At 33.4% G+C, this 72,089-nt stretch overlaps 2 protein-coding genes across 2 annotated transcripts; both read right to left on the bottom strand.

The window, feature by feature from the left end:
- Window positions 1-247: 247 nt before the first annotated feature.
- LOC125063416 lies at window positions 248-4,972 on the bottom strand. The gene is made up of 5 exons (XM_047669845.1): window positions 4,439-4,972; window positions 4,288-4,363; window positions 1,125-1,500; window positions 668-1,044; window positions 248-446 (listed from the first exon to the last, which is right to left on the bottom strand). Exons 2-5 carry the CDS (start codon window positions 4,359-4,361, stop codon window positions 248-250), a joined length of 1,026 nt encoding a protein of 341 aa, XP_047525801.1. The 5' UTR covers window positions 4,362-4,363; window positions 4,439-4,972.
- Window positions 4,973-12,344: 7,372 nt separating this feature from the next.
- On the bottom strand, window positions 12,345-43,116 carry LOC125063636 (protein timeless homolog). The gene is made up of 22 exons (XM_047670174.1): window positions 42,735-43,116; window positions 42,303-42,486; window positions 41,906-42,040; window positions 41,101-41,357; window positions 39,882-40,079; window positions 38,982-39,164; window positions 37,599-37,886; window positions 36,099-36,217; window positions 33,806-33,956; window positions 33,239-33,319; window positions 31,534-31,643; window positions 30,600-30,647; window positions 30,411-30,477; window positions 29,507-29,705; window positions 28,203-28,351; window positions 24,429-24,523; window positions 20,504-20,710; window positions 17,002-17,139; window positions 16,159-16,320; window positions 14,062-14,255; window positions 13,389-13,833; window positions 12,345-12,444 (listed from the first exon to the last, which is right to left on the bottom strand). The coding sequence occupies exons 1-22, from the start codon at window positions 42,986-42,988 to the stop codon at window positions 12,362-12,364; spliced, it is 3,747 nt and encodes a 1,248-aa protein (XP_047526130.1). The 5' UTR covers window positions 42,989-43,116; the 3' UTR covers window positions 12,345-12,361.
- Between the last annotated feature and the right edge of the window lie 28,973 nt (window positions 43,117-72,089).

The raw sequence follows: 72,089 nt of genomic DNA, 5'->3' as shown, positions 1-72,089 counted from the left end.
ATTCCACGCTATTAAGAGCGCTTATCCCAATTCAGCCAAGTCAAAATCGACGCGAGACGAGCTACACAACAACAAAATGCGTCTGTGTGCGTAAGCGCTATCTCGAACGTGGAATAGTAGGATAAAATAATATTAATACTTTGATATACACGGTCACGTGTGTGTGCCCCCATGAAACTTTTTAATTTTTATCAAACTAGTATTGGGTAAATGATACATCATAAATTACATTTTTAGATTTTATTATTTACAAACAAGTGCTCCTGATTGGCATCGACCGGCTTTTCCTGGGGTCGATATATTCAGGTAAGAGGCACTTTTCGTAGAAATTGATTAATTTCGGTTTCATTTTTTGGCACCAAAAACCCTCGTCCCTTGATATTACTTCCACTTTAAGTGGAAATTGTTGACCAGTCCACACAGCAAAAAGACACAATTTCTTTTCGCTGAAACATAAAAAAAAATGTGAGAATGATTATCGTTACATTCACGTTAGACCCACCAGGCACGCCGTTTGATTTTTACCCACCAGACTTCCCGAGGGTTAAAAGCTGTACACCTTTTTAGGGGCGTTTAGTTCAATTTACGATTGGTATAGCTCGTGCAACGAAACGCGCCTAAACGGTATATCGATAATATGAAAAAATATTAACAATGCTGCAGTTACCTAATGTGAAGCTGCCCCTGAATTTGGTAATACCAATCGTGGTTGGTATTAACGGTGCCGTCCAATTTCCAAAATTTAATTTTGCGCTGCCTTATCGCTTCCTCAGCATCCATGTTGCGTGCAGAATATGGACATTTTATTTCAATAATTCCCTGGTTGTAGAGACCATCGGGAGATGCACCCAAGAAATAATGCTCTTTGTCGATGAAAAGTCCACACTTTTCCACAACGATGTTTTCTTGTTGCTGTAGTTGGTCTATAGCAGATTTTTCATTACTTTTACCATATTCTATGGCTGGCACTTTGTCCAACGAATACGAGTATACGATGGACTTCACAAGAGGTGCTGAGCTTATGTTGGGTCGTCTCTTGCAAATCTAAAAAAAAAATAGCTTAGTACGGATAGCTGAGTTACATTCCAGGAAGAAACCTGCGCTTATATTAATATTTAAATTACCTTGCTGAATGATGAGGCTGTCAACAGGCATCTACGGAGCTCTAGCCACAACGCACTTTCAGCTTGTAATACCGTGTCACGTTCAACGGCATGACGATTTTCCACAAGTTCTTTCAAATTAGACAAAAACAAACTTTTGGCTATGTCGTACTGCTCTGGACTCAAATCTGGTTTTTGGCATTTCTCTCCGTAGTCTCGGTTCTCATTACTAAATATTATTTTCCTTTTAGGACCTTGACGGCGGCGATGAATATTGCGCCTACGCCGGCGCAACTCCAGAATTTTTACAGCTTTCCTCGGACTTTGTTTGAAGTTAGTTTGGTATAAATTGTACTGTGGTTTACCGGTATTAAATGCAACAACCGCAGCATGGCACCTATAATAATAATAAAATATCCATTATCCACAAACAATATGCTACAAATTCTATTCTATTCTACTCGTAATATAAAGGAAAGAGCAATTAGACATTTCATAATACCTGGCAGTATAAGAGTTTTTTAAAGAAAAATTTATTCTTTTTCCCCCTATATGCTTAGCCACAATGCTATTAAACTGTTCGGCTCTGTTGTTGTTGACATTCCAGAGTAAACTTTTAGAATGCAAGGCTATTTGGGACACGTGAGCTATAAGTTTACCAAACAAGTTTTTTACAACAGGAACTAGGTTCTGCTCTTTTTTTTTATCCTCTGGACAATAATAATTTTCACATGCACTGTGGTCGCCAAAAACATGCTTCGGACTGTTGATGATGTCGTCTCTTAGTTTTAAAATTTTTTCAGAGTTGCTTGTAGTTTGAGCATTGCGAAAGCGAGCTGCTGCTCTTACCGCTGTTCGGAGACGAGTGACGCGTTCGGAAGTTAATAATTTGCGCTCAGTAAGAGGAATCGAAGTATCTTTTTGCAGTTGCATTAGTTTGCTACAGTAGTTTCTTAATAAGTGATTGGAGCATTCAATTTTCTGGACTTGAACATTGGCATAGGGCCGGCTTTCCAAAATTTTTTTGTATGTGCTCGCATCTCCATCGGCGATAAGCGTCGAGTATATTAAATTGCGCTTTTCAACTGAGTTTTTGAAGCCTTCGACAATACTAGCTTGTTCCATGCTACTCGAGGAACCTGTGTGATTACGAGCACATTTATGATTTGGAGGCGAATTATTGTTCTTCAACGATCGGGCACAAATTATGCAGTATTTATTTTTTACTTCCATATGTAACACCTTCCCTGTTTTAATTCCAATAATTGCGCCTGCTCCAGAAGGTGCAGAAAAGTTACTTTTGTAGGACCGTTTCGACCAACAAGCATCGGCTACTACTGTGATTGAAGGAATTCCTGTTATAACTTCACCACCTTCGATGGCTAGCTTTGCTTCCTCCTCAGCAGCCTCTTTCATTGATGCCTCTGCAGCAACTGCCCACCACTTGGATACGTCATTATGGCAAGTTGCATAAGATTTTTGACCTAAATTTGGAAGATCTATAGCACTCAAAAACTCATTCAGGTTGCTCCAACCACAACCAATTAACATGGCACCAGTCACTGCAGCATGGTTTGTGGTCATCTCTTTTGGAAAATTATTATTGCATAGTGTGACATTAAATTTCTTGTTACACATTGTACATTTGAAGTGGATTGTCGATTCTAAGCCATTAAGTATTTCTTTGACAATTTCAACATTACTTATTGAACAACCGAGTCCAGGATTATGGTTAGCTACGATTTTGATTTGATCAAAGAAATACATGAAATCAACAATCCTTCTTCCTATAATTTGATATGGAGGAATGATATGTTTTTGTGGCTCCACTTCCTGAAATCAGTAATCAAGATTAATAATTGAATTACGCATGGCAGATAGCGTGACTACGTGATATAGTGACCAACGTTTATACCAATTCAAACTCTTCAATATCTGCCGTTTCTTCTAAATGTATATTTTGTTTTTTCTCATCTATTTTTTCCAGATCCGATATGAGTGCATCAAATAATTCCTATTAAAAAAAATAAAGAACTGGATTAACATTTTATTTTAAATAATAATAAAATAGTAGGAAAACTTGGAGATACCTCCAAGTTACATTGCGTACAACTTACTTGGTCACCTTACCCAAACATCACAAATCCATAAATAGGTATCTGATTTAATATAAATGACTACACGACATTCAGCCATCTGGTTTAATATTGCGCTCAATTACTTGGCTGGTTATTAGACAATGATTTAATTGGAAACCGGGGTTTAGTAAAAGCCTCTAATTTACTGATTAATTTACCCAGATGACTGCTAAATATATACTGATTTAAATTTAAGTATGAATAGCTAATTATACTAGCTGATAATAAATACTTACATTGTCACGATTATTATTTTTTGAATCAACACAGGAGTCGTTATTGTCAGGAGATTCATGAGTACGTTGGTTTTTTTCCTCGTTAATCTTTCTCCTGGAAAACGTTTTATTATTATAACATTATTAAAATAAGTATTTAAACAAACATTTGTTTGTTTAAATACTTATTTTTTGACGTTACTTTTATAAATATTGGAAATTAATTGACATATTTTTATTTTATTTTTAAATGTAATACTATTGTATATGTAATGAATATTTACATCACAGATATAGATTTACATAGAAAACGCAAATGCATGTACTTCGCGTGTCCGAACCCCGACCAAGCGTCAAGGTCGATCGCCGCTAACTTCAGTCCACGCGCGTCATAAGAAAAGACTAACGGTATAATGTAAGCTGGTAGCAAAGCTAGTAACTAGTGGCATCGGCGGCATCGGTGTCTTTGAATCGGTTTGGATTTCCCGTCACTAAAATTCGGCTGTGACGTCACAATAGGTATTAAAAAGTCGGCACGCTTGGTTTCAATACAAATCGTGATACTTGCGTTATCTATGTACATCTATATCTGTGATTTACATGCTATTATTTTAGCTAAACATGCGAACTCTGTTGATATTGTAACACCAATTTTATACTATGTTTAAAACTAATAAATTATTCTTATTCATCAACCAAGATATTAATATATTATATTGTCTTTGGTTGTCAGTACGCCGTAATTGTTTACTAAACAGTAACGATGAACAGATTTTACTTACATACCAAATTACCTGTAAATGACAGAAAAATATCGCGAAATTAATTTACCTTTTTGATTGCCTGGCGTTCGCTGCAGACTTCGCATTTCTACTGCAACTATATTTTTTGCGTTTGTTACCCATGCCTGTAATAATATTATTTTTTAGCAAAATTGCGATATGACAACTCGAAAGAAACATTAACTAGAAATTTTACTTACTAAAGTATCAAATCCAATGACGCACTATACTCCTTTTGAACCTCGGTCGTACGTAAGGTCAATCAACTTTTAGACGCGCGGGAAATGAGCGATACGTCCACCCTCTGGGATGACCCGGCGCGTACTAAATCACATTCGCCCGTGCGCGTAATTATATAGGCCATTTTCAATAATAGTTTGTAATAACTATCGTCGTATAATAATTATGTAAATTTACTTTTATTATTTATTCATCCTCAGTTAATCGATACAAAATAGTTTTAACGAATAAAATCGGGCTTTTCTCATAAAAAGCTGTTTCCAAAATCGTATAATAAGTCATTTATAAAAATGGGTGCGTAATTATTAAAATATATAATTTTTAATATTTTCCGCTGTGGTTCACCAATAGACTATATATTCTGTCCTACGAAAATATTTAAAAAAATGTATTTACATAGCTTAATGGTAATTTCATATCTCAAAGTGAGCTCTGACGAGCGCTTTTGAAATTTTGCTTTTAAGAAATGACAAATTAAACAAAGATGTACTATTAAATACTATATATTTTCCTTTGCAGTACACTTCTATAAGACTTTATGTTTACATAATTGTACATTTCTTTATTTAATAAGCTTCGATTATGTGAAAAGTAGCATGTCAAAAGTCACTAAAATATCGAAATCTCGCCTTCTCACGGCTGCACCCTCTTAACACTAATGGAGTGCTTCGTGGTCGGCTTAGCATTCAGGGATGTTTTGCAATAGAGTTTGCGTTTATATTTTAGTCATAGAATTGGTTATGAGCTGTTGCTAGGCGTAGCTAAGAGCTTTCAAAATGAATTGAGGCCCTTACCTTGTATGGGCTTCAAAATCCTTATACTTTTAATATTGCTTTTAAATATTAATCTTCTTTTTGATCATTTTCTTCTGCCTCGTAATTAGCTACTACTTACTTATATAATTATTGTGTGATCATAGATCAGACAATCATAAGTACATTCATTCATGTATCGAGTGTTTCATATTTTAATAGTGCCTTCCAAGATTTCTTAATAATTTAATTGCTTGTCCTGTAAAGTAATTAAATTGCATTTATCATATTCTGATCTATGGCCACAGATTTATTAATTGTTACTCAATTAACCATTGAATTAGCTTTTACATTTTTGATTACACATATTATTATTTTTATTTTTTCTTTAGATTAATTTTAGTTATTTTGAGTTTTTTTTGTTAATTAATTATGCTCTTCTTGTACTTTACCCTTTGTAGGTGTTTCTTTTTTTATTGTTCCATATTAGGGTTGCCTGGAAGAAAACGCTTGTTAGCGATAAGGCCGCCCGTTGCCTAAAAACTTATGTAACCTGTTTTTTTTATATGTATGATTTTGTATATTGTGTAAATAAATAAATAAATATTATTCCTTAATAATAAGCCACTGGCCATTAAAGCTCTACGGAACTGTTCATATTAGTAATTCCTAACTCGTAAGCGCTGGCCTCTACGGCGTAGAGCTTATACAGAAGTTTACATTACGCAACTTCCGTAGACGGCTCACTGGCGTAGCGAATGGACTTTTTTAATGTAAGCTCTAGGCAAATATTCGTATATTTTCGAATATACGAATTAAGGTACCATTTTACCACAGAGTGTATTACTTAATTACTCTAGTAGTTGTGCATTTAGCATATTTCCAAGCTCTATCTAAATACTTTTATTCTGTAGGTAGTTAAACAAATTAACTGTATTATAACATATTAAGTACTATATTAAGGACATTTTTTATTTAATATATTTGTTTAGTTCACGAAATATCACTGTGTATACTTTTGAAATAATAAGTTTATAAGAACTCAGAGATACGTAAGTGTAAAATATACTAAATAAAGATTTGAGTGACTCTTCTATTTAAACGAATTTTGCCTCCAATGCCCACTATTTATACACACAACTTAGCGAAGGAAAAGCCGAACTCGATATAAAACAAACATCTTAAAAATCGAACATAAAGTTACTACCTGCCACCCCAAGTAAAAATCGAATTGAATCTATCCCCAAATACAGCGGTATCGCTTAGATAAATCTCAAACGAGAAACAAAGTTTAATAGAAAAGTAAATAGAATCGAAAAAATACTCAAAGAAAGTTTAACGCAGAGCTTGATTCGCGGAGATTTGAATTTCAAATATTGTCGACTTTTAAATATGAGTTGTAAAAATGTTTAGGGGATATTGCCAACAATTTCAAAGGATATTAATTGATGTATATTGAAAAATAAAAAACTGATTAACTTGATGAATATTGTTAAAAGGTTTGACTGAAATGTTTCTCGATTTTTCCACAAGTTAGCGACGTTTTCAGCAAATTTAAATGTAATTTAAGGTCGCTTTAGAAAAGGCTCTATCACATATTAGAAAATTGTAATTTGCATAAAGCAACTGTCGTTTTTAGGAGGCTTAAATTCATTTCTTCATGCTTTTTCAGAGTAAGTGTAGTCATCAAGTGTTACAATTTTCAGGCATTTTCAGGACTGGTTATTTTATGATTCCTTTCATTTTGTTTTCGAGCGAATGTTGAATGCGCACATATAAAGAAAGTCCATTGGTGCACAGCCGACGATCGGACCTACGACCTCAGGTATGAGAGTTGCGTGCTGAAGCCACTGAGCCAACAAAGCTTATTAAATTGATCTAAATTACAAGTGACGATTATCTAATATTTCATTTTCTATTTAAAATTATCGCCGGATATTAAGTACAGTTACGAAGTAATTACCAGCTAAGTATACGTTTAATTTATCCCTCAAATCAAAGTCATGCGTTCAAGTACATAATAATAACCCCATTAGTATGAGCGGTGACTCGTTAAACCTTTAAGGCTATAATGGAAGCGTCGTATGAATATGTCTGCACTTAATAGATATAAATGGTCTTTACAATAAGAAACTACCTATCACTTTCAAAGTTCGTTAACAGATCCGGATTTAGCAGCTAATGGAGGCCCAAGAATTAGGTTTAAAGACTTTATTTTCTCAAAAAGACAAAAAATGTCACTTACATGAGAATAATACTCTAGATTAACATAACATTGTAGTCGTTTTTAAAATAATCACAATAAAAGATAGCCGTACATGCAATAAACTTTAAAATTAAAGTAACCAAAGAAATATGAATCAAAAGTAATTATAAGAAATGAATTTAAAAGTAATTTTGTTTAACATATTCACTTAGCCTCGATTTGAATGAATTGATAGAAGTAATATTTTTTATATCTGTGGGTAGTTTATTTTAATAACATTAATGTTCTAAATGGTGATTTTTAATAACTTAATCAAATATAAAAAAAATAACGCGACGTCCTTTGTTTAATATTTTTTGGTTAATATTCAAATTATATGTATCACATGCCCTGTTGAAGAATCGGGACTGTTCAAATATGGGTTTACCACTGACGGATTCAATATCGTTTAAAATTCTCTTTAAATACAAACGAATGAGAGCAATTGCACTAAATAGCCAATTTTACAGGAAGTCCGCTGCATCGTAATTTAATCTATGCTATAAAACCTACGTAGGTACTAGGTGTACTCCAGTAGCTTTATCCCGATCCGAATTTGCATAAACAAATTGGTTTCCGTGTTTTTCCACAGGTTACATTTAAAATTAACTTACGTAAACAATGCCTATTTATTTAGGTCTTATTATTATTAGTATACTTTTCATACTCCGTGGGTAATTACTTTATAAAGAAATTTTGATATATTGTTGTTTTCAGATTACAGCTACTAAAATGAAGTAAGAACAATTTTAGTACATAAAAATATCCATAATCTGCAATAGGATTTTGGGTACACATCGTGTATGTCTCCAACATTCTGACACTCTTCAATATTGGGCCTACATAACGCTCTGAAGAAAATGCAAGTGCTCTGCTGGTGCTCGAAGGCGAATAGTTGAAGAAGTGTCATCGGTGGTCTCATCTACGTCATAATCTTTGTTCTATGATGGGTACCTTGCTCTGCCTTGTGTTGTCCAAAAAATGGTCGCCAGACCAGATATGGAATGCAGTGGTATCCTTCTGTGAGCAAGTAATGCTACAGAGGTGGAGGGCTTTATGATGAATCCTAGGGTTAGAAGACGCCGAGTAAATAGGACAAGATATGCCCATCTCCTATGTAGTGTGTATGGCGCTGGAGCCTTTTAAATGTAACATATCATTGAGGTCCCGGTAGAATGCGAGTGCGACCCCGGAACCTCGCAGGCTTTGTAGGAACTACTTGGTGGTTTTAGTGGGTAATGCTCACCCTGTCTCTGAATAGCAGAGATGCTGGTGTGGGTCACATTCCTGCAACTTTCAGGGGCGGGGGATAGGCGAATGAATTTCTACCTCGGATATCAGATATAAAAAAAATAGTGACTCGAAGGCGCGGCTTTAGGTTCGAGTGACTTAACACACAAGATTTTAGTTTTAGTAGGTTAAGTTATATATAAAAAAAAAAAAACTAAGATATGCTACTTTGTATAATAGCATGATCATCACGCGTATACAATATATATAGCAAAAGCAAAGTAATATTTAGACATTTTTACTTAATTGAAATGCAATTTTATCTCAATATTGCTGATGCTTTCCCCCATTCTTTAAAAAATTAAATTTAAAAGCAATTTCGGCACCAATATAAGGGCCCCATAACTTAGGCCCCACTTACGGACTGTGAACTTTTCCCAGAGATATCGTTAATTTAACACTTAAACGTTTTTATTTGGGTAGATAGCAAGAGGGTCTTTAATCTCACGTTCAGACTGAGCCAAGATTGATGAATCGTTAAAATAATTTAACATTTGAATAAGGATCACGAGAGAGAATGATTAAGTTGTTTAGGATGAAAGGAAATGTGTTAAATCAGTGAATTAAGGTTTTATTGCTTGCTACTATTACTTTAAAAGTTTACTGTATTTAATAAACTAAAAAAAAGCAGTCCTTGCAGCCCACGGGCACCCATTTTAGGGGTGCAGGGAGGCGTATGCTTTTTAAACAGTTGGAGCTCGCATCTCCCAGGGAAAACAACCACCAGGAGTCGATGCTACAGTTAATTAGCTCGCAAACGAAAATTTCTTGTGAAGCCGACCGTGGAAGACTTCCACGCCATCATCTTGATGGCTGGAAACCAACGTTTAACTAAGTTACGTTTTAGTTATGTAGTATGTACATAAACCTAATGACCTTGTACCACAAAAAACGGTTCGGTGGCCGTCGATACACAATTCATACTAAAATAATAAATCCTGAGTATATACCTCGTTATAATGTCTCCTTACCAGGAAGAAAGGCACACAATATTGTCAGCCGTAAGGATTTGGATAAATTATATACTATTAGTTTGGGAACAAAGAGTGGTTAGACTGATGCTGATTGATACCTTGTCTCACATAAGTTCTTAAACACGCACTAAACATTCACTATACAATTCTAAATAGTGGTCGTAACTATTATCAACTTTAATCAACAAAAAGTATATACAAAAATGCATCTAACGAAACCCGAGTAAAACTCAACAAAGACCAATAAAAAAATGTGGGGATCGGCCGAGTAAAAATATTATAAAATTAAAATTATGTATTTCGAAAAGCCCTCTTATGTTTTTATGCGCACCCGGGATTTAAATACGTGAGTTGGAGTCGGAATTTCTATCCATCAAACCTGTTTAAATAAATACTATTTCAATAAACCATGAACACAATGAACACAGTCGATATAAATCTTGAGGTTATATAGCCTTCAATAATCAATAGAACCGCCCGTCAGGTTCGACAATGGAATGACCTTGATTATAGGAGATTACGAATGAATGATCAAGATTATTAATATTTTTAGTTAAAAGTAAGGTGTAAATAATAATTATTTTCTTTAAATAGAAGTCTAAGGAATATTATATAATAATTTGCGGTCCTTATTAAGTTTTTGTACAGATGTAGAGTGGCACACTATTTATTAAGTTTTTGTACAGGCATTCTCTTTTTCAAGAAACCTTAAATTAATATATTTAAAATATGTCATTTCGCTATTATAATAGTAACACGATAAAACCACGGACATAAATAACATTTCACATTTTTACTACCTTCCTTCCGACATACTGTGTTTCATGTTCACCAGGATCGAACCTAGGACCTTCAGCCATCTGCGTTACCAGCTAATCTAGATATGGTTTTTTATTACCCTTATTTTATTGAATCCATTGAATAAGTGTTAATAGAAAATCGCTTAAGGGCTTATAATATAAATCTGGATTATATTACTATTAATTTATTTATTACACGTCTAAACTTTGTTTTCATTGTTAATTTATAAGGGCTTACACAAAAGTATGTAAATTGGGTGTTATTTAAGTGGAGCATGTTTACATTTTAGATAATGTTATAAAAACATAACTTACATTGCGATTCGGAGGGGCGATTTACACGAGATAGGCTTACTATGTAATCAAGTTTAGGGGATCTTATACATGGTTTTTCTATAGAGGGGAAATACGAGCACAAAAGCAATCAATTAAATTGTAGTCGGAACTTCGTAAATGTTTATAACTGGTAAGTAATAAAAAAATTAAATCGATTTGTAATCACTGAAAAGCAAGTAATTAACAATACAATAGTTCTGTTCTCTGCAGAAATGCGTGAATATATTGCAAACAATTGAAGTGATTTTGATGCTGAACTATTTCCTACGGTATAATATACCTTAGATCATTCTGATATGTTAGTTTGCAAGATATTTGTGGTCAAGCGAAACATAATACTAAATAACATTCAATTGTAATGTCATTGAGGTAACTTCTAGCCTTTGAAGGCAGTTAAAATTACAAAATGCGTGAACAAGTGCAGGTACATACTAACTAACCAAATAAAATGAACTCATCTCAAACGAACATACTTGAATAGTTTTTTTAGTGAGCAATATAAAATAGTATTTCCACTTACCTTTGTTGAAAAACTATTGATATTCGATCTAGCAAAGTATGCGTTTTAACTTTTCTCAACCTATGACAGCGTAATTTAGAGAGCGCCATATTAAAGCGGAGAATTCCAATATTCCGAGCTATTTTCTTTTCATCTATGTATTGGTGCTACGAATCATTCGGTTTTATGAAAGTTCTATAGAGAAAATATAAAGCGAGCTTTTCATAAAATTGTCCACACAATTGTCTATGACAATACTTTACGGAACGGTTTTTGATCAATTTTCAGTGTTTGATAACCTATAAGTCTATTTTTGCGTATCTGGTTTCCTCGCGATCATTTCCTTCATAATACAACTTGTAAATGACGAGAATAAAATTATTTATTACATATTATAATAAATATTAATGATTTAAATTATAAAAATAGGTTGTGACATATTATTATTAATATTAAATGCAAACTAGGTTGTGACATATATTATTATTAATATTAGATACACAATTGCACAGCCATTATATATATGTCAGGTAATGCTCGCAATATTAGGATTTTTAGTTGCTTTGAGTCATCATTGAGATTCCTTCTAATACTTTTATGAAACAATTTATTTTGAGTTTGGAATTATTACTTAATGAGTAATAGTATGCATATTGTTAGGTTACGTTTGCCACGGGGTCGAGGGCCATCTTGACTTTGGACATTGCGCTCAGCGAACACAAAAGATTGTACTGATTGAGTATTCAGTGGAGCATTGTGGTGATGAGACGTTGGACCGGTAGATAGGGATTAAAACTGAGATTGTTGATTTGTAGCCGCTTTTCGTTATAAGTATAAGTTAGAAGGAATCAATCTAAAGTAAATATTGTACGATGTTTATTTGTCGTTTGACTATGTCAATATCGATGGAGTGACGATATTTCTCTGACATATAATTAATGCACAAATTACAGGTAAATAAAAGATTGTATAATTAATAATTTTTATTTAATCTGATTCGTCATCACTAATAATTTTCCTAGTTTTCTTTTTCCTCGACACGTTAAGCATATCTTCATCATCACTGCTATCTGAAAAGGTGTTATTTAACAATTTTATTTCGGAAAACAATATACGGATGCGTCATTCTTGTCATCATATTAACCTACTGCGTATTTAAAAACAGCTAGCGTACCTTCGGACCTCGAAACAAAAATTAGTAAACATTCGATTTGGAAAATCAAAATACCGTCTCGGAAAATAAGTCAAATACCCCATTCCCCTGAATATATATGACTAAAATGATTGATTTTTCCTAATAGACGGTAAGTAGTGTTAGTAATATAAAAAATATATATAAGTAAAGGCTAAATTACTTAAGTTTTAAATTAGGTTGGATTGTAAGGTGTAAGATTGTTTTTGTCAAAAGTCAATTAATAAAAAAACTCGTATACCTAAACCCGCCAACCATTTTTTAAGGATTCATTTAGCTTTAGTATTCCGTATATTCAGAGTTGGATGTGAAACAAAGCGAAAGCCAAAATAAGTTCGTTCCAGCGAATTTAAAAGATAAAAAAAATATTCATGGAATTAAATTAAGTGACAAACAGAGAAGTGAAAGTTTTCGCGAAATAATTGCCGTTGAGCAACATGCCTTAAACTCAATGTGCAGGACAGGAAGGAAGATGGTCAAGAACAGTAACGCAATGGATTTGCCCAAAAGAACAGAGAAACAACGGCGGACCAAAAGAGATGTCTCAACGCGATAGAAATTGTAGCGGGCAAGAATTAAATGCTGACGCCAAACAATTAAATAGAGTGGAAAAAGTTTTAAGAGGCCTGCCCGGACGGGGGCCGTATCTTAGAATAATAAAATTCTTTTTGTATATTGTATGTAAACTAGATGAGGATAAAGGTCTATTATTATTTCGAATATAAGCAATTTGAACACTGAAAACAACAATCACCAAACAATACAAAGATCTAAATTTCAATATATTTGAAAAACATAGAAAATCTGTTAAAATAGACATACCACTTGCACGTGACGGTAATGCGCTTAAAATATCCTCTGTGTCCGGTAGATTTTCATGATTCAATGTTTTCTTTGCAAACGATAAAATATCATCGTCATCTTCGTCGATTTTTTGCAATTTCCTTGAATTTCCCTCTGATTCCACACTTCGAGTTCTTTTGCGACTCTTACTACTTTTAGATGGACCGATATCACTACTATCACTATCATTATCTTCATTAATGTTAGCATCATTATTTTCATTAATGATAGTATTATTAATATGTTCTTTAACGGGTTGTTCATTGTTAGTAATTTTCCGTAAATTATTAAATAGATCGTCATCATCGCTCGAGTCGTTGGGCTTCTCAACAATTAATTCTTTGTTTACGGCTTTGAGAATTGTGTCACGCCTCTTTCTTATCGTCTCGTAATGGAGACTGCTTGGAATTCGCCAATACGACTCCTGTATGGAGAACAATAAATATATTTCAGTATCAGATATTTTAAAGTTAAACCTAGTTATTACAATACAAGTATGTGTTATTTTTTATTCCGAAATAGTTTATGGTATCGGAGTATTTAAAAAAAGTTCACCTAGAGCGGGTGGTGATAGGTCTCTGTAATATGTATATAAAGAATATATTGTTCTTGATATACTATCTTTTAAAAAAGAACCACACATAAACCTTACCTGATCATTTGGTGGAACAACACCAATGGCTTTGAGAACAGTTTGGAAAAGGTTTTCTTCCATCGCCTCAGCTGAACCAGTGAAAATTGGTACTAGGGGAGTACCCTCATCACCTGGATTGAATCCTTCCGCTTCCTGATCTAACGCTACCTCTTCCAAATTTTCCGCTAACCAGTTTAGTGATTCGGTATGCCCTAAATATTAAATATATTCAAATATTTGTTATGTAAAGAAAATCGAGAGCTTGATCTCGTGACTTGAGCCTTATAACCCTGACAAACTTTTTTTAAGAGCACAATTAACAATTATACGGTAAAGAAAAACATGGTGAGGAAACCGGCATGCTGGATACAGAAGAAGGCCAGAAGTGAGGCAACTGGATATTTTTTATTACAGAAAATATAAATCAAATATAACACAGGGTTTATTTAACACGGTTTATTCAAAATTTATGACTTGATTGTTGCATCCCTTATAATTTATGTTATTTGTAATGTAACACGATTGCGCGAAACGTCAGGACATTTATTTCAATGAAAAAACTATAAAATTGCACTAAATCGAACTTTATGTATTTTTAAATTCGATTTTTACGTTAAAATATAACTGAAAAGGATATTTATGAATAATGGGTTAACAAATTATTGAATACATTTATTCAAAATATACAAGAAGCTTTAATTGAGAATATACGATCATAGACTTGATAAGCATGAGTGGGTGTAGTTTTGTAAAGATTAAAATGGAAATTTAAAGCAATGACAAATTTCAAGGCGCTTTAAGCTTTATACCAAAATGAATTTACAGAAAATTATTACGAAAGCCTTTTAAGAAGATTTAAATCATAATAAATCTAGATTTCAACATCAAAAGACATAACATAAAATATAGGCACCGGGTATCCGAATGTTGAAAACTTCGTTAATATTTAATGATAAATAATTACTAATTGATAATATTAAGTAGTCGTCAAATTAATGTGGCAGTCTCTAGGTGAAATTGCTTAAAAGCACTTGGAACTTTGAGTTATGTAAATCAAATGTAAGCTATACATTTATTTCAAGGGTAATTCAATTATTTTCTTAATTCGAGAGTATATTAGTAGATACAAATAATAGAGTAGATACAAAAAGCTCAAAAAATTCAATTCGAGAACGAGTAAGCAGTCAAAATGTGAAATGTCTGGACATCTATCAAGACTGGAACACGACAGTTTAAGCAGCGAGATAGCATGTGAAGAATTCACAAGAGTTCTTTCATTTTGAAAAATATTATTTGAGAAACCAGAATAGTTATGTTTTTATTATTACTTGTGTAGAGCGAGGCGTACCATTTTCGTCCATTTTATTTGAGAACTGGCAGTAAATATAAAGCGGCATTTTTGTACAATAATACATGAATAAATATATTTTGACTGGACTTAAATAGGATAGATAGACCACTGCGCTCGTGTATATGATATTTTTTTAAATGCGTAGTAGCCTTCTATGTCTACCATCAGGAAACATTTGTCGGATAAGTTCGGTATCCAGTACTAAGTTCCTTTAATGGGGCTATAAGACAATATACAAATAATCGTCGAAAAAAAAAAGTGTTCAAGTTTCCCTTTTTGGTGTCTTGTAGGAAATTTAATTTTCTCTACAAAAAAGTTCCCTTTCATTTTTTCGCTAAAATGCATAGGAAGAAAGTTACAGGGCTTTAAAAAACTAAAATTATAAAAAGTGGGTTTCAATTTTTCTATTAAATAAAACAACATTCTTTTTATATTACCTGCTTAGTAAAATTATTTTATAATTTTCGTTTTTCCTTTTTGTAGAGAATTTAATTTCCTACAAGATATCAAAAAGATAAATTTGAAAAAAAAAATTTTTTCGACGATTTACAATGAAAATAAAGAAAAAAGTTTTTTTTCAATGCATTTTAAATGGGAAAGGGGACCCTCCCATGCGCCAGCTCAATTTTCAAGATATCGAGCTCATTTTTAGGAAGTTTTTTTTTGTCTAACAAAGAAGCTTTTTAGATATATTTACTCAAAAAAAAATTTTTTATTTTATTTTGAATCAGTCTAATATATATATATATATATATATATCTTACCCGCTTCCACTGCAGATACCAATAATCTCGCTATCTCATTCGCACTGATTTCCACATGTTTGCCTTTATTTTGGTTTCTCTTTCTTGGCTCGTGAGTTTTCTTTTTTGCTTGAATTCGAACGGGAGACGAACTTCTAGATTCATCTGAATCCGATGAACTATCTAGATAATAATAATAAAATATTAAAAAATAATATAATACTGTATAATGCAAAACTCTTATTTTAAATTATTTCACCTATTATTCGCAAAGTAAATAAAAGTAGTCATTTTTTAACACATATTTTCGTGACACATGAGGTTTTTATAAAGTCTATATTTGTAGTTTAGTCTATACTTGTTGCAAACTTATGATTTTGGAAGAGATCCCTTGTAAGCGATAAGGCCGCTTATACACTAATAAGTCTTTTTGTACTTTTGTATGCAACGAAGAAAAATAAATACTTTATAAAGTTTTGCACCACATACTAAAACCTGCAAATTTCTATTGTAAGTTTTTCCTATACATAAAAAGGGTGTACTTATGTACGCGCGTAAGAAGTTATACTTCTTTGGCATTATTAAAAATAGGTTTAATTGAATCAAAGACTGGAAAAGGAGTCATTATAGTCAATAAAGATCAGTTTACATTTGAAAAATTAAATAAATAAATATTTATTATTATTCTCTTACATTAAGTGTAACATAAATTCTATTGTTATTCAAATGTTGTTTTTAAATTATGTCCAATGCCCAACTTCATTCTGTCAATTTTGTGTCACGGTGCGCGCACATCGTAAAATTTCACTCTCATCGATTTTTCATAAAACGCCTAAAGAAGTATAACTTCAATAAATCTCTTACCACTAGAATCCCCTTTCTTCTGTCTCTTCTTGCGGCACTCCTTCTTGTCTTGTATGATGCCTAACTCCAGTAACCGGTCTATAAAGCTACGCTTCTGACGTTTCCGAGGCATCCGAGAAATTATAAGACCCATTGGATCTATAAAAAGATTTAAGATTTTCGTTAGATTCGATTCCTGGTAAAACAAAGGCTTCGTGTGGAAAAAACTAGTCCTACGTAGTCAATTTCTAGTAGACAAGACCTGTCTCTGGCTAGTTAAAGGTTTAGGCTAATAATTTCTGCTTTGTAATATTCAAATTCAAAAATCATTTATTCACGTAGGTAACACAATGTACACTTGTGATGCGTCATTAAAGAAATACATATTAATGCTTCTAATTTTACATTTACTGCCAGTTCTCAAATCAAGGGCGTAGAACGGAAGAGAAGAACTGGCAATAAACTCTCCGCCACTCTTTTTAATCGCCATGTTTTTTTTTTTTTTTTTCAAGAAGATTATGTAGGACTAAATTCTTAATACATTCCTAATCTGTGTTCTCTTTAAATCTATAGTTCCAAGTTTTATATTTATTTAAAGTTTAAACCGATAGATATGATTTACTTGAGTAGTGGCCTAGTGGCTTCAGCGTGCGACTCTCATCCCGTTGCAAGAGTCCTCTAGAATCCTTCGTTAATGATCTACGCTTCGATTAAACACACAATGCGCAGTCGAGCTTATCGTGAGCTTTTTCCGTAAAACATAGGCTACCCCTAAACTGGGTTTAATATCTCTGAACAAATGTTTAAAATAAGTATGATACTTTTAAAAGTAATTAATTAATTTAAATCACATGTCGTAGCGAATTTATTTGGTTGTGGTTGTTAATCGTATTGAGCAGTGTTGGCGTTCAGCATGCGAATCTCATCCCTGAGGTCGTAGGTTCGATTCCCTACTGTGCACCAATTTACTTTCTGTGTGCGCATTTAACCGAAGAAAAGGAGACCGGCTTGCCTAGGACCCAAAAAGTCGACGGCGTGTGTCAGGCACCGGGGGTTGATCTACTTTCCTATGAGATTGACAAATGGTCATGCCTCAGAAATCTGAGACCCAGACCTAAAAAGGTTGTAGCGCCACTGATTTATTTTAGATATGATTCACACATGAGTTTAGACATATAGCCATTCAATTGCTGCAATAATTCATCTCCTGACAACTTTGTGAAAAATAAATCGCTTTCGAGTTAAAAGTTGTCGCTATATTTTGAGCACAGATGTCGAATGCTATAAAGTTTTATGGTTCCCATGGAGGGACCGTGCCATCGATTTGACGACACCCTGCACTAAATATAGAGCAGAAGATAGTTTGTCCGGTACAAGGTTTTTAAGCTATTGCATAGATTTTATACCGGGCTTTGAGCGCGGCGACCGAATCAAGAAATTCCGTAATGAAAATAAAAACCTAACACTCGATGACGTAATATACTACGTCTCACATCGGTCTGGCGTGATCGGTGACGTAGCGAAGGTGCGTTAGAGTGGGACAGAACGCATACTTCGTATTCACATTTCTCTGACGAGATCGGTGACGTAGCGTAAACGCGGCCGGTGAAGCCGGTACGCGTTAGAGTGAGACAGATTATATAGTCGTGTTAGTGTGAGTCTGGTAGAGTGGTAGATTGAATTGATATCAAAGAAAAAAATACTGCATATAATCTATCGTCTTCATACCTCGTATGAATATATATTTAATTTATTGTTTGAATAAACAAATGTAAAATATACTATTTTTATTAAAAAAATCGAAAGGGAATTAAAACGACTAACAATTTATTTTTGTTTTACATTTAATGAATTTCCTTATAGAAGCAAATACTTGATTATACATACATAATATATATTAGGTACTCATGGTTTCTGGAAGGAGCTAGGCTAGCTTAATTAGTCAGTAATTAACGCACAATAGACCAAATGAGCGTCTAGTAGATACATACAGCATTACCTACGTAATATAGTTAAAGGTAATATAAATATAGAACATTAAAAATCCTGTTTCAGATCCAGGTAGCTATTAAATGTCCTCTGTGGCTGGGCCGTATCGATTGGGTCGGCATCGAGGTAAAATGGGCCAATGTTGTATTTATTTCCACAATGTGGCAAGATACGGATAACTTTTAGAGGATTTACAGTCGCACTCAGAGTCGTACGTTCAAGTAAACAGTGAGATTTGTTCCTGGTTACAATCGTAAGCTTAACTGCAGTGTTTTATTGGGCAAATTAATATATTGTGCATTAATAGATAAGGTAATCCATAAATTACGTGAGGTGTTTAAGGGGGGAGGGGGTCGAGTCAAATCTCATTTAATCTTACGTTGGAGAGAGGGGGGGTCGCGGCAAATATCACGCAATTTTTTTTCTGATTAAAAAAAAATTAGGAAAACGGTTGACCCTAAAGGCCATCTCTGTAACTTCCCGCTAACTCCATACCTAAACGCTCAACATTTCACTTATTTTGTTTTTAAGCTAGAAGAGACAGAAAATTAAAAAAAAAACACCTCACGCAATTTATGGACGCCCCCTAACGATCATTCAAGCCAAATACTAAAATAAGTTTAAAGAAAAGCTTTATCTTAATAATTCATTAATTGGGCAATAAATTACACTTTAAAGTTCTTTAATATATAATTACTTATTAAAACAAATAACGGTTTATTATTTATCATAAATTTAAAGGACTTTCTAAGACACATTATATAGGTAGGTTTCTAACAGAAATCGTTATAATAGACATTACAAAATTTTGGAGTTGCATCGTTCTTTAGTTTTGTTCTATATTTTGATATATATACTATTACATACACGACCACTATTTAAGCTTTGACTCGTTTGAGCTATCGTGGAGTATTAAGAATATCCAAAGCGCTAAATAACCGGTATCAGGAGCACACCCACGCACATACTTTCACATCACCACACAACACAGCCGAAGTAGGTATTACTTAATTAAATGTAATTTAATAATTTTTCCTTTCATAAATGTTAGAACCTTTTTGTATATATTACAATTCCATCTTTAGTATAATTGTTTTTTGTTATATATAATTTATGTTAGCTGTAGGAATACGAAAAAAAAATATACAAGGTCTATCGATCAGTTGGCTGGGGCACCTAAAGCGCATGGGCCAAGATCGGGAGGTTTTTTTTTAATAGAACAGGGGGCAAACGGGCAGGAGGCCCACCTGATGTTAAGTGATACCGCCGCCCATGGACACTCTCAATGCCAGAGGGCTCGCGAGTGCGTTGCCGGATGATGATGGAAGCTTACTGGCGCCGGCCGATGGTCGGAGACCAGTACATCGGTCTACGTACCATTGGATCTATAGAGTGTAGAAGGATCTTTCTTCAGTTGAAAGCCGGCAATAGGTGGGAGGTGACACACGATTGTTAATTAAATATTTAACTAACCATTCTGAGTACGGATGAAGCTGTCTAATTAAAAGAATAAGCAAATTAACATTAAACTCACCGTCAGTCTCCCCAAACTGCGCCCAAAGTCCTCTTAACATCTCATCTTCTTCTTCCGTAAACTCCTTTGGGACTCGTTCTCTTCTCTCCTTGTTACTCTTCTTGGTCGGAGCGCGGAATATTAGACCTAGTTCCTTCAACTTCTTGATCACGCCACGCCTGGTCCTGGTTTGGTCTATTAGGTTGTCTAGGATCCATTCTATTACATCTGTGGAAAGATTCATATTGAAACTTAATTATCCTTATTGCACTGTTTCGTCTCTTTCTGTCAAACTGTATTAACGCTTTGATAGAAAGAGACAGACTTTAAGCCAACAGTGCGGTGATTTTTATTAATAAATGAAGGGGACTGTCTTTATATTTATTTTACACAAATTATTAATGATTTTTTTTCTGATAAAAAAAAGAAAACACTTCACTGTTCATAAAAAACAGAGATGTTTAGGTAAAGAAGAAAGTGTAACAGCCCCCACACTAGGATAGGAGTCGTGGACAACTAGTCTCTTCTTTTTGACATGTTAACGGTACGACAATAATTTCTACATAACACTTAATTAAACTTTTGTTGCACAATAAGAATATTTTCTGTTTCAGCGCAGGACAGGTTGAAAAGTTGTTTAAGATTTTTAGTGAATGTGATTATTGAATGAAAATTTAGTTTTTAAGGAAGTGGTTATAAATGAAAGGGCTATATAATATTACATCAGACAAATCGTCAGTAGTAAAATGGTAATAGTTTGTCTTACTCTTGTGAACTCATACTCGCCTGCCTACCATATTCCGACAACGAATTATCATATTATGTCCATACAATGCGCAAAGGCGATGAGAACTTTGAGAAACTGATCGTGGTTGGTATCACAGAAGGCAAAAGGCCTCAAAAGTGTACACTGTAATAAGAGGCGCTGGACACAGAACACATTCGACTTTGGGTCCTTCAAGAAAAGAGCGTACCAATTCTATAAAGGCCGGCAATGCATTTGCGAGCCTTCTGGCAGTGTGAGAGTCCATGGGCGGCGGTATCTCAGATGAGCCTCCTGCCAGTTTTCCTCCTATTACATAAAAAAGAAGATGATGATCCAGATGTTTCCTTTCTGACCACGTCGCTCAGATATGAGAGTTAAAATCTTTAGTACAGTTCAGTGACATAAAACATCTTAAATTCTCTTTAATATTAAACAAAAATATACCTTTGCATTACATCAGTGTCCAAATAAATAATTCCACGTTTTCACGGAAAATTATATTAATAACTGAGAATAACTGTTGCTTGAAACTTAAGATTCATTTCGCCTTATTCAGGATTCTAGTGTCGTTAAACGCGAAGTGCTTTTACGCTAATAATTGAACGTTTTCCGACTAAGTGTCGTGTGAACTACGTATAGCAAATTTTAATGCAAAGAGGAAATAGTTGAATACTTTAGCGTCATTTAAAAGTATTAAATTATTATGGAAAATTATGAACGTATACGTAAATTATAATGTGAAGAGGTTGTATATGTGTTCCGCCATGACCGCTACCGCCTTCAATTATAATCGGTAAAATCCAGGGTAAACGGTGTTGGTAGAAGATAAAAATCATGGCTTTGAAATGTAAGTGGACGGTATTGGTAAAGAGTAGCTGCATCTGGCACATGACGAGACACGACAAAAGACTGACGGCCAACCAGTAATAGAGCCCCCAAAAGAAGAAAGAAGAAAAAGATTATTATGAAAAAATAATTAACTGTTAGTCAAATAAATTATAGCGTAAATCATGCGCCTAAAGAACTTTCACTTCAATAACCTTTGCAATATTTGTTTGCGTTTATTCACATAAGGTTCGTAATATTAGTAAACACATTAAAACCATGAGCCTATAACACAAACGTCTTGAGGCAGACCGCCGCCACACAATACAAACTGATTTTGACAGCCCCAAGCATTGACCACACTACTTGCATACTAGCTCTTCCCTGCAGTTCCGCCCGCGTAAGTAATGGACGCGTAATCTTCTTAATATATATAAATTACGTGTCACGTTGTTTGTCCGCTATGGACTCCTAAACTACCAAACCGATTTCAATCAAATTTGCTCACCGTGTGCAGTGTGATCTAACTTAAAAGATAGGATAGCTTACATCTCAATTTATACCCGCAATCTTATTTTATTGCAAAATATTTGTTTATTATTTGATAGTCACAATTCTAACAGATGGCGTTGTGTTGAAAGTACCAACGTTTCAAATAAGCTACAATTTAATGGCATTACCACCAAAAAAGCATGTTGGTCCCCATGACTGGTGTTCTCCTACCGTTTCCCTTGAATATGTTACTACTATGTAATATAACTAAAACCTAAGCCACAGCAACGCTTGGCCGGTCTGCTAGTAATACAATAAAATATTTAAGACCAGACTAGAGCCAGTGATTTCAGTGATTTTTTAATATTGAGGTCTGGCGTTCGAGTCACGGCTGTGCACCAATGGACTTGCGATGTTACGCTTTCGATATCATTGTGGAATGCCTTAGACCCAATTGAATGAGGCACATAAGGCCGATCTACTTCCTTATTCAGAATAACGAAACAGATACAGAAGACCACTACCAAGACGTCGTAGCGGCACTGGATTTTAGATTAATATGATTTTTGTACCAATATGTTTTTTTGATGATCATCTGATGGTTCAGAGATACCGCCGCCCATGGACACTCACATTGAAGGCTCGCAAGTGCGTTGCCGGCCTTTTAAGAATTGGTACTCTTTTCTTTGACCCTAAGTCGAATTGGTTCGGAAATACTTCAACTATTGAAACATAACCTAAGCTTTGCATTTTCTGTGATTTCTCATTTATTAAATATATTACGAGATACTTAAGATACTAAATTGTTTCCAAGTTCCCGTCTTAATAACTATCTCTAAACATTATCAGTAGATTTTAGATTGGCTATAGTGAAATGAGTGAGCCAAGACTTCCCTCTCTATTCCACATCATCCCGTTGGGACAGCCACGCTTGGAGTATACTCTATCATGTGATAACGAGGCGATAACCAAGAGTATTATTTATTAAAATGCCAATTTTGAACTTTGGACCTCGGTTCACAAGCCATATTAACTTTTCATCTCCAGCTGCACAGTGACCCGTTAGCAAAGATGTCTTCTAAATAATGCCTACTACATTTGAATGATCTTTATATTTAGCGATAGAATATAAAGTAGGTATATGTTTATATGTAATTTTATTGTATATTTATTCTCCCTTCAGTTCGTAGCGCATGTCTGTCTATCGTGGCCAGCAAGGAACTATCTAGAGCGGACAATCTGTTTTCACCGGTTTCTGTCCAGCGCCTCTTATGACACTGTTTGAGGACGATGAGTCTTTCAATTGATCCAGATGGACCGATCAAGTGACGGCGGTTGGTGAACGGCCACGTGATCTTTTGCCTTCTGTGTTACCAGCCACGATCAGTCTCTCCAAGTTCTCATCGCCTCTGCGCATTGTATGTTAGATAGCATAGTCAGTTATGATTATGAGTTTTTGATAAATAAATCAATTATTTGTGATGTGTTAAAAGGTAAGCCACTTCCAGTATTGCGTGAGCTATTTTAATTAAACATTTGTTTTAATGTAATAAGATGCAAACGGGCAGGAGGCTCATCTGATGTTAAGTGATACCGCCGCCCATGGACACTCACTTTGCCAGAAGGCTCACAAGTGCGTTGCCGGCCTTTAAAGAATTGGTACGCTCTTTTTTCAAAGACTCTAAGTCAAATTGGTTCGGAAATACTTTAGTGGGCAGCTGGTTCCACATAGTCGTGGTGCGTGGCAAAACTGCCTTGAGAAGTTTGGAACGACGGACGTCGAGGTGATACGGAAAAATATTTGTATTCGAGGAAGAGAGAAGGGAGAATTTCGTTTGTTATAACATAAAAATAAATTTTTACCTTGTTCATTCACTGGATTCGCTTGGTTTTCCATATAGAGTTTACGTAATTCCTCTTCTTGTTCTTCGGACCAGGAGTGCTTGCCTTCCTTGCCCCTAAAGAGTAAACATAAAAGAGTCATCATAGTCGAAGATGATCTTTCTATCAACATGGTACTCACAAAACCTAAACATCTTGATTTTAATAATTTTATTTACAAAAGCACACTGATACATTGGCACTTATAAGCAAACATAATAAACACGAAGAGTAATTCATAAATTATAAAAACTAAAGAGAAATTGCTCTCAACTATGGATATCCAGAGCTAGCTCATTTATCGTGTACAGGAAATTTAAATTTATTTAAAAGATTAGAGAAATCGATCTTACTCATAAATATCTTAAAAGTAACTGGTGTGGTCTCTGGTAGAATGACCAGTACTGTGGCAACACTTTTGTTTCTTTCCATATTTTTGTTATTTTTCTTTTTTGATTATTATTATTTTGTTTGTTTCTCTGTGTGTGTTTCGTTAGTAATAAATGTTATGTTATGATAAACGCAAACGATATATCAATTATTTTCTAAGATTCCCCAATGACAAGATCTTACAGCCTAGTTTCGTAAATTGGCAACTCTTTTCAAAATGCTAATGGAGATTTTTTTTTATCAACGAGTGGCAACATATGTTTTGCGGCCATTATGCGGCCTTTATACAACTGTACCATATTTCAGTATGCTGCGCACGAGACTGTTGTATAACATAATTTTTGTTTCGATGTTTCGGAATCCCATAGTATTTCTCAGAACAAAGCATCATACAGATTCTTTCTGTTTCTTTGTTCTGTAAATGTTAGTTTATTGTCAAAAAGTTTAATGAAACCATTTTGTTACCAATACGATATTATTAGTGAATTATAATATCCCGCTTTCATAGTAATACGAACGAAATTATATTTTTCGACATTCAGCTCCATTCCATTGGAAATACACCATGACGTGACATCATTCAAATCTGACTGGAGCAACTCAAATCAAATTAAATTGTTGTAACCCTTTGAAGGTTTTGGTCTAAGGTTGCTTCTGTTCCTTTAAGCAAGTAGGTCAGCTTCCCTGCCTAAGAAAGGTAGTCTATGGGTATAAAACTTGCTGGTTTCCATTACCGTAAAAACAAGTATAAAATAAAAATTAGGTTTAAAGACATTTATTCTCATAACAGATAATAGTCAGTTACATGAGAACTTATATAATAAAGATACATTTTATTACGTCGTGGGTCATTGAAGAGCTTCAAGGATGAATTAGCGAAGTAGAACTTGGGTAGACTTTCTTTTACGTAGAGAACTGGGATCACTCAAGAGATGTGATGTGATGTCTTTTAGTCTTAATTTCAATATTGCCAGGCTGTCTGCACTTTTATATTTTGTGGAAGTCTATTATACCACAAAATTAAAGTAAGATTCATAGCCGAGACTTAACGCTAATTTACTCAAGATGTCAAAACCAATACGATTTTGATGTATCAAAGTTAACTTAGCTCCGAGCCACGCCTCCAAATGTAATATAAATTATCAAAATATATGAATTAAAAATATTCATGTAAAAAAATAAGCTATAACAATTCGGGGCAATTTGTTTTCGTCGACTCTTAATTACGAATTTGCGTAATCAAAAAGTTAAGGGAACAACATTTTTCTTTGTTTGCTCTGCTCAGATTAAATTTGACCGCCGGGAATGGTTTCATAGCTTTAACGTCTATCAAGATTAATGGTTTACAATGGCTTACGGGAAGACGGAAATTTCAAGGTTCATATTTAAAAATGAAATAAATCAGTAGTGCTACAACCTTTAATAAATAATAGTTAAAAATAACTAAACAACACGCTTTTAAAGCACATCAAACTAAAAAGTGAAAAAAGCGTGGGTTGCTCTATTGGCACAGAGCGCCCCACGCTTTTTCACAATAATACCAGTATTTTTTGTTCATTACCAATTTCAGCCTAAATTAGGAATTATTTTTCACTTTTTAGTTTGATGTGCTTTAAAAGCGTGTTTTTTAGTTTTTTTTAACTATTATTTATTATTTATTTTTTAGTTAATTTTTTTTTTTGATTATTGCATTGTCATCGATCTTTGACAGGTGCGCAAAATTTGAATAAAATCTGTCCGTTTAAAGTGGGTCAAAATCGAGTCCGAAGGAGTCGGTTACATACATACATACATACAGGTGAAGCTAATATTAAGCTTGTAAAAATGATCATGAACAGATTCAGAAATCTGAGGCCAAGACCTAAAGAGGTTGTAGCGCCACTGTTTTTCTTTTTAAAGATGAAAGAAGCTAATGGAAAATTCATCAGATATTTCCTGTTTACTATAGAAGACGCAGTAAACACAAATGTTACTAGGAATTTATGTAAGCCGGAACTTTTAACAGCGATTCCCTTCAAATTGAGCAGACATTTTGTAGGCAAACAAGCCACAATATATGGACTAAGATAGTGTTAATTCGTCCCCAGTCACCCCGCACCATGTAGGACATAATTCACGCAAGCAAAGCCGTTTGCCAAAGCTAGTGGGAGCTGTGATTCTAAGTTATGAGTCGGCCTTGGATTGCATCCAAATACTGATTGTACTATCATGGTTAATTCATAAAGTAATTCCCAATAAAAGTAGTTTCATTTATATAATAATTAAATTAACATATTTAAAATGGAATAATATTTAAAAATCAAAGTCAAATCTTTTATTTCAATTAGGCCTTTAAAAAAAAAAGACTTTTGATAGTCAAAGTTAGAAGTTAAAAATATTTGAAAAATATAATTACTCTAGAGAGAGAGAGAGGTTGTCTTTCCGAATAAAATTGTAACTTATCATTAAATGTATAAGAAGTAATAAAATGTTTGTTTAATATGAGGTACACAAATAGTTGAATTTAGTAGGAAATTAAAGGTTTTTTATTTAATTTATTATATCGTTGCGACTGAAGTTAGTGCGTGCTCCTATTTCACCATGCCTCCTGCTGTTAGAGGACAAATATTTGTTTTTTATTTATTTTATTATTATTTATTTCTAAGATGACAAGTGGAACATGGTTTAATGGTTGCAGCTCCTTACAAACGTTGTCTAAAACGAAAACTTGGCGTTTAAAAAGAGTGGCGGAGAGTTTATTGCTAGATCTTCTCTTCCGTTCTACGCCCTTGATTTGAGAACTGGCAGTAAATGTAAAATTAGAAGCATTTAATGTATATATATTTTTTTTGACGCTCATAAGTGTACATTGTGTTACCTACATGAATAAATGATTTTTGATGTGATTTGATTTGTTATATATGAAGCTCAATTGCCCCAACCTGGTAAGTAAATTTAATTTGTCCTTACTTTCAAAACGCGTTTTGGCCATAACTCACCAATATCCAGATTGAGCATTCTAATTAATTAGGTCTGGATATCCATAGTTGTTTCCTTCACACTTTGAAATCAATTTTCCTTTAGTTGTTTTTTTAAATTTATGCATGGATAGTCACAATAAATCTAGTATTATTTATTTATTCTTTAAATAAAAAGCTTTTGTAAATGAATTTATTAAACTAATAATTGTTTAAATATCTTAAGTATGGTTTAATTTTTGCAGTTCCTTACAAGATTACCTTGTTAAGCGATTCCAAAGAGTGGAGATCAGTAACTTGCCTGTTTATTTACGGTGTAAATAATATGAATAAAATATTTTAGAATCTTGTTAAGCAGCGATAGAAATGGAATTGAATTTCTGCTCGTATTCAAATACTTAGCACTTACCGTTGGTCGTTATACAGATCGTATCCGCACTCAACTTCGACCGCGTCCTTCGAGTTGGTCCAGAAAAGAAGTTCGATAAAAGCCTTCGGACTGCGCGATGCGATATCCGTGAATTTCCTTATAACGTAAATCGCGAATTTTTCCAACTCCTGTATAATAAGTTATTTAATAAACATTTTAAACGCGATTTCGATGATTTCTCAGGATGCTTTTAATAATGATACATTATTGTTTACTTTTTGAAGTTATACTTGAAAGTGAAATTTTACGATGCGCGCGCACCGTGACACAAAATTAACAGAATGAAGTTGCCCACGGAAGATGCTACGGCATTGGACATAATTTAAAAACAACATTCGAATAATAATAGAATTTATGTTACACTTAGTGTAAGAGAATAATAATAAATATTTAATTTTTCAAATGTAAACTGAACTTTATTGACTATATTGACCCCCTTTTCCAGTCTTTGATTATTTAATTGTAATGAATTATTTGCATGCAATCAAAAAATATTTTTATAATGCCAAAGAAGTATAACTTCTTACGCGCGTACATAAGTACACGCACTCTTTTTTTTATGTTACAGGAGGCAAACGGGCAGGAGATCCACCTGATGTTAAGCCCACGGACAGAAGGCTCGCAAGAATTGGTACACTCTTTTCTCGAAGGACCCTAAGTCGAATTGGTTAGGAAATACTTCAGTGAGCAGCTGGTTCCACATAGTGGTGGTGCTCGGCAGAAATTGCCTTAAGAAACGCTCAGTAAAAAATGCTTATTATTTATTATAACACACGTGGAATAAATTTCGGCAATCTCCTAAACAAGTAAGAAAGCCTGAGTGGGCAGAATATACAACCTAGTTAAACATGTATTTTTATATTAATTTTGATTCTCTATTATAGCATTAGCAGATCGTGTGGTACAAAAACTGAACTATTAAGTCAAGATCGCAACCGCTATTGGAAGTTACAGAGTACCAACGCAGGGGCACAAAGAGGGACTTTCAAATGTTTGTATATATATTCTTCATTCAGCAGTACAGTTAATACGAAACAATTATATAATGTTGGTGATTAAATAAAATAACACGTGAGTTATGTTACCTAATATTAGTTAAGTTACATAATATACTGAACTTAACTCGTGGTAATATAAGAATTTTATTAGATTTTTGTATTTTATATATATTTTTTAATAACACAAAATCATATCTGTCATTTTAAATAGAACAAATACAAATAGGCATGAAGCTGGTGCCCGATTTATAAAACTGAGAAATAATCTATATCGTCTATGCTTACCTTAAAATGTTGAATGTTATTCGTCAAAACCCTTTGAAATATCAAAAACAGTGAGGCCTGAAACATCATGGCTGGTCTTCTGCAGTCCCACGCAATTCTGTGCAGCATTTTAGCTATGCAGTGGTTTGTGTATGGCGTGTTCTTTTCAAAACGGTCTAGTAAGGACACGCAGGCGCTCACTACGCGTGGATGGCAGAATCTTAAAAAGGTATTTAAAAAAAAAAAAATTATTTCATAATATCATAAGCATTGTGTTTGTCGCCGTCCACACCACTAAATATATTCAAATAATAATTTTGTTTTTTGTAATTGGACAATAAATTATAATTTTTTTTCCTCACAGCGATAAGGCCAGTTGACCTTCTTTTCATTATTCATACATGTAACAAAGTGTTAATAAATAAATAAATTCTAAGAATATTTTTTTATAATCTAAGAATCCCAAACGCGCTGTGGTTACGAAAATCAATTAACCTTTCCCTTGAAAGCACTTATAAAACAACTAATTCGTAATTGATCCTTGTTCTTGTGTGGCCTGGTGCTGCTTAATAAATAGGTAATCATAATTGCGTATTGGCCTAGTGGCTTTAGCGTGCGACTCTCCCATCCCTGAGGTCGTAGGTTCGATTCCGGCTGTGAACGAACTGCGAAGGAAAATATCGTGAGGATCGCCATAGACCTATAAAATCCACGGCGTGTGTCAGCCACAGACTGATCACCTACTTGCCTATTAGATTGACAAATGATCATGAAACAGATACAGAAATCCGAGGCCCAGCCCTAAAAAGGTTGTAGCGCCATTGATAACTATAATTGCGTAGACTATATGTCAAAAACTATTAGAATTTTCATTTTGATAAATTTTGACACGCATAGATTTAAATTCGGTTAAAAATAATCATACCTTTGCATGAAGTCTTGGAAATCAAATTCCGTTTCCACAACAGATGTGGTTCTGTCCTCTTCCTCGTCTAATAAGAAATTACAATGAAAATGTTTATATTACAAAGTGGTGCAAAGAATTAATAATAAATATAATTAAATTGAAAAAAATACTTTGATATGAAAAACTAAATAAATTTAATGTCTTTACCTTCTTCGTCATACTCTGAATTTTCTTCTTCCTGCTCTTGAACGGTTTCTAAAATAAAAAATATTCTGTCACATATCATAATTAATCATATTTTTGAAGTTATACTTCTTTAGGCGCGTTATGAAAAATTGATGAGAGTGAAATTTTACGATGCGCGCGCACCGTTACACAAAATTAACAGAATGAAGTTGCCCACGGAAGATGCTACGGCATTGGACATAATTTAAAAACAACATTCGAATAATAATAGAATTTATGTTACACTTAATGTAAGAGAATAATATTAAATATTTATTTATTTAATTTTTCAAATGTAAACTGAACTTTATTGACTATAATGACTCATTTTCCAGTCTTTGATTATTTAATTGTAATTAATTATTTGCTTGCAATCAAAAACTATTTTTAATAATGCCAAAGAAGTATAACTTCTTATGCGCGTACATAAGTACACGCACCCTTTTTTTTCTTCTAGGTAATCATAGATTCGGCATTAGAAAGTTTTATGTTAAACAAAACTATTGCATGTCATACTTTACAAGTTTTTAAGAAACCTTCGCGGTACACAATTCAGTTTATTCTCTCAGGAATTGAACCCAGTAATCGAAATGAACTCGGCTCACGGAAACGATTGATTATCAAAAATTTTGACAGCACATCAAATTGTTTATTTTTTGATTTATTTTACTAAAATAAAAACATGATTTCAAAAAATATTATGACTAATATATAACTTAAGATTATAACACAAATTACCAGCAAATAGATATATTTAATGTTACTAAGAAAAGCTTAATAAATAATATAAAAACTCTGGTATATTTATTAGAAATAATAGCTTTGTTATTGCTTTTTTATATTAAATATATTATAGTGATCAATGCATAAATCTATTTAAATACAATTAAAAGGAAAATTAAATTAATCAATTTACCGTCATTTTCCACTCCCAAATCCGTATTATAAATAGTTTCCAACATATCCAACTCTTCGTGTTCCTGGATGCCTTCAGTGCCAAATATACCCTCCTCGGGCCACACTTCTCTAAAAAATATTGAGAATTCCTTTCAAACTAAAACATTTCGAATTAATCCAACTTAAACCATGAGCAAGATTCTTTAATTTTTTGTAACAGGAGGCAAACGGGCAGGAGGTTCACCAGATGTTAAATGATGCCACACATTGCCAGAAAGCTCGCAAGTGCGTTGCCGGTCTTTTAAGTCCATTATTATCGAATTTTCATGAATCCTGTTGTGGTGAACATTAAAATGTCATCAAAATATAACTTGATGAACTTGATAAAAAAAATCTCGCGGTTCGGTTCTGCTATCGTACAAATTATTTGAAGAAGTTTAATCAGTATGAGGGTGTGCAATTATTTAATCAATTACCGTCTAAAATTCTTAATATTAGCGTATTTAAGATACATAACATCATATAAAGATACATATCAGAATGAGCCTGGACTAAATTGGGACGGCTGATGGCGACGTGTATCTCGTTCGTATACATATTATGTTTCTCATTTAAATAAAATACATTCTTTTCTGTAATGAGAAATAAAGTTCTTTAAACATTAAAAGGTTGTAATCCATGTAATACCAAGTGGGTTAATTTATTCAGTCCCCAAGAGACCCTTTGTCCTAAGTTATTACGTAATTACCTAACCTAACAACATCTTAGTGACCCTATGAATATTTAAAAAAATGTTTAAATAGATAGATTAGGCCATTCATGCTTCTACTTTTATTCTCAATAAAGTTTTATCATTGGATGTCAAGGCAGAATACAAACTGAGCGTACACACTATGTGGAACCAGCTACCCACTGAAGTATTTCCCTACTAATTCGACTGAGGGTCCTTCAAGAAAAGAGCGTACCAATTCCTAAAAGGCCGGCTACGCACATGCGAGCCTTCTGGCAATGTGAGTGTCCATGGGCGCTACTTAACACTACGTATAGGTTGCTTCCTGTTACATTAAAAAAAGGCTTAAAAGCTTGGGTATGTAATATACATATTACATGGGCTTATATATATGTAAATTAAACAGGAATCAATCTCCTGTAAAAGTATGTACCATATTATATAAAACTACTTTAAAAACGCATTTTTTTTTAATATAAATTGTCTCTGCACACAATTTAATATTACGATCTAACTTACGACTAATATATAATGTACCTATTATAATTTAATTTACTAAATTTTTACATAGTGTCCAATAACACTACTTAGAGTCTATTAAGGGGAAGACACTCTGACCTTGTGAAGTTTATTTAATGGTAATAAATAAAAATATTATTATTTCCTGTCGTAAGATTTATGCTGCATCATATATATATATAAATGAATTGCCGTTCGTTGGTGGTAAAACTCGTGAATAGCTGGACGGCTAATTTTGATCTTAAAATATTAGGTGGAAGTTCAGGGAAGGTTTAAACAGTGGACATTTATTATAAAAAAATTATTAAAACAAAAATAATTTAATTTTCATATGATGTCTCTTCTATAATAAAACAGCTGGACCAATTCTGATAAGTATTCCAGTGGAATCGAGAATGGTTACAAATAGATTTTTATAAGTTAGATTTTTTTGTATAGGACGTCTGTCTGGTCCGCTAGTAAGTAATAATCAAACCTGGCAGCTCTAAAGGTCCCCAAGGCATCTTCGTATTTGTGATCTCGCATCAACTTTTGTATCTTCTTCATACAGTCTTCTCTAGAAAAAATAATACCGGTCTTTACATACTATGTAGTAAGGTACAAATGGGTGTTAATAAGTATGAAACAGTCAAAAGGCTGACGACAGCAGACATTCACACAGTTTTGGGGTGATGGATGGAAGAAGCAAGAATTTATCCAATTGGATTTAATACTATAATACAATATTATTAATGAACGAATCTTTATTGAAGAGCAGTGTTCGCTTGGTGGCTTTAGCGTGCGACTCTAATCCCTGAGGTCGTTGGTTCGATCCCCGGCTGTGCACCAATGGACTTTTCTATGTGCGCACTTAACCTTCTCGAACGGTGAAGGAGGATCGTGAGGATACTTGCCTTTGACCCAAAAAGTCGACGGTGTGTGTCAGGCTGATCACCTACTTGCCTATTATTAAAATATGATGAAACATATGAGGCCCAGACCTTAAAAGCACCTCTGATTGCATATAATCTGTATTGCATGAAGTTATTATATATAAACATACTTTTGTTGATCAATAGGTGTGTCTGATGCGGCATCGAATGGCGGCGGATAGGTGTCAAGCTGTGAAGTGAGGACCACAGCCATTTGTTCCCGCACTGCCTCCCATTGAGGTATGGGCTTTGTGGCTTGCGGCTTTTGCCGGGGTTTTTGCTCTAAAGGGGAAACACGGGGGAATTAATAGTCTAGACGCGTTTACATTATGACTGACAATAAAGTATAGAGTTGTGTGTTATTTGTATAAATTCAATGGAATGCATTATTCATTGTTTTTGTCTTGGGTAACTGTTAAAAAAGATATTGCTCCTTTACTGTATCGTACTATTGAAATATACAATTAGTTAATAGGCGTAATGTATTATTGTATTAGGATATTGTATCAAGTATGTGAATGTTATAATATTTTTAATGAGAAATAAAAAAATATCTTAAAGCGTAAACAACAGTCGTTCGTTACTTCGTATAATATATCGCTTTTCCCAGGGATCAAAGTCGTAAACGCAAAATCTTTTTTTTTAGGAAAAATAAAAGGTCTATTATTACTAGGATATTACATTACATATACAAACTAAAGCCAGTTGACACTCAGCTTCAAACAAAGAGATACATTTAACATACATCCCTCCAACCACCGCCACCGAACTTCACTCACGGAAGATAATAATTTCGAAGAGACTCCTTCGCTTATATCTAAAATTATCTTTGAAAAAAACTAAGTATTGGAACGGTATTTAGTCCTTGTATAACATTAAAAAAAAAATCAAATTCAGCCCATCCGTTTATATGGGAATTATAAAAAGCCGTGCTCTAAGCCGTAAGCAATAATATCTACGTGAGCGCACACGTTCCTTTTGACGAGTCGAGTGTTTCTTTACACTTGGCTTACTCTATTGTCTATATTCATTATTTTTATTCCATTAAATGTGTAATAAAATATAATACGAATTGCCATACGTAAAATTCAATTTTTTTTAATCCCAGCACCAATAGTAGTGGATAAAGATAATTATTAGTACTATGTAATTGTACTTTAAATTTATTTTTGGGAGGGAAAGATGTAAAGGAATAAATATATTTATTAGTTTAGATTATTTATTATCTTTTGTGTGTGTGATGTTTTTTAGTCTGTGGAAAAGACGCTCGTTTTGGTCTGTCATTTAAATATTAATACGAAGAATTTTTTTGTTAAAACATTTTGGATCATAAAAGAAATAGGATAAAAGTGTTTTAAAGTAAAATAACAAACTCTAAATGTTGTTTCTTAAAATACATATTTCATTTAATTTAAGTTTCATTCATATGTTTGAGATTTAGAGGGATTAAATGAAAATAACGTAATGGTACACGATAGATATGTTTGAATATGACTGTGTGTATCACTTATGTGTGATTTACGCTAAGACACAGAGACTTAGCGAGAGTAAGCAATATAGGGGGGATTTTTTACACGCTTTATATTAGCTTCACCTGTATGTATGTAACCGACTCCTTCGGACTCGATTTTGATCCACTTTAAACGGACAGATTTTATTCAAATTTGCGCACCTGTCAAAGATCGATGACAATGCAATAATCCGAAAAAAAAAAAAATTAACTAAAAAATATAAATATTGTGTGCTACTGTGTATACTGTGCCATATTTTTCGTCTATAGAGCAATCCACGCTTTTTCACAATAATACCAGTATTTTTTGTTCATTACCATTTTCAGCCTAAATTAGGAATTATTTTTCATTTTTTAGTTTGTAAGCACATCAAACTAAAAAGCGTGTTTTTTAGTTTTTTTTAACTATTATTTTTTTTTTCTTTGATTTTCTTATTTGGTGGTTACGTCAACAGTAATTATTTGTTTTCTTTTTACACATATTACTCACACATTGTCTATGTTTGAAAACTAAATGCATTTTAGAGGATTCCGCCAAAAAATGAATACGTTTATATACTACTATTTTTTTTAAAAGCTTTGCTTAGTTTTGCTGAGACGAGGGGGGAGATAAATTGCAGTAAATCTATTTGAACGGCCCCTATGTCAAAATCCATAAATCTTCTAGTCCACAACCTTACTTTTGAAAATACATATATAAAGCTTAAAATATATAATTCATGATTTACATAAAGATATGATAAAAATTAACATCGTAATATATCGGTCCATTTATTAAAAAACTGCAATATTGTCTTTCTCGGGTACTAACTTTCAATTTAACGTCAATTAACTAGAACAAACCCGGAATAAAATATGTCAATGTGTTGTTATGTAGGACACAATTTGCTAACTAATTAAATTGTTTTACTTACTTTTTGCTTTCGTCTTCTTACGAACTTTCTTTTGTACCACTAATCCAGTCTTCTTACAATAATGTTCCAGCATTTTCAAGAATAAATGCACTGTCTCTACTAAGTCCAATAAATATGACCTTAAATTTAAAAAACAACGTTAAAAACTGGCAAGAAATGACCATTAAAACATTTAAAAAAATCGGTTGTCTGTAAAGTCGATTTACTGACGATAGTTGAACGTGACAACGTCATAAAAAATATTGATGGATGGTTGCATTTTTTTTTAAATTAAATTTTATTTGTTTGATAGGTATTTTGTATAGATATACGGCCAAAATTAATAATGTATCCTCAATCTATGATTATAACCAATCTTGGACTGATTCATATCTAAAGACCGATCTCCAATCTGCATGCCAATAAACATTTCTGCTATCCGATTGTTTATTTGACAAAAGATTGACAGCAATCTTTTGCGTGATCCTTGCCTCTCGACCGCGTTTCGTTCAATGCAATATGTTGTGTTCAAGCAGAAGAATAGAGAAGGAGGTAAATGGAAATCACAATTGAATTGATCAAGTTACATTTATTTGTACGCATAAATACAATTATGTCAATTTTAAATGGAACGCCTCAGAGCGAGGTAACGCCTCAGAGCGAGGTAACGCCTCAGAGCAAGGTAACGCCGCATGAGTCATGTTTTTTCGTGCGTGCAGCCGGCTCCATCGATTTATAAGACGTTGTCACGTCAAAAAATCATCTCAACTAACTTCGACTGATATCTTTATGTTCTAGGATTTTTTTTACAACACAGGGTGCAGGAAGCTCATCTGATGATAAGTGATACCGCATGAACAGTCAATGTCAGATGGCTCGCGAGTACGTTGCTTTTTAAGAATTGGGACGCTGTTTTCTTGAAGGACCCTAAGTTGAATTGGTTCGGAAATACTTCAGTGCGCAGCTGGTTCCACATAGTAGTGCCAGGCAAAAGCTGCTTTAAAAACACTCAAGTATCTGATCCCGGCATCGCACGATATTTATTTTCATATATTTTTGGAAACGTCCTGATGGATAACGTAGCATTCTGATAGTGAATAATTTTTGAGCTTTGTTTACTCATAAATTTTATCGAGTACTAAATAAATTTAAAATTCGTATATAAATATTTTTTTGTTGTATATGCAAGCAACGTTTGATTAAAATGATTCCTGATTCACAAAAAATATGTAAAAAAAGAAACCAGTATAAGGAAAATAGATATATACAAGAAGAATTACTAGGCACAAAAAAATAGAGGATAGGAGAAGAAAGCAATCACTTAAAAAGCCGGCAACGAACTCGCGTTGAGCATTGAGTGTCCATGGCTGGCATCACTTAACATCAGATGAGCCCCCTGCCCGTTTGCCCTTGTTCTATATAAAAAAATACAATAAAGCGAAATATGTCAAAAATCAACTCTATAATAAAAAATACAGAATACGCAATACAGAGCAAGCAATAGGATATAAAAAAACACACCTTGGCATTTTATTATCGTCGTAATCCAAAAAAATCGTCAATATAAACTCACGATACTCCAACACATAGAAAACATTACTTTTGATCACTTTAGCGGAATCTTTGACCGATACATCGCTACTTTTGTCCATTTCTAGTAATGTATTCAAGAGTTCCTTGTAACATCGTAAAGCTAGATGCAACCTCCTAACCCACGGATAGAATTTATTTTTCTCGACACGAATCATATCGTGATATTTCTCCATTTGCTGTTGTACATAATGAAACATTGGTACGGACATTGTTTCGCTAAAAATAAATACATTTTACGAAACTATTGTTTAAATATTGTTATAATAACATAGTAAACAATGGACCTTTTAGGTCTGTGCATCATATTTATACGTTCTAAAACAATGTGTATGTCTAAAAAAATATAAGATAATATGACACATATATTTAACACACATACACATCAATTATATAAGAACATAAGTAATCTATCAAAGGAAAAAATTTAAGCAAACAAACATAAAATAAAAAAACAGTAATTACCTAAACTAAATGAAAACTTAAACCACAACTTTGTCAATCTAATAGGCAAGTAGGTGATCAGCCTCCTGAGCCTGACACATGCCGTCGACTTATGGATTTGAGGCAAGCCGGTTTCCTTACGATATTTTCCTTCACGGTACGAGCGAATGTTAAATGCGCAACTAGACAGAAAGTCCATTGGAGCACAGCCGCGAATCGAACCTACGATCTCAAGAATTAGTCGCACGCTGAAGCCACTAAGCCTAATACCGCTCGATTAAAATGGTTATGGTTGAATTAAAGGCTAGATAGATAAATCTATCTAGTTGGTTTATACGCAGCTGAATTTGTAAGGAAACCCATTTTGTAATTAGTAATTAATTAAAAAATATTTGCCGATTAAAACAAAAATACGTTGGAATACGATTCTTAATCAATAAGGCAAATTGACCGTGACAAATTTATAAAAATATATATCAAAGTTTAATTTAGGTCCAGGATTTGAACTCGAGACTGTTAGATCTGCAGTCGAACAAAGAGGAAGTGGGCGTGTTAATAATAATAATTAAGGCTCTAATACTTTAAATTGTTATATTATATGAATCTGCAAGGTGAACTGGCTGTTATATTTATTCATAATAGGTTAACAAAATTCTGACGTTGAAAAATCATTAATGTATAGTCCTGTATCGAAAGGTAAGATTCTGTACGTCAAAAGTTGTTTTAAAACATACAAACAGACCCAACGCATGCACATACTCGTTTCCTATATTCATTACGGTCAACTTAATGAAATTCCCATTGCCCCATTGCCAAGACAAAATCCACGAGGGCTCAACTGTGGATGGTAACAATATATATATGACTTACCTTACTAAACCCACGTTGAACTTGTGTCCCCTATTGAACTCCATGAAAAATTTCATTGTCCATAAGTAATATGATTCGTCATTTTGCTGTGCTTTGGCCCTAACTAACACGTCTTTCACATAGTGCATTAACGCGTTATATGAAGAATTAAGAAATTCTATACAGAATTCTTTAAGAAATAGCCTGAAAATATTTTAAACTTTGAGTAAGACCTCTCTTTTTATCATAGCTTGAATATAATTTGTTAGAAAGAGACATAGTATTTTAGGTTTCTGATTTTTCTGAACTGATTTAGGTTTTATGAATTAAAGAGACGACAAAATTTAATTTTTGAAGTGAAAACTTCTTTAGCGGCGTTGTACACTTTTTTTGGATTGGGTAATAAATGTTAAACTCGCGTCAGGACACGTGACCTGATCGAAAATTCGTAAGACAGATGGAGAGTAGACAGCTGACGCGACGTATTTAATGTAATATAGATTGTCATGTTTGTGTACGATAGCGCAATAAATAAATATTGTATTCTACCACATAAATGATAGTACTTTTATACTGATAATTAAAGCAATTCGTGCAAAATTATTCCCTAACCATTCCAAAATATCAAAAATGCACAATGTTAATATTCAAGTTTTCACTTCTGCCGAACTCGTCGTTTTTTTTCTATTTAAATAACTCATTTCAAGTTTCACTGAACTTAGATAAAATATATCTTAATAGATTTGCGTTTCCTTTTAAAAATTCTTTAAATTTATTTTAAAAAATGTTTTCTAAAATATATATTGCAAAAAACATATACAGTTACACTTTAATATCACATACACAAATATCGGTTTTATTAAGATTTATAGAAATATTGATTTTAAAATACATTCTTATTTTAATGAAATAATGACTTACCTCACAGCAAATGGCGACCTCCGTTCCATAGCCCCAGTTTCAACGGGCCTTCTATTCTTCGGTCTAACTAATTTAGACTTCTTGCTACCATTGAAGTCTAAATTGGATATTTTATTTAACGGCTTTAAGCTGATTAATTCGTTCTCCGATATCGACTTCATGTTTTGTATCACATAGGTACCTCCAAACCTAGAGTGCCTGATAATAAAACATAAATTAGTTATACTAATTATTTTTTAGAATTTCTGAAGTGAAAATTCTTTAGAATCGTTGTGATTTCAAACCGGATGCAACGGAAAAAGCGACAGTAAAAAGAGACAGACGCATAAATTCGTAGGATTTAGCGTGGGAGAGAATGAGATGGGAAGAATTGTGCAGTGTATAAACTTTAAATTGGCGTGTATTTGATCATTTTCTGAATTAAAAAAACATAGATGTGCAAAAAATTAAATAAGTAATAATCATCGAATTTCAAACTTCCACTATTTTAGTTTTTTCAAATTAAAGATTGATATTGATATTAAACTTATAAATGAAAATTTAACATAGTTCTACATTTAGTTAGTGAAAAAAGTATTATTTACATATTATTCATTATAAAAACTTTGTTTTTGATGGTTTCATTTCTACCACGTGTGAATTGCACACATGAGTTTTTTTAACATTAACTGTAACTGTTTGACACATTTTGACCAAGTACGTGTACTACATATGGGTGATCCATTAATCAATATTTTGTAAAATAATTATTTCAGGTACTCCTAAACTACTGGACCGCTTGGGATTTTTTTTTCTACCAAACACAAAATAGAGTGCGACTTTACATGAACTACAATCTAGCCTGTACAATAATTATGGCTAATAAGTAATATTATGTTGACTTCATTTACTAGAATACTAATGAATAGCTTAAACTAAGGTAATGTTCATTAACAGTCTTAGTGTTCTATAATGTTTTGACACTATGTTCCTATGTCCAAGATACAGCACTTGCACTTATATTCACTACACTAGGTTTATTAACTCAAAAGGTTTAGTTCACTTTAGGCGATTTATTCCTGTTGAGTTAAGAAGTTTGATTGCCTCAGCTTTCACATGATATAATATATGATATGTGATAAAATTAAGTTCTAATTCAAGTGCACGAAATACCATTACTAAAATTCTGTCTGTAAGTAAATATTATCTGTGTTACAACACGTCGAAATGCTACACCTACCTAGTAGAAGAGTATTGGCGGATCTTATTAACTCTTTCTTTAGTCTCTGACAGTCTCAACGTCAATAATTCTTGTTCATCACGTAATTTCTCATCAACACTACGCTGTAAGGCTGCATCGGCCAGTCCAGATGGATTTTGTTCCCGCAGTAGATGAGTTATGATTTCTAAGATATGCATGAAATATTGTTTCTCGTTCTCTGATGACATATATAGTAATAGATCTAGGATGCCCGATTGATTTAGTCCCCATAAAACCTTAAAAAAGTATTATTATTGTGTATTGAATGTTTCACATCAGCCAAGTGAAATACTACCTACATCTTTATTAGAGAATTTGGAAGTTACTTGAGATCTCTTTTGTCGGAACAATTTGGCCTAGAAACAGCTAGAAAGCGACTTGTTTTAAAAAGGTCAACAAAAACATAATGTAAAAGCAGACACAGAAAGATGTCTGACTCTTGGCTACAAAGAAAAGTCAGTCTTTGTGTAACTGAATTTTAAACTTAAATATCTGGATTATTCATTAAATACAGACATAGACTTAACATTTATTACATACGAAAACACACATACACACATAAACACACAAAATAACAATACTCAAAGAAAAAATAGAATTACTAATTGAATAATGTTTTTTCAACTCATGGCAGGATTAAAGAGTTTGTTTGATGAGTACTACTAGACTATATTACTAACATCATTTCCAAGATTATAATATAAAAATTGTGTATGCATTGACATTGGGAAATATTTGGGATTATACATTATACAAGTAATGGCATTGTACAGCAACATGTTACCTGATCATGTATGCTAGCATCATTTTCTGGTCTCTTTTCCTTATCCAGGTCTGCTGGAACATGCAGTACATTTCTTATTAAGATTAATATCCTCTCTATAACTAGCCCTGTGTCTTCATCTCTCTCCGACCAGTCCTTAAATAAATATAATTATTAATTTACTGTAGTTTAGGAATACCAAGAGTAGTAGTATATTAGTTATATATATTTCTAGAATTTAGAAGGTCAGCCATTAAGATGTCTATACCAATTTATTTATTCAATTAAGTTATTTTATATAATAATAAAAAACAATAGTTTTAAACAAAAAGGTTATATTATATTTGTGGAAGCTACATTTTATATTTTAAAATTTAAGTAGAACTGCTATATGCTCAAAAATACACAAGTAACTTACAATCTCTAAAATCTTAGCCAGCTTTTTAGCAAACACCTGCCAAGTCTCAACTTTCGTGAATGCCTCCTCCTTATATGACTGTAAATGAGATAGAATCTGCAAGTAATTATGTCGAGCAGTCCTCTCTGCTGGAACTTCTTCTCTGTATAGCAATAATGCTGGATTTGTTAAGTTGACTATCAGGCTGAAAGCACATAATTAATTTAGAAGAATGCTTATGAAGTATTTGCTTTTACAAGGGCTAATAAATATATGTAAAAGACTCGTCAAATTAATTCCACTGTGTAAAAAATCTTAATCAATGTAAGCTTAGATAGATATGAAACTTGTTTTCTACTACTTTAAAGCTACAACAAAGGTTACAAAACATGATGTAACAATTTCAGAGGCCAGAAATAACACTTAAAAGTTTCTGTATAACAACAAACTTACCGTAGAGTTACGTCGAATAGTTCAGTATTCTCCCAATGGTCAATCAACATTGGCAATAGATCAGTTTGTAGAACTTTAGTTTGCCCCAAATGCATCCGAATCTCATGATCCTCGCCGTCTCTCCTCATATATCGTATTAAATCTTTAACTGTGTTTAAAGTAAAGTCATCTATCATGTATTTCCCAGTCTTCTTGTTGAAAGTTCCTAAAGCATTGCAAGTTGCCGAAAGTTCCGCCGATAGTAGTGAACTCATTTTCAATATATTACTGGCGAAACAAATACAAATTAACTTGTAAACGAATTATGTAAAAGTTAACTTTATTTCACATTCCACATTTAATTGTAAAGTTTTCACTGTTTACACTTACAACTTACAAGTAATTGTGACATTTAAAATGCCGCGAAAATGATTCTTGTTTACCTTTATCTGACAGATGTATCGACGGTTCAGTGACATTGAGTGTTGGCGTTTTTGCGCGGTAACATTTAAATGTTATCAATATTTTTTGTTTTTTGATTGATGTTTTGATGAAGTTTATTATACATTTCAATAAAGCTATGTTTATTAGCGTAAAGTTACATAATCCAGAAGCACATCACTTAACTTATTTGAACTGGCTAAATGCCAGTTGGAACGTAAAGTTGAGTCCTGACTCCTGGCGTGCTACCAATCGCAAGGATTATCTTGCTACAATAGCGATCGGATTTTACACAAGCTTACTCGTAATATGACTTAAATATAAAAGCCGTAATAAAGAGTAAATGTAATTTTATTTTTTCCTTTATAAACAAAAACCTTTTCGTCGTTTAGGGACAGAAAATTTATCCCACTATATTACGGATAGGTGTAGAATCCATAAAGAATGTTTATGTTTCTTCCACTTTAGAGTGCTATTACTACGAGCATTTCTATTTGGCTACTGTAGTGAATGAGCAACTTACAATAGTTAAATATTCTGTAACTGCAGTCCAGTTAAAATATTTAGAATTCAGTTCAAATTTTCTTATTAATATTTTAGCTATAGACTTTTTGGTAAATTAATGATTATAAAATAATCTTCATAACCACTATCCTACAAATAACTACGACCCAACAATACAATTATTGTATTGTTGGGTCGTAGTAGACTAGAGAATGTGATATTGTCTATATTTATTGTGGAATTGAGTTATAGGACTGTTGACAACAGATAAATGAATAAAAATATTTTCAAAAATATTTATTACTATAAACTATTAACTTCGTAAAAATTGTTTTATGTAGAATATCCTAAATATCTTTATTTGTTACTAAAGTATTGTGCGTCACTGCAAAATTTCAAGTTACCCTGCCCTTGGATCAATATATAAATTTAACTATAATAATTATAAAATTCCCAATGAGTATTTCAAGTACCTACCATAGCAATTTATAACGAAATATCTACATCCTAGCGCATTTAAAATTCAATTAAACCGCGACCACCCTCTGTGTAAATATCTGGAAAATACAAATATGCACAGGCTTATTATGGAGCGTTGTATCTCTACGGATCTCTATTATATATTTAGGTATGTATACCAGGCCATAAACTCCAAAAAAAAAAATAGGTCTGTAGTTAGCTTCCTTTGTTCATCATCTGAGGTGAGACTTGGTTTGAGGATAATTAAGGAAATCAGATCGAAAAATAATTTTACTTCTACATGTATAGTAACGGTTAAATACAAAAAATTGCGTTCGTTACAAAAATCACATAAAATACTTTTTTAGAAAAAAAAACGGACTAATTCACAGACAACGTAACAAATTCTCAAAAAGCTGTCCAGGCTAGAAACTTAACCTAATAACTAATTACAGTTGAATTGTTACAATTTTGCTTGAAATCGCAGAAATTAAAGACTAAGAAAGCTTACATTTCTATTCTAAATCGCATATGAAATTTATTAGTCAAAAATGTCTTTTCTCTATGAAAATTATCATTTTTAATCTACGTTTGATTGTGATTTCTGATGTTTCACAATTTGTTGTAGGTACATCTGTGTAACCTCTTACATATTATGACAAACCTAAAGGTTGACCTAAAGGTTGTAAATGCCAGGTCATAAAATCCCAAAAAAAAAAAAAAAAAATTATGACAAGTGAAACACACCACAATTTTACTTGAAACTGGCAAAAAGTTAAATCTATTGCCATAATATTTAAAAAAACACATCACTTTTCACATTTTCTTAAGTAATTAACGCAACGACGGGGTTAATTACATATTGAGTAACAATCATTAATACATTTTTATGAGAGCCGCACGGTTTTAACATTAGTTATAATTGGCACAAGTTGCGCGACGGCTGCCGCCCGCAAACTTTTACTTATGGTTCTATAATTGCCTTTATTACTTTTCTACCACTATTAAACCATCGTTCTACAAGATATATTACGCCACTTAATAGCCTCGTTTTCCTTACGAATGTTTATTGAGAAGGACACCGGAAAATAACTGTTTATTTGGCTGTAATAGCGCGAAGATTGTGGAAGTTGGGAATTAATGGTGCTGAACAAAGTCATTGACTTTATTGGATGTTTTTAATTTGTTATGAAGAAATTGTTAAGTGGGTTTTCGTAGTGTGTAGTTAATAACGATAAAGTATAGGATTCTAATTGTGTAAATTAAGGGTAAGCTGAGGTGAGCTTCAGAAACGATACTATGCGTTAAGCATGACTACCATACGTCAAAAATGTATTTTGACATACGGGAGTCACACTTACCTCAAAGTCTCGATTCAAAATCTTACACTCAGGCTTATGTGACGTTCATTACTAACTAATATTTAAGTCTCCCCAGAGGTCACGTGTTTGTTTCACGGCTGTGCACCAGTGGACTTTTCTTTCTATGTTAATTGCCCGTGTAATGGCGTTGGTTACAAACATTTTGACATCCTTGGCAATTTAAAAGTGTGACAGAAGGTTGTCAGTTCTACGCCCTTGATTTGAGGACAGTAAATGGAAATTTAGAGGCAATTTTTTGGCGGTTATAAGTGTACTTACGTACCTACATGAATAAATTATATTTTCAATTAATTTGACATAGAAAAAATAAACAATATAATGGTGTCTGATTATTATAGTAGCGTTAACGTTATTCACAGTAGGTTACGGTTAATTTATCCGTGACATTAAAAAATACAATATCATACCAGAATTATAAGAAGGTGGAATAAAAAAATGGTTTTACCTTGAACAGCAATACAGTGAGAGAAATGATCTTAGCTCCGTATTATTTCCGACGAATAACTCCTTGTAACACTTAAGCGTTTGCAAGACTGACGACTTTTTGTAATCTTATTACATAGTTCATAAGTTGAATAGCACTTACTCCGTTTAGTTAATAACGTTAATAATAATAAAGCTCGTTTTATTTCCAATCATGAAAAAAATAATAATATGTAGCTTGGTTTATTTTAAATTTTTTTCTTTTGTTTGATTTCCAATATCGGAACCCCTTCAAAATATTAAGATAGATATTATCTCTAATAAATACGACTGAAATTTATAATGCTTTTTAATAGACCAAAAACATATATATTCTCCTTATATACCTATCTACAGCGTTACACGTAATAGACCAGTGCCGATAATATTTGAAACCTAAAAAAATATAGGGAAGGGTATGACGGGTCTGGGCGTTACTGCATACGATGTTTTGCATTTTCTGAGAAGATTTACTATGGTAATATATATATATTTTTTTACCATAGGAAAGTAGAGATTTCAACAAACTGAAAGCACACCAACTTTTTGTAAAAAGCTGATATTTTGACGGGTGAATTTTTGATTGAAAATTAGGGAGTTTTTTCGATATTCATTCAAAATAAGGTGAAAAAATAAATATTTTTAATCAAATAAATTACAGCGTATTTGGGACATAGAAAGGTAAGTTTTCACCAAATTTTGTTAATAAAAAAGAAATTTGTAAAAGATAAAAATTAAAAACCAAAAACTTGGTTTTTTGAATTTTTCACATAAATTTTGAGGTTATGTGAAAAATGTGTGAATACAAAAGTTTTAGATATTTTTATTACCTACAACTTTGCCATTTAACTTTCTTCGATAGGACTTTTAGTTTTGCCGGAAATCGAGATAAACCGTTTTTTACCCTTAAAACTCCCCCCCCCCTACCCCTTCCCGACCTCAGATCGCCCGCAAATTATTTTTCCTTTAATTTTTATAATATTCTCCTCCTTTTCCAATAGGTTTCATCCTACTATTATTTTTTTCACTTTTTATTTATTTTAAAGGCTATCTGCACTGGTCTATAATAATGTCGACAGTCGTACGTGTGTAGTGAGCTTAGAAGACATGTGAGCCGGAAATACGACAGCAATTTTCCTGCATCTATAGAAAAATGGGCGTCGTTTAACATTACGCATGGCCGACTAGAGTTTATCGCTGCTTGAGGGATGATCCTAGTCTGTTAGCAGTGGCGTAACAAAAAGGTGGCAGGGCTGGCAAAATGCCACGGGCCCCCGACTGAAGAGGGCCCCTGCCGAAGAGATATTATGTTCTATGGAAGAATGTGAAGTCTCCAATACACTAGCTAGGGGATATTGGGCTAGCGTGGGGACTAGAGAACATTCCCTATCGCCTATGAGAGGAGGCTTATGGGACATATTATACAACGTGTAATTGAGTTCGCTGAAAATCTCGAAGTTTATTAAAATTAAACTGAGTACAACGTGACGATTTTTACTGATAGGGCCCCATCAAAAGAATTTGCCACGGGCCCCAGATTGTATAGTTACACCACTGTCAGTTAGTGGGTTAAGTTTTATTGCCAATGCGATTCGACTTGTGTAATGAAACTAGGGGTTTCAAACTTATGCAAGCCTATTTATAATCGATTTAATGACGAATGATAATTATAACTAATAAATTAATGTAAATTAGCATTAATTAAATCAGTTATAAATAATCTAATTATTATATAATTTATAAAATTTGAATCATTTAATCACGCTACATACATATAATTATTTGTATTTACAATTTTCTTAAACTATAAAGAAGTAATAAAAATAAATAAATATTTATATAACAATTTCTTTTTACTAAAACTCACTATACATATTTGCACTTTGCAGTAATATTTAGTTAGAACACAATATTTAATCCAATAATATACTAAGAATTCAAACTACAATTCCATGAAGAAATAGGCCATTACTAATTTGTGTAAGACCTCAAATAGCTCTTCAAGCTCAGCGATGCGTTTTCATTACAGGCCTTAGAGTGCTATCGAAGCAAACGGTCAGAAAGTCCGTCTAAGTCGCAGTAATACTCTAATGTCAAGAGAATTCCTATCAGCCTCAAACACGGGGACGAAATCACGATGTTGAGGCCCCAATTATCGTAATAATTACAGTTTTATGAAAGAGATATCATAAGTATGTAATCCATAGTAAATTTCTATAAATACAAAGAAAACTGAACTTGGCAGTATTAGTTTTAGTAGTAGAACTGTCAATACTGATGTGTACAACAACAATTTTGAATGAAAATAAATTCCCAATTAAAGTACTGTAGAAACTTGGATGTGTTTTCTAATAATAAGGATTTTGCTTATATATTTAATACTTCTTATTCGGCTATTAGAGCGAACACCTTAATACTAGATGTCCCTTTAAGTGACTGCAGTGTTGGCCTAGTGGCTTCAGCGTGCGTCTCTCATTCCTGAGGTCCAATGGACTTTCTGTAACTTCGCTAGAATGGTGAAGGAAAAAATCGTGTGGAAACCGGCCTTAGAACTAAAAAGTCAACTGCGTGTGTTATGCACAGAAGACTAATCACCTGCTGCTACACCTGCTAGATTGACAAATGATCATGAAACAGATACAGAAATTTGAGGCACAGCTCTAAAAAGGTTGTAGCGCCACTGATTTTATGATTGATTTGATAAAGAATAAAAATTTTTTTGTTTATACGGTATTTTATTATTTACTAACGTATACAAAACCATATATTTTATGTAATAGGCGGTCAACGGGCAGGAGGCTCACCTGATGTTAAGTAAAAGAAACTCACAATGCCAGCAGGCTCGCAAATGCGTTGCCGGCCTTTAAATTATATTTAGATAATTTAAGAATTCATTTACTACATCCATCCGTTTACCACAAAGTCCGTCTGTTATATCTGAGAGAGACATCAGGGGCCCCAATCTAGGGCCCCATTAATAAATAAAAAGCACCAGATCCTCGTTAATAGCAAAAGAGCCCCTGTAGAGACAAGTTCTTATCTCGCGACTCCACTGGTTCACATTTAATTGTCAAAGTTTTATTACTCCGCCTAATTACAATATTGAGGTGGATACTGATAAGGTTGAATTTTCTCGCCTATTGTTAACGCCGTATTGTTCCTTATTGTATTGAGATTCTGAATTAAATTTTTTGATTACGTTATTATCTACCGTTTGAATTATTTACGATAAAGTGTTTGTATAATAGGAATAAATTCTTTTTACTTACAAGTGATCTAGATATCAAACTGTGATAATCTTAATCTCACATTTATCATCACTATGTGGAACCAGCTACCCACTGAAGTATTTGAGTTTAAGTGCGGATTAACTTGCTCGTGAGCAAACTGTACAACCTAGAAACTGTGTTTGTCAGGCACAGAAAGCTGATACTTGCCTTTAAAAAAAAACCTAATTATTTATTGATTACAGATACAAATATCCGCGGCCCAGAGCTAAAAATTCGTAACCCCACTGGGTTTTTCTTCATAATTATTTAACATATTAACTTTTCTGTCTTCTATCTGTAATTTATATAAGAATAATATAACAAAAACCTTAAAGACCATAATTACAAGTTTAGAGAAATCCCTTAAATAAGAGAGATTTGAAGGACGTTAATGGTTCCCTGCTAATCGAAAAGGATCAGGAAGCGGGTCCCATGGCTTATCTGTGGAGATTCTCTAAGACTTTGTGTGTTTTGGCATTTTCAATGATACATCATTGTAGCATACACCCTGTAACTACTTTAAATATATCGATAAAAAGCGGTCAGAAGATGAGAATGTTATTTGGTCGTCTAAATAACTTTTACTTACATCAATCTCATACTCAAAATAACTTTATTAATATAGGAAAACAAGTACACTTATGAACGTCAACAGATCTTAAATTAATTCTAAATTTACATTTACTACCAGTTCGCAAACTCTCCGCTACTCTTTTTAATCGATAAGTTTTGAGACATATACATTGATTGAACTGGAGCAAATCAATACCAAGGATTGGGATCAATAAATATTTGTCAATTAGTAAAATGCTTTTACTAATTGGCGATAATTTATTGAGTGATAATTCTCTAATCAAAAAGTCTGGTAATAATTTAATACATAGGGCGTACGTTTACTTCTCGTCAACAACATTTTTAAGAGAAATCGGACCTATTTTAAACTGGTTCGCTGATAACAAGCCCAGGCTTTCGCTGCGCCCAGACAATACTTGTTCCAAGTTGTTATATAATGCTAGCTATGTATTATCGTTCCAGCCAATGCTGGTACCAGTCAGGTCGTTAATTGCGATTCAAAAGTAACTTAAGGCATGATATAGTAAAGATTGAGTATCTTTTATAGGGGGCAAAAGGGCAAAACGCTCACCTGTTAAGTGACACCGCCACCCATAGACACTCAATGCAAGATAGCACGCGACTGCGTTGCCGGCCTTTTTAGAATTGGAACGCTCTTTTACTAAAGAACTCTAATTCGAATTGGTTCGAGAATACTTCAGTGGGCAGCTTGTTACACATAGTGGTGGTGCGCGGCAAATACTGCCTTAAAAAACGCTCAGTTGTGGAACGATGGATGTCGACGTGATACGGGTGAAATTTCGTATTCTGCGTCGACGTCCGATGATGACCTTTTTTGACCTATGTCTACTTAAATTTGTTTTATGGGACATTAAGTTTCATAACCCAAAGTTCTTTAAATATTATAGATTGTCGATCGATACTACGCACATCTATAAGAGTCAAATAAGTACGATGTACTTTTAAGAAACATTATATTATTTCTCTAAGTCTGTTTCTCCCTCACCCATATTCAATTTACCTTAAGATTGGCAAAACTAATCACGGCACCCAGAGTTATCTACCCGAGATAACATTACCTTTGATCTCGATTCACACGTTATTTTTCAAAACTGCATTACGTAAATTGAAAAGGAAGCAGGGGCGATCGTATCAGCTCGCTTTGAACTTTGTGGCTGACATAATATATTTTCATATTTCATTTTCGAGAAAGTAGCTGTACTTTCAATTGATGACTAGCAGCTTTTGCTATTATGCTGAAACATAATGTATATATAAAATATATTTAATCAATAAATCGTTATGATAAAAACATATTGTAATCATATAGACACATAAAACTAATAATAAAATAATATACATTGAAATAAATAACTAAACTTAACATAAACTAAAATATATCATTAAAAGGAGTCCCTTTAGGCAAGGTTCCGAAGATAATGGCAGCGTTCCCCCTTTAAATTGCTAGACTAATTCTTTGTCCGAGGTAGCTGCCAGATCTTCGGTCTCCTGTGATGTCGACTAACCTTTTTGAAATTTCTTTAAAAAAAATTAATTTTTTTAATGTATATTAAGTTGTGAACTACGCTTTTTAAATACGAATTTATTGAACGATGGACCTATTTTATTCAATCCTATCTATCAAAATCAGCTTTATGTTTAAGTACTGATCTTCCACAGAGTGAATCCAATTTGAAAAATTGTGATTAGGGTTATTCCTTTGTATTGCCATAATAATCCAGTACGAGTCGGGACTGTGTCTTGTAACATGAGAGTCCCATCGGTTTGAAATTTATAAATTTAGACTATAGTTAACGATACAAATTTATTTGTATATCATTTCATGGATCAATCAGAAAGTTTTTTGTCATCGATAGCTGTAGTATAAAGAGTCAAATATGGGTTTTGTTTTCTTAATTTATTTATTAAAAATATATCAAATTAAGTGATACCAAAATTATTTAGATGGCACACCTCAGTCACCAATTACTTAAAAACTAATAACTTGATTGAAAAAGAAACAAATAATTGCGACGCATGTTGATAAAAAAAGTAGAACTAACAATATTTTATATATGTCATGAAAGGAAAATTCAAATTCAAAATCATTTATACATTTAGGTAACAGAAATACATATTAAATGCTTCTAATTTAACATTTACTGCCAGTTCTCAAATCAATGGCGTAATAATGTATACATATAATAATTTTTAATCGCCTTTCATCACAGCGTAAAAACTATTCAACATATATGTTTTTATCCATAAAAGTAAACATTTCGGTGGCATGCAAAGTTCTTCAAGAAATATGTTTAGGCAAAATAACATTTGCGTGTGCTGTTACGAGAAAGCAATATAATATTCATAGCTCAAGAATTCGTAACAAGACGGGCAATCACTCCCGCAGCTAAATCACTGTAAGCCCAGCTAGTTTGAAAAATCGTTCTCCAAGGAGGGCCTCCTTCACAAAACTAACTAGGAGTCCCAATTTACTTTGTTGAATTGTGTTGGGTAAGCCAGTCGACTCACGTACAACGTACATGCCACAACGAGATACCTAATTTATTTTCTCTATTTGATTTACAAGCATTCTGTATGTATGATATTATTTAGTATCTCAAATTAAGTTTGATGAATTATTAATCATATGTAGCTTGCCAGCCAGTGGACTGTGAAATGTGTATTTAAATTTATATTTAATAAATGTAGGGTATTCACTAGTAAGCACTAGATGACTAAATATAGGAGAGGGTGAGACATAAATAATAATAATAATCAATACAACCTTTTTAGGTCTGGGCACGCCGTCGACTTTTTGGGTCTAAGGCAAGCCGGTTTCCTCACGATGTTTTCCTTCACCGTTCGAGCGAATGTTTTATGCGCACATAGAAAGAAAGTCCATTGGTGCACAGCCGGGGATCGAACCTACGACCTCAGAGATAAGAGTCGCACGCTGAAGCCACTAGGCCAACACTGCTGTACATGTGTGTGAGACATAAATAGTGAATATATAAGTAGGTACTAGATATCTGCACCAAGAGACCTAAGGTGACAGACGGAGCCCTATGATTCGGATCAGAGGTACAAGGTGGTGGGATAATCTCAAAGCTCGGACAGGGTCACCACGAAAAAAGAAATATACATTAAATGCTTCTTCTCTTCCGTTATACGCCCTTGATTTGAAAACTGGAAGTAAATGTAATATTAGAAGCATTTCATATATTTTTATTTGACGTTCATAAGTGTACATTGTGTTACCTATATGGATAAATGATTTTGAATTGATTCATTGAAACAAAAGGATCACAATTTACTTCGCTCTGTGAAAAAGAAGAATTATCAGTGCTTTGTGTTGAAATCACCTTAAAAGAAACTTGAGAGTAAACTTTGATCTTTAAGGTTAAACTGACCACTGACCTATTAAATTAATATTCCTTTGTATTTACACGCAGTGATACAGTAATTGTGGTCTCGATTTTGCAAACCAAGCCGAATTTTCGAGAGGGCTTCAGTGCCCCGCAATTGTCAATTAGTCCTCATTAGTAGCCAGGTCTGTGCCTCTAATGGGCGATTCGTGTATTCTTATTTTCTCGATCTATTTTCATAGTTGAAATATAATTTGATAAAAGCCTATCAATCTGTATTAACCTGATTTCGAGAGACTTAAAATTATCGTCCGCTTGATTGACGTGTATAATGATACTTATTTTTATGTACTTACTAGCCGTTTCGCGCCCGCTTTGCTGGACGAATTAAAATAAATTTTATGTTTCATTATTTTATTTTTTTTCATATTTTTATTATTCTTCTTTTTAACTTCCCGCTGAGACAATTGAAATATTTCGAAAATCGAGTTTTTAACAGATGTTGACGTTTTGCGGTTCTAGGAAGCCTCTTTTGTTTTTATTAGAGGAGGAAATGTTGAATTAAAAAAAATAAATAGCCATAAACCATCTAGGAAAAATTTCGCATCGAATGGTGGTAGTTTCATGTCGATACGATCAGTGGTTTAAGCGTGAAAGAGCCTCAAACGAACACCATTTTCTTTTTATATATATATACTAGCCGTTTCCCGCCCGCTTTGCTGGGTGAATTAAAATAGGAAATAAATAAAATTTGATGTTTCATTATTATTTTTTTTTCATATTTATATTATTCTTATTTTAACTTCCCGCTAAGAAAATTGAAAATTTTCGAAAATCGAGTTTTCACCAGATGTTGACGTTTTGAGGTTCTAGGAAGCCTCCCCGAATGTTTCCGCGGTGAAGTCCGTATGTATAAATTTTCATAAAAGTAAAACAGCAATAAAAAAATGAAGGAAAATGTGGAATAAATAGCCATAAACTATCTAGGAAAAATTTCGCATCGAATGGTGGTAGTTTCATGTCGATACGATCAGTGGTTTAGGCGTGATTGAGCCTCAAACGAAGACCATTTTCATTATATATATATAGAAGATTGATGATATATTTTTCTAACTTACAAATAAACATGTACAATATTCTTAACCTATAGTAATAATAATAAATAAGAAATTTAAAAAGGATACTTTATAATTAATATGATATAATACTACTGTGCGTGTGTAATGTGTATGTCACTGAACTCCTCTTAAACGCCTGGAGCGATTTGAATTAATTTTTTTTGTATGCGTCTGGATATCTAGGTTAATTATCTATACAGCAAATAAACAGCTGGAATATATAAATCTTTTGTGAATGTGTTCGTAATTAAACTCTTAAACGGCTGGACCGATTTTGATGATTATTTTGTCTGGAGTCGAGAATGATTTAGATTTATAGATATTTTTTTTTAATATAAGATGTGTGTACAGGACAACGTCTGTCGGATCCGCTAGTTTTATATTTAATTTGATTTACGTTAGTACAGTAATTTTTGTATACAACCGAATATAGCAAATGCCAACTTTGCAAAATAATAGACTTTAAATCCAAATATGAATATCTGTGGAGTTAATGTAGCAGTCGCACGCTGGCCGCGATTGCTGAAAAGCACTGGACTAGATATTAACAACTTGACAAAATTAATTGGCTTCTATATTCGTAATATATTATTTATATATTATTACTAGCTGACCCAGCAAACGTTGTTTTGCCATGTATATTATTTCTAGGAAACATTTTGTAGTTCAATAAAAATAACTATCTACAATAATAAAGTAGGGGTTAATCGTAGAGGGGTGAAAATTAGGGGTTGTATTTATTTTTGTATGTTGCATCATAAAATAAAAAATATTACAAAAAAAAATTGGGATGGAAACCTCTTATCGCTTAGAGGTTTGAAAGATAGTAGCCGATTCTCAGACTTACTGAATATTCATAAAAAAATTCATAAGAATCGGTTGAGCCGTTTCGGAGGAGTATGGGAACGAACATTGTGACACGAGAATTTTATATTTGCTAGCTGCTGTGGTCTTTGGCAGAATGACCAGCGCTGTGGAACAGTCTGCTCCTCAGCATAATGCTAAGCCAGGGCCAATTACAAACACAGCATGTACGCAATACACACTTGAAACGAACCGAAAGGGTAAAATAAATAAATAATGGAGTACAAAGTGCCAGTTTAGAGGTTTTGGTAATAATTTTTCATTAAAAGTAAGCGATAATTCTATTGATTACGATTCAGGTCGCTTGTTGATATTGATTCAGACATGCCTATACGTAAGGAAACCGTTTCCTATGAAGTTTCCTTCCACGAGCAAGTGTTAAGTAGGAAACACACTTGTGAGTGTATGCATTGGATATTAGTATAAGAAGAGGTTTGCGATTGAGTTTGGTAGTCTCGGGGCACAGACAAGCGGACGGCTGTGTGGTTTTTCTGGTGTCTCGGACTGAACAATTCCATTAGTATGCATGTTTAAATAGATATTTTTATTTAATTATTATGAATTTTTTCGAGTTTTATAACTTTTTGACACGGCCGATGACCTCTTTGGATTATTGCTTTTTATTTCGCTGCGGAGTGATATAACGCTAGTTTTAGAACCGTTTCAAATTGTTTTTAGTTTTGCCAAAATATTATTTAATTACGCCGCCTAAACTAGTACTAGTTTGTGGAGTTATTTGTAATCATTTTAAGACAAAGTATTTTTTATCGGTCTAAACCAGTGTTTCACAACCTTTTTTGGGCCATGCCCACATAAGCCTTTCTCAAATTCTTATGCCAATGTAACCTTGTAACCAAAAATTATAGGGTTTCGAAAACGTACAGTCTTAGTAGTAACACTTGCATTAAAAATAGTTCAGTGCGCTACAACCTCTTTTAGGTTAGGCCTCAGATTTCTGAATCTGTTTCATGATCATTTTTCAATCAAATAGGCAAGTAGGTGATCAGCCTCCTGTGCCTGACACACGCCGTCGACTTTTTGGGTCTAAGACATGTCGGTTTCCTCACGATGTTTTCCTTCACCGTTCGAGCGAATGTTAAATGCGCACATAGAAAGAAATTCCATTGTTGCACAATGATCGAACCTACACGACCTCAGGGATGAGAGTCGCACGCTGAAGCCACTAGGCAAACACATGCATTACTAACACTTACCTATTTAAGAATGTCGGTTCATTACTGCACAAATATATACTAACAGCAAAGAGATCGTAAGTTTTCGAGCTCTGATCTTATGTAAATTTTATCTTTCAGAGCCACCGTTTTATAAATTTCCGCTCAGCTTTGACGCGGCATTTTTTCCAAGAAAATATCATTCAACGTAGACTTTATTTCCTTTTGCAAATTGTTAAAACAGAGTTTATTTTGCAAGTTATTCAAAGTTCCATTTCCGTTTAAGTGCAATTAATTACCGTTTAATGAAGCTTTGGAGTCCACTACGCGACTAATGATTTACTTCACATTGAAACAAAACTAGCCCACGTTTTGATTTTTGTGTGTCACAATAATAATAGCTCGTTCTCCTGTTCGTTCTATGAAGTAGTACCTAACATGTCCTGACAAAGGGATTATGAAAGCACCATTAAAAACCTTTAGCGAAGGTACTTATTGAGTGGGCTGAAGAGTTCGTAGGCTGACACATAGATGGCGCTACCAGTAATAAGCCCTAACCTTCAAAAGACACGTGTATAAATTATACAACTGTCAAACAATTTTTCTGTTTTAAGACAGCAATTTTGCGCTGATGAAGAGGTAATGGTCGCAACTGAAGCCTATTTTGAGGCTAAAGTAAAATCGGTAAATTAAAAATGGTATCAAAAAATTGTATGTCCTCTATAATCGTTGACTCTCAATATATCTCGAAGACTATATTGAATAATCAAATCAAATTCTATCAAAAAAGATAGACTATAGACTCCGAACTTTTTAGCCCACCTAATATGTATACTGTTCTTCTTCACCGCTGTTTGCACCGATTTAACGTATAAAGAACAAACAAATTGTATGACTCAAAACTTGGCGATTAAAAAGCGTGGCGGAGAGTTTCTTTCAGTTCTTCTTGCCCGCTCTATGCCCTTGACTTGCGAAGTGGTAGCACATTTAAATATAGAATCAATTTAACATCTTTTCTGTTTACGTTCATAAGTGTACTTTGTTACCTATATGAAGAAAGTTATTTTGAGTTTGAGTGTCTGCAATAAACCTGTAGGTAAACATTAAAATATTATTTATACTGTTCGGGGTTAAACCTCTAATAAACTTTGGAAAACTATTTTAAAAATCGAAACAGTGTGATCCACTTAAACATCCAACGGCATAATAGAAAACGACGCTATATTTAGATCCGTACAAAGTTATACGTGAGTGATTTATTTTCTATACTCATATAGATATTGTGTACGTATTTAAGGCGAAACTTTTAGAGATATATATTTAACATGGATTAAACAGTACTTATCCGGAGCTGAATATATTCGGTAGTAGGTAAACCGATCAGCGGTTTTAAGGAAAGCATTCCTAAGTGCCTATCTCGAACCTAATCCGCTGTTTTGCTGGTAATTTTTTTTTTGGGTTTACAAAAATTTCTGATATTTTTATTTTATCTTCTATACATTTTAATTATATTTTTTAATATTTTTTTGTAACATTTATGTTTACCTAAATTGTCATACATTTTAGATAGAAGAGTTTAATAAATATAATACATATTATGTATTTAGTAATTTTGTATTCGCTTGTGGTCGATTCTTAACTCTAAGGTTTTGCGGTCAAACAATGTATTATGATATGTGCACACTAAAACATCAGTGTTACTAAAATCTTGATCTAGGATCAGATTTCTGTATAGAAAAATACACTATGACACAGAAGGTTGATGATGATGAAACAGTCTTCTGTGCCTGACACACGGCCTATAATTTTTTGAGTCTAAGATGTGCCGATGCACGATGTTTACATTTACTGTACTAGGGAGTGTTGAATACATAGAAAAGTCCATTGGTCCACAGGAAGGTTTTGAACTTATTACCTCAGATGAGAGTCGCACGCTCTAATGCCTAGGACAACATTGCTTTGTGCACTGGCTCGTACGATGAAACGTCAATAGCATACAAATGCGTCTTAGTCATACATCGTGTGTCAAGCATATAAGATTAATCGCCTCTCCATGAAGAAATCAATAAAACACGTGTCGATTTCTGAGACCAAGACTCATAAACTTAGCGCCACTTTTTACATAATATGTCGGAGCAATGGCACTGGTATCAGCTACCGTTGTCATTATATGTTATACCTATAGCTCGTAAATTAACAACGTCAAAGTCTAATCAGTTATATTTGTGGTTAATTAGATTTGCCAATATTACTAGATCTACAAATTAACAGACTATTTATTAGTATGTAGTAATAATAATCGACGACAGTATTAACGGGTATAAACTTTTTAGACTTTGGCGTTGTTATTTTTCGAGCTGTGTGACATATAATAACAATGGCAGCTACCAGCGCCATTATTCCGATATATGTAATATTTAATTAAAACATAATATTTTTTCGTGTATATAACTTAAACTAGCCGTTTCGCGCCCGCTTTGCTGGACGAATTAAAATAAATTTTATGTTTCATTATTTTATTTTTTTTCATATTTTTATTATTCTTCTTTTTAACTTCCCGCTAAGAAAATTAAAATATTTCGAAAATCGAGTTTTTAACAGATGTTGACGTTTTGCGGTTCTAGGAAGCCGCTTTTGTTTTTATTAGCGGGAAAAATTTTCATAAAAGTAAAACAGAAATAAAAAAATGAAGGAACGTTGGAATTAAAATAAATAGCCATAAACCATCTAGGAAAAAATTCGCATCGAATGGTGGTAGTTTCATGTCGATACGATCAGTGGTTTAAGCGTGAAAGAGCCTCAAACGAACACCATTTTCTTTTTATATATATAGATAGATTTTAATGTTTTCTAAACATTATACGCTATATCGAGAAATCTGCGTGTTTGCAAAATATCCAAAATAAATATCGTCATTTCGACTTGCCAAACGAGGGTCAGTCGCTCGCCCCCTTGTTTATCTGTCAATACAAATATTGAAAATCCATTAGCAAGTCTCATTGTATCGCAAATTACAAAAATAACAAACACTTTTTGTGTCTAGTCAACTGAAAACGAGTACGTACTGTGCGTTAATGAGATGGAAATTATAGCCTACAGCACGAATTAGGCTTAGTTATAGTTAAATTAGTCTTGTCAGTGGAAATAGTGTAATGAGGGGAAGACATCTTACTTATTTATTTATTTCATATTAAATAAATCTAAATAAATAAATATAGCCTTTATTGACAATCTTGTAAGTTACATTTTATCTTATTTCTACTTAGTTTTTAATGAAATTTAGTTAAAGTAAATGTAAATATTATCTTATTATTTCCTATTAGACACCGGTTTCTTGATAGTCTTGCTTTTCAGCATAGGCCTCCCCAAGTGTTCTCCACAAAGATCTATCTCTTGCTTTCCTCATCCATGTCGCTCCTGCCACCTTTTTAATATCATCTTCCCATCAACGATGTTGTTTACCTTTGCTTCTCGTTTATGTCTAAGGCACCATTCCATAACTTCTTTGGTCCATTTTTCCGTATTACTTCTTATCAAATGCCCAGCCCATTGTTAATCGAACTTTGCCTTTTATGTTAAGTATACTTCTTTCCATTCGGTGTTGACAAGTTTCTAGTGATTTAATATTTTTGTTTGTGCAACTCCATGTCTGACATCAGTAAGTCATGGCAGGTAAAATACATATTTCGTATTACTATAGCTTAACTACTAAACATTTAACCAAAGATGGAATACATAATATATACAAAAGGTTAAAATATTTACGAAAGGAAATCTTTAAAAGATGTTAAATACGTAATACCTAATTCAACTGTGCTGTGTGATGGTGTGAAAGTGAGGGAATGTACGTGAAGTTGTGTATGTGGCGTGGGCTCATGATGCAAGTGATTTAGTGATAGCTTAAACAAGTCAAGGCTTAAATAGTGGTCGTTGTATGTTAGGGCTGCATAGGGCTGCGTGATACAAAACTAAGTTTTTTGCATAACTGTCATTTGTTTGTCATTTATTTTTCGTGGTAATCACTACTGGAAGAAAGCGTCTGTTTCATTATCATGTTTCAATACGTGGAGAATGGTGGAATGGTTCCTTACAATGTCCTCGTAAACAAAAATCGGTGATCAAGAAGAGTTGCTTATTTTTGCCAGTTCATCTCGCTCTTTATTGATTTGGGAACAAATAGTAAATAATAATAACTTTTTTAAATAGTGACTTTTACAAGTTAGGGAACCTACATGAATAATTGAAATTTGATTTGAATTTAGAATGTCTTACCCTTACTGAGAAATCGACTCGCTGCTTCCATGTCTTTTGTTTTTGGGCACTCGAAACTCGAACTTTTTTTTTACATTCACACGTAAGTATTGTATATTTTAGTGAGTGGTGTAAATAAAAAATCATTTAGGACTTGGTACTGTGGAGGTTATTGAGATTGGTAGAACCGTACACTCCTTGACCAAATCTAGTTCAAAAACCTCTTACATCGTGAATATTATGTGTAGACCTTCTATGTCATGGACAACCCATAACAGAGCAAACTGTTTCCCAGGTCATTTTGGAATGTTAAGGACATAAAAATTATTAAAAAAATTATAACGTTTGATTTTGACGTGACAACGTCTTATAATTCGATGGAGCCGCCTGCACGCACGAAAAAACATGACTCATGCGGCGTTACCTCGGAGGCGTTCCATTTAAGGCTTGAAGTGCAAGCGAGAGCACTCGTTCCGCGCTCTCGCTTGCACACAAAAATTGACATAATTGTATTTATGCGTACAAATAAATGTAACTTGATCAATTCAATTGTGATTTCCATTTACTTCCTTCTCTATATCTAACAAATAAAATAAAAATTTTCTTTTGAAGAATGCAACTATTCCATCAGTATTTTCTTATGACGTTGTCACGTTCAACTATCGTCAGTAAACCGACTTTACAGACAACCGATATTTTTTTTAACTTCCCAATGTTGCATTAGAGAATTAAAAGGTATAATAAAATAAAAAGCCACTTGGACGAAAGTGGTTTTTTGTCATCAAAATCGTGTCATTTATTTGTAAAACTAAACTACCTTCAACCCTCACCCGTACTTGTTTACTTAAAATTCTTCACTAAGCCTTATGGGAAACGCAGCTGAGTCAGGAACCACTAATTAATAGTTGTGGGCTCAGCTTACACGCCTAACATTCTATACACCGCCCATATATCTAAGTCGACATATATCGAGGTAGTATATTATCTTTGTTTACACTTAATTGCACAAAAATATTAATTAAACAGTGAATTTTTATATTTTCTTGGCCTCAGTCAGCTTCGGTATCTTCGATAATTTTCAGATTTCTTTCGGCTTTCTATGTCTGACACAAAATTTTAGACATGCCGGTTTTTTCACAATATTTGTTCTAACCTTCACCGTAAAAGTGCTAATTGCGCACATAGATAGAGAATTCCTTTAATGCATAGATTTGATTCGAACGCACGACCTGAGGGTTGAGGGTTAGAGCGCCGCTAGATGGCTAACATTGCTCTTTTCATATAGACATTATTCACAAGTAAAGCACATTAAAATAGTATATACAGATATTTAAGATAACAATAAAATCAAACCTCTTATTTATAAAAGCATTAAAAGCCTTAAAATATCCAAAATAAATATCGTCATTTCGACTTGCCAAACGAGGGAGGTTATATCGCTATTTATAATTGTGGAAACTACGCGCCGCCTACCAGTTCGTAGAGTTGATATTTTTTTTAACCTGTATAGTTAAATATATAATAAATCAGTCTAATTGCTTCTTTTTTTGCTTTTTTTTCTTTCCATGCTTTTGAGACCTAGTATGTAGTTACACACTTTATTCATTCACTAACTGACTCACTCACTTACACATTTGCACCCACACACTCACTCGTGCACTCAGGCGTGTTGAAACATCAAAAACTCAAGTAAACAATAAAATAAAAGATGTAATTTAATTCTATTTTAAGGAATTTATAATCAAGTATGTTATGTTAGAGTTGGGAATCCTGACACGGGTATTTCTTACTTAAAAGGGTTCCCAAATCTTACACATTGTAATGCATATGTAGTTAAAATGAATAAATATTTTTTATTTCTCATATCTCTTTTAACAGAAACAAAAAATAATTTAGAAGCTGCATGCTTTAGACTTATTTATTATAAATCAATAAAGTCAATATCATTAAAGAATCGTTACGTTGTTCTTAATTCCAATACTCATTACGAGTTAAGATAATTATACCTTTACTAATCAAGATGAAGCGAATCTGAATCATAAGCAAAATCTATACAAAAAGACAAATATAATTATCACAAAGTGCCCGCTATAATAAATTCAAAATGGCGTCTTTTTAATTACATCATAAATAACACGAATGTTTGTTCTTAAATGACACATTATTTCATTTTAATCTTGTTTTAATTGACATGCTATAGAGCACAATTCACCACTCACCCAAGATAATTACTCGCATTGTTGAAATAATTAAATTATGAATTATGATGAATCACGTTTCAATATTAAACTCTATTTAATAACTGTGCCTGGAGGCGTGCTTGTACAATGAGTTGTAATGTTTAGATCCATATAAAAGCTTTTGTTAATTAGAATAATTTCAAAAAGGTTTTCAAAGAATCCAACTTCAAAAAGGATTTTTTTTTTTCATATAGAAAACAAAATGTTAAGTGATAACGCCGGACTGACGGACATAGACAACCAGACTGCCAGAAGACTCTCGGCCTAGATCCTAAGCTGAATTTATAGACAAAATATTTATTAGTAACAAAACCAAACTCACATAATAACAATAATCAAAGAAAAACAAATAAAATCTATGATGAGAGATAACAATTTTTTTCCCTTTTCCCTTTCGGTTTCGTTTCAAGTGTGTAATGCGATCAGCCTCCTGTGCCTGACTTATGCTGTCGATTTTTAGGGTCGAAGGCAAGCCATATAGACCACAAGCCCATGAACAAAAAATACCTGTAAAATGACCCAACCTGAATTACGCTTAGAAGGCTGTTACTATATCTGAAAATAGCTCTGAGCACTATGCCGTCATTTCTGAGCGGTACATGTGAGTACGTGAGTGAATGGACTTTCTCAGGTACAATGGGGGAATTTCGACTAATTATTAATGTACGGCTTTGTTATAAGTGTATAGATGATTAAAAATAAATGTCGAAAAACCTAGTGCCATACAAAAGTGATGGTGCCGGAAGTCGGTGCAAATTTTTAATTCGACGACAGTTGCAGAAGCAATATAAGTCATTTATTACTGTACGGCATTTGTGTGATTCCTTTTGTACACATATACAGATACTTTACCCGTAAACGCCGTACATATTCCCAGCGGAGCGGTCGAAAGCCAAGGGTCGCAACATATGTCTGATTAGCATATAGGTGATGATGATATGAAACAACATAAAATTAAATGATCTTGAGAGTACTTCACAAATAGATAACATGTTCCAGCATGCCGTACATTTTTTGTGGAACACATAGGTGTATGGAGTAAATTACTTTCCTCAGAAAAGAGTCATTTTCCGGTGACTTTTATCTGTACGGCAATAACACAGGTTATTAATACTTTAGACAATCTTCAATAAAAGATAAATGCCGTACACTTTCGATAGTCCGCTACCACCGCCTACCAATACAGGGCGTCCCAAAGCTATGGGAAATGAAGGGAAAGTACCTTAAATATCGTAGATAGGGTATTTTACTAAAAGAAGACTTTATGTTATTTTTAAAAGTTATTAATTCTGCATTCAAAGATTTTTTAAAAATTACTTGCCTCGTCTGGGAATCGAACCGACTTAAATGTAAAAAAAAACACCCCTACTTTTATGATGCCAATCGAAAGAATGGCCAAAAACTAATAACTCTTCTTAAGTAACATAGTATTTTAAAAGAAAGTAACAGCGTGAATATATCTTTTTAATCAAATTAAAAACATTATCTATCGTATTCGGCCTAAAAAATCCCCTACGAGTCTGTTACTTTAGAATAGTTATTAGGTTTTGGCCATTCTTTCGATTGGCATCATAAAAGTAGGGGTGTTTTTTTTTTTAATTTAAGCCGGTTCGATTTCCAGACGAGGCAAGTAGTTTTTAACAAATCTTTGAATGCAGAATTACTAACTTTTAAAAATAACATAAAGTCTTCTTTTAGTAAAATACCCTATCTGCGATATTTAAGGTACTTTCCCTTCATGTCTCATAACTTTGGGACGCCCTGTATTATATTTTTATTGTTGTTAAAAGTATTTTTCCTTTACCTCTCTCTGCTGGTACGATAAGGCTGTAAATATACTTTACAGCCTTATGGTAGTATACTCAGATATGTACAGTTATTAATGACCTTAAGGGACACCTCAAACGTCGTCGAAGTTTTTATCAGCTGTAAAGAATAATCTGGAGTAAAGTGTACGGCATCTGGTTTTTTTTTGTTTATTTATATTTGTTACATATAAAATAACAATAATCTTTGAAAATATTACTTCCCATATTACTCTAGGAGCATTTGAAAAGTCATCTAAATTTCGGAAATTTCATATATTTTTTATCATAATATTTTTATTTGTTACCATTTATAATGAACGGCTATAATGTACAACGGTAATATTTAGTAACATTATGTAAAAAAACAAGTTACCGTACATTATTCTCTGATCTTACAGCAGTAAGAACTTGGTAAATCCTGAAATTTCGATAAATATTTAATTACACAAATATTAACTATAATATTTGGACGGCATAATTATAAAACATTATTGTCCGTGTTAAATAATATTTTGAACATGTTGCCGTACATTTTACAATGACCTTAGGGTATATGGGTGTAGGGGTAGGGTTCCGACCCTTGGCTTTCGACCGCTCCGCTGGGAATATGTACGGCGTTTACGGGTAAAGTATCTGTATATGTGTCCAAAAGGAATCACACAAATGCCGTACAGTAATAAATGACCTATATTGCTTCTGCAACTGTCGTCGAATTAAAAATTTGCACCGACTTCCGGCACTATCACTTTTGTACGGCACTAGGTTTTTCGACATTTATTTTTAATCATCTATACACTTATAACAAAGCCGTACATTAATAATTAGTCGAAATTCCCCCATTGTACCTGAGAAAGTCCATTCACTCACGTACTCACATGTACCGCTCAGAAATGACGGCATAGTGCTCAGAGCTATTTTCAGATATAGAAACAGCCTTCTAAGCGTAATTCAGGTTGGGTCATTTCACAGGTATTTTTTGTTCATGGGCTTGTGGTCTGGGTGGGTGGCGGTATCACTCAACATCAGGTGAGCCTGTTGCCCGTTTGTCCTCTGTTATATAAAAAAAAAATCTTCACCCGTTCGAATTTGAATTGCGCATATAGAATCCCAGTCCACTGGTGCACAGCCGGGGATCGAACCTAAGTCCTAAGGGTTAAGAGTCGCACGCTGAAGTACAGTTTCCTCAGTTCTGCTCCAGAACTGGATATACTTCTATTTGTGACAGGTTTGGGAAGACTGTGAGAAGTAAGATTTTTCTTTATTCAGTAAAATGTTTGCAGTTTAAGGTAATATGATAGTCGTTATTATTGTAATTTGGATTATCTAAGCATTAAGCATTATTTTTATGGTTGATATGAATTTTGAATTGATTTAGTTTTTTGTATTTGTCAAATTAAGCTATAATGGAAATGTTTTCGTAAAAAAAATTGTAAAATCTCTAATTATATCCACAATATTAACACACAATTTTACACAATCTACGAGACTTACGTATATAATGAGGGAACAAGAACGAAACCCAATTTATGGTTTAGCTACAAGTTTGATAGTCTGTTACTTGTTAGGGATTTATAATAAATAGTTCATTATTCGTAGCGGCCCCGAGAGGCAAGTTAAAAGTTGAAAATTATGACCTCGTAAACATTGTTTATTTTGCTAAAGGATTATTTAACATGTTTATCCACGCGACTTCATACACAGCTTAAATACTCTTGTGTCAAGATATGTGTGTAAATGTAAATTGACTGTGTGTGACAAAGTCCTATTTGTCTTACCTTATGTCTTTTGTAATCTCAAAAATAGGCAGCAACAGAGATACACAATTATTTTTAACAATTTGTTATTTTTGGGTAACCTTCTGGTTCAACAGCGAGCAATGTTAGCCTAGGTTCGAATCCTGTGAGTTAATCTGATGGACATTTCTTTCAATTAGCGCATTTAAAACTTACTCATAAGGTGAAAGAAAAAATGCTAAGGAAACTGGCATCTCTTAAACACAAAATGTCAACAGAGTGTGTCAGAAGGCTGATCCAACTTGCTTATTACAAAAGCGTATCACCTCAACCTCAATTTTTTCACATGACGGTTTCCTCGCGAGCCATCCATCAAAGTACGATTGTTAATCCTGCATAAAGAGAAACATGATGTACAGCCTGGGCTCGAACACACGGACTCGGGATCGAAAATAGTATTTAATAAGTTAAAACAGGTGTTAATATTGACCTAATATCACATTTTGTACTAAAATCATAACATTGATTAATTATAAGTTAATGACCCATACAAATAGATACTTGTTCAACAGACACTTCTAATTAAGTCGCACAATCAATTTTCAAAATATTAAAGTCATTTTGAAGCAATTTCCGCGACGAACCATCCCTTGTTATTGTTTAGAGGCCGTGAATATTATTTTCAGTTTCAAAAGGAAATCCCATCAATTATTTGTACAGATTTAGTAATATTTAATGAGGTAGCTGTTACATTGAGGAGATGAATACTTGAAATGGGAATTACGATATAAACGTGAGTTTATTACGATGTGTTTTTATAATTATAGTATATTTATCATATTGTAATTTAATTAATTAAAAGGCCGGCAACCCACTCGCGAGCCCTCAGGCATTGAGAGTGTCCATGGGCGGCTTTATCACTTAACATCAGATGAGCCTCCTGCCCGTTTGCCCCTTGTTCTATATAAAAAAAAATTGTTTGAGTTTGTCAAGGATTTTGTCTATAGCCTATTATAACCTTTATAGACGACTTTTTAGGGACAACCGTGACACGTGAACATAGAAAAATGGTATAGCTAACCCTTCCTTATGAATCATTATAGATATTGGTGAACCACAATAAATTATGTGTAGTACTTTTTAAGTTTATCGTGACTGACAGACAGATAGACACGGTAGGTACTTGTTTTTTATACAATATGTTAGACTTAATATGCTGTGGCTGATTTATTGTAGCATTATCGAGCTCTACAACTTTTCTCTATCTATCTATTGTCGTTATGGCAGAGTTCGTTCGACCGTTTTTTCTCCGACATACTTTGCAAATCCTAACACGTTTTTAATTTTTCGATTTGTGCTCCTCACAAATAGCGTATCTTTCTATTGGTAATAGTATTTTCAAAATTGTTTCAGAAGAAATTACGCCCTATAACCTCCTAAACCTCACCTTATATTATTTTTAAAGACATATTTCATTTTGTATAGACACGCTACGACATTGCAACACATCTAGTATGGTTTTATAAAAAATTACTGTGTTAGGACTTGATCAAATCTATTTCAAATCTGAAGCAGGAAAAATTCTTGTTCCCGTTTCCCTCTAATAGGGAATGAGACACATTTCCGTGTCTGTTTTACTAAGAATTTTAAGGCATTCTTTGAGGTAAGAATTTTATTAATCCACGGGTCTGAAACATTATTTAAAAGTACTTCGAGCAGTGTTGGCCTAGTGGCTTCAGCGTGAGACTCTCATACCTGAGGTCGTAGGTTCGATCCCGGCTGTGCACCACTTTCTTTCTATGTGCGCATTTAACATTTGCTCAAACGGAGAAGCAAAGCATCGTGAGGAAACCGATATGTCTTAGACCCAAAAAGTCGACGGCGTGTGTCAGGCACAAGGCTGATCATCTACTTGCCTATTAGATTTAAAAATGATCATGAAAGAGATTCAGAAATCTGAGGCCTAGATCTAAAGAGGTTGTAGCGCCACTGATTTATTTTAATCAAAGTACTTAAATGTGATATGAACAAGGTTGCAGTGGTACTAGATTATTATTGTATAGGCAAAACAATGCTACGGAATAAAAACGAGGTCTTTATAGGTTAGAACTAACATAAAGAACATGTACATCCTTCCAAACAACGCTTTCAGAATACAAAGCAAAACACGGCCCTAATTTTGCCTCATGTTACCAGCTACAAACGACTGCTAAATATCTATCCCTATCTCATAATTAGTGTATAACATTGTCTAATATGTCTAACACAAACACACAATCCCAACTGCTACCGAGCATAACTAGGTTTGGAAGATAATTATTTAGATAAGCCAAGAGCTTATAGAAATTACATTTCCAAATGTAAGGAAATAAATGCTACTATATTGATCTCACTTTTAATTCACTTAAATCGTATTGGCCTAACGCTATCCGCCATGTGAAGGTATTGCCAAAGAAATTACAAATTTAATTATAACCTGCGTCCCGGGAAATCGAACCCGACATCTCATCCATCACGGTCCCTTTATAGCCATGAATGAGCGCATTCAAGGTCCTTGCTAATGCCATGTGGTTGATACAGGGTTCGCCGAGAGCTGAATGTGACTTATTTCTTTTAACTGTATCAGGTTAATGCAGACCCAATGTCCTAGTGTCTAAAAAACAAATATGTTTATTATGGAATACAAGATACAGGTATCACTTATTCTGCGTCATTAAATTTGTATCGGTAGACATCCTTACTCATCGGTAAAGAAGACAGAGGGTGTAGGCCGAGAGAAAAAGCCGGCGTGAAAAACTCTCGGTACTCTTTTAAATATCAATCATCATACAAAATGATTATGGCAAACATAGATAGAAGAAATCAGAAAGAGACCTCGCAGTCCAGTTTCCGGAAGCAGCACCTGTTCACAAGCATGACATGTGAGCCATTTATCGTTTTACTCAATGATATTTGAGGAAATTAAACGACATGTCACACAAATATACCTAATAAAGTCAGAGAAACGATTTTTTTTAAATAAATACAATGATAAGTACATCAGCTATTCCAGGTGTATGAGAGGTTAATAAAATTGGTAATATTATATAGTAGATCAAAATTTCCAACTAATTTTAGTTATCATGAATAACAGTGACATTACCAAATATCCTGGAAATTATTCACGAAGTTGTTAGCTTTATTAATCGTCTTAAGGTTTGGGATCACTGCGGTGTCTTAATCCTACCTTGAAATATACTATATTATATGTTTCATTGAAAATAGTTATTAATTATGTTATATTGTGTATCAAATTAAGATAGCTTGCAATATTATTGTAAATCTGCAAAGTATACAGTACAAATAAATCAGTGGCGCTACAACCTTTTTGGGTCTAGGCCTCAGATTCCAGTATGTGTTTCATGACTTGTCAATCTAATAGGCAAGTAAGTGATCAGCTTCCTGCGCCTGACACATACCGTCGACTTTTTTGGGTCTAAGGCAAGCCGTTTTCCTCGCGATGTTTTCCTTCACCATACGAACGAATGTTACGAGGATATACATAGAAAGAAAGTCCATAGGTGCACAGCCAGGCATCAAACCTACGGCCTCCGGGATGAGAGTTGCATGCTGAAACCTCTATGCCAACACTTCTCACGCATATATATTATAATTACTTGTTTATGAAATAATAGGAATGTTTTTGTTGGTTGATATTTCAGAATCAGTTTGTGTTCCATGACTTTGGGCTAAATCATAAAATAGGAGAACCTGGTATATGCGAAGCATAACAAAATATGTGAAGTTGGTATATTATCAAACGCATATCCTGTGTTCAGACACTCAAATTAATTATTAACAAAATTATATAATACTCCCAGCTTTTCCCTTTCTTTCTTTTGATTTCTTAAAAAATAATTTTAATGAAATTTAATTAACTTATACATCTGGAATCATACTATATCATCCAGTAAACTTAATCGCACTGCATTTTTATCAAAATGTTGAATATGTAAAGGAAATTCTAATTAGCGCAAAGTCCACAAATGAACTTTAATTATGCTTTACAAGTTGTAAAAAAGCAACGCACAAAGGAAACATTTGTGCCAGCTTAATTTGTTCAGCGTCTATAACTAGCTTACTTAGAATTAAAGTAAAAGTTTGACAAGTGACAGTCTTAACCGTAGATCTAAGGAGTTGTTTTGTTTAGGATCGCATGCGTTGAACAGGTAGATAGGTAAGGTTATCTATCTATGGGGTAAATTACTTAACCACCATTTTAAAGTGAATTAATTTAATTTCATGTTTGGTTACAATATTCACTTAATATAATATAAAGAAATAAACATATGTGCGTCAAATACCAAGCCACCAAGCGCACTGGCCGCGTACCACCGGTTACCTGCGTACACGCACACATTCGCGCGAAATCCCGCAAGACCAGTTTTATGTAGTTCTGTGCGAGTGACGATATTATGATATCGATGTAAAATGTCGATAAAAAAATATGATACATGTGTATGCTACATATCTATATTATATTATAAAATAACCAGCGCTGTCTAGGTGACCAATGATTAGATAATCTACCTAAAAGCACTATTTGGTCTCGCCCGACGCCACCATGCATAGAGTTTTTATTTGTAGCTGCACTCAACCAAAATCTCGACCGATCGATTTGTATGATTTTCTAAAGTATTTTTGGTACTTTGTAGTAGTCATTTACAAGTAGTGGATCCTGCACTAATCCCGGGTGATCAAAAAATATTAAGTAATGTTTTTTAATTACTTATGACTATTGTATTATGGCGTTGTTATTTCGATATAAGTTGCAAGCGGTGGCCCGGAGTGAAGTACCGTCTCGTATTGTTGAGTACACCAAGAATTACTTTACTCTAGTCCGAGACTTCACGTAGCAGAGTTTCGACTTCAGACACAAGTTTGTTCCGGTACTCATCGACAACTGCCCAAGAAATACCTGCCCGGACAGTGTAAAGTGTAATGTGAACTAAATAATACGCTTAATAAATTTTTCTGATTGTAACGCGGTTGAAGAAATTTGACAGAATTTTGGCTGTAGCTAAGATAAAATTTGGCTGTAGGATATATTTTTATGGCGAAATACTGAATGTAATTTTCGTTCTGTATCTATGCAATTTAACTATGGATCAATAGTATTCTTGATGCACAGCTTAGTGAGTGTATGTGATGTTCACACTATAGCCAATTTGAAGGGTTAAATTTAGGGTTGTTACAACGAATAGAGTTTATTTATAATATTTGTTATAAGTTTAAACGGTTTCAACAAAACGATATCAGACCGTGGACACATTTCCCATTACATATTGAAGAGAAGAGTGTACTACATAGTACATTGTTGATACACTTTTGTATAAAACAAACTGCGGATAATACAGACGTAAACGCGTAGCACAGCTACGTGTGCGTAGACGCAGGTCTACGGGCGTAGACTAAAAATATGGTCTACGGAATAAGAGCTACGGCAGTGTATCTCAGTAATTATCAAATTGTAATATTTGCTATATTGTTAACGACGTAAAATTATTAATAGCTGAATATGAAACTCTCTGATTAAGCAACCCTATGAGACGAGGTATTAATAGAGATATATTTTTTGGCCTTTTTTCTCAAGCTATTCTCGTTTTATTGAATTATTCTGACTAGTAATTTTATCTTATGACTCTTTTAAAACAATTTTTATATATAGTAGTGTAAATTATAAATTATTGTCTCTT

The sequence above is a fragment of the Pieris napi genome, chromosome 3 (assembly GCF_905475465.1).
Source record: "Pieris napi chromosome 3, ilPieNapi1.2, whole genome shotgun sequence".
Lineage (NCBI taxonomy): Eukaryota > Metazoa > Arthropoda > Insecta > Lepidoptera > Pieridae > Pieris > Pieris napi.
This window is presented reverse-complemented; position numbering and strand designations above follow the sequence as displayed.

What these genes read in the sequence shown, in the direction of transcription:
- LOC125063416 (XM_047669845.1), bottom strand. Translation starts at nt 4,361, where the DNA reads ATGGGTAACAAACGCAAAAAATATAGTTGCAGTAGAAATGCGAAGTCT. An exon ending in AACGCCAGGCAATCAAAAAG is followed by an intron (nt 1,501 to 4,287) that starts GTAAATTAATTT and finishes TTATTATTATAG; the next exon opens with GTGCCATGCTGCGGTTGTTG. An exon ending in CAGGGGCAGCTTCACATTAG is followed by an intron (nt 447 to 667) that starts GTAACTGCAGCA and finishes TTTATGTTTCAG; the next exon opens with CGAAAAGAAATTGTGTCTTT.
- LOC125063636 (XM_047670174.1), bottom strand. Translation starts at nt 42,988, where the DNA reads ATGAGTTCACTACTATCGGCGGAACTTTCGGCAACTTGCAATGCTTTA. An exon ending in GACGATAATAAAATGCCAAG is followed by an intron (nt 36,218 to 37,598) that starts GTGTGTTTTTTT and finishes TTTAAATTTAAG; the next exon opens with GTCATATTTATTGGACTTAG. An exon ending in ACACCTATTGATCAACAAAA is followed by an intron (nt 33,320 to 33,805) that starts GTATGTTTATAT and finishes TATTTTTTCTAG; the next exon opens with AGAAGACTGTATGAAGAAGA.